We start from the raw sequence: 72,089 nt of genomic DNA on the forward strand, positions 1-72,089 counted from the left end.
CGGGCGTGGTGGCGCACACTTGTAATCCCAGCATTCGGGAGGCTGAGAGAGGAGGATCATGGTTTGAAGACAGCCTCAGCTACTACTTAGTGAGGGCCTTTGGAACTTTTCAAACAGGGTCTTACTAGACCCTGTCTCAAAATAAAGAATAAAACATAGGGCAGGGGGTGTAGCTTGGAGGTAGAATGCCCCTGGGTTCCATCCCCAGTATTGAAAAAAAAAAAAAAAAAAAAAAAAGGAAGGAGTCAGCCAATCCTGGAGAATACTTTTCAACCTGTCACCTAAGCACCCATATCTGGGGTTGACCAACTTTTTCTGTGAAAGGTCAGATAATAAATATTTTAGCTTTCATGAAGCAGTCTCTGTTGCAACTATTCAACTCAGTGTTCGAGTACGGTAGTAGTCTGAGATATCCAAATGTGTTGGCATGGCTGCATTCTGATACTTTATTTACAAAGATGTGGCCTTTGTTTGCCAATTTTTGGTTAATCAGTTTTCTAAACTGCCCCAAAATGCTGTTATACTCAAGGAGTGCTACTTCTCCAACTTGGAAATTAAATGTCATTTTATTATAGAATTTGATTTCTTCATGGAAAGAAATTGATCAGTGTTCATGTTACATAATATTTTTAATCTCGTGGTTTAAAATTATATATATTTCCAAGTGTCTTAAAGCTGTGTTCACAGATGGTATTATGCGGTGGATCCATACTGTATTGGAAAGGGAATGGAATACAGATAGGAAGGGCACGAGCTTTAGAGCCAGTCTGCTGGCTGTCACGCAGCAGTGTGTGACCACAGACAAGCCACTCAGCAGCTTTGAGCTCTTGTCTTATCTGGAAACAGGATGGACAGGACAACAGTCCTGACTCAGAGGTACGGAGAACAAATGAGTCAGTGCACATAAAATACTTAGAATGGTGCTCAGATGATGATAAATGGTGTTAAAATGGTGAAATAAGCATTAGAATGTCATTAAGACTCTAAGTGATGATGAACAGGTCTATGACAATTCCCAGGTTCACTGTGTTGTGGTGTAATTTCAAGGACTTTTCATTGAAAAATCAACACAAATTGATTTAGATCTGAGTACTTTCGAGCCTGCTGAAGTTTGAGTAGCAAGTCCAAGTAGCTGTGACAGATATGGCAGCCTGCTGCAGGGGCTGTGCATATATATAATGGGACTAGGTATTAGGAAGAGGACATAGGGTATATAATATCTTAATTCATTTTCAGGTTCATTAGCAAAATTTTAGAAAGTGATAGCTTTAAAATTTTTTAAAAATCTATCTAGTAGTGTCCAGTGGCTAGGACTTGTCTATGTGTTATTTCTGTATGTGACAAGATGCAGTTGCTATGAATGTTGCCAGACCTGTGACCCACTGTCCTCTCCGCCTGTAAATAAGGCTGTCCGTGCTGCGGCAGTGGCTGAGTGCACAGAGGTTGCTAGGGTGGCCAGACTCCTCTGCTTTGTTGTGCCGTTTACAGCTGTGCTTGGTGTACACCACAGTGGTTTAAAGTGCCCTGTATTTGACCCCGTGGTCAGCATTTCCTCAGTCGTCATGACTGGCGTTTGTCTTCACCTCACTGATGTGGATTTGCATGACCAGCAGTACTCAGGAGGTCCCTTGGCTAACGGCTGGGGTACTGACACTCAACCTCATAGTTCTAATAGCCTGTCTTGGGCAAGATTTACTGACTGAAAGCAGCACCCGAGTTATGCTGTTTAACATCGGTAGTTCAGGATAAATAACAGAGAATGTCTATCGTGTGTTAAAGTTGTTCAAAAAATTTTTCTATTTCTGTGAAATAAAAGCTTTGGAGATTAATACCTACGGTGATGTGTTAAGTTCTAGAATTTGGAGGAGATAATTGGGTGAGGAAGACACCCAGTAAGAAGACAGCTGGAGGAAGGGGCTGGCTTGCAGAGTGGAGACACGCCCTTTGTTCCAGAGCTCTGGGCAGGTCTCTACAGGGAAGGGGCTACCTCCACAGTGCACCAGGCCTGCCGGGGCCTCCTGCTGTGCAGGCCAGCAGGCTCACAGCGGGGTGACAGGAACAGCCCTGCTGCTCTGACCCACAGCACAGGAAACACAAGGGGACTGACTGCACTCCGTGACCTAGAATTCTTTGAGATCCTCCCTTTCCTTTGGGAATTCAGGGGAACACATGAGTAAGGCTCAGGTCTGAGGAATTCAGCCCTGTGTTGCTGTGGACCCTGGATTTCGTGGTCCGCATTTGCTAAGACACGAGAAAGAAAGCTCCCTAACAATGCTCATTGTTACCATGTTGTCTCTTTAGGACCAAGGTTCTATCTTATCCTTACTTCTTTTGGTCAGAGAACTCTGAAGCTCATCTTAAGGTTTTCTTGGGTGTCCACAGCAGCAAAACTCGGCTGTTTTTGCTGTTTCATATGTTAAAGCCTCCTGTGTTCTTTCCTGCTAAGAAGCCATGCCTGAAAATCCCCTAACTATAGGCTTTTGACTCTCCTTCCGGCTTCTCAAAGTGGTCCTTCCACTCCAGTGTGCCTCAGGCACCCGGAGGTCTTGCACGACAGAGACTGCTAGACCACACTCCAGAGTTTGAGTCAGTCATCTCAGTTGAGGCCCCCAAATTCCCATTTCTATTGCTGGTCCAGGGACCACATTTTAAAGTTCATTTACCCTGTAGAAAGGAAGAGACAAAAAAAAAAAAAAAGGAAAGAAAAAAAGAAAAAGAAAAATGCAGCGGTCTGGTGTGCCGCGCCACGTCACAACAAAGTTCTGCGCTACTTGTTCTCTAAGCACCGCAGAATCTCTTCACATCCACATGTCCCTCCCCAGTCATTATCTAAACAGGCTCTTTTCAAGACTGAACCTCCTTCTTTATGGGCCCCAATTCTTAAAACGAGAACTTACTTAAGTTTTCTGTGAACGTGCCTACATAACACCAGGCAGGCTACTCTACCCATTAGTACTCCAGTCAACAGGGTGCAAGGCGGCAGTGCTCTAGCTCAGCTCAGCACTGGCGCAGAGTTTTTCTATCAGTGAAGGAACAATTCAAAGTAAACTACCCACCAGTGTGCTGGTGCTGACACGATTACAACAGAATCAAACTAATTTGTTATAATCTTGTTCAGTTTTGAGGTTCAAAGTGGTCATTCATTATGAAAAGTACACCCTTAAAAATGCCGGTGGTTATGAATGCGGGAAATGCAGACTTCTAAGTTATGTGTAGCAACTTAAACGAGCCAGGGGCGAGCTGCTGGCCACTGTTTTCTCTAACACCTATACAAATACTGGTGCTCCACTGGCTACACCATGTTCCTAGTCAAACAAGAGGTTACTGAACATTCACACTGAAAAAGTTTCTATCAGGAGACTGATAAAAATTTTTTCAATCACTATTATGGTTTATTTCAACTTAATCTGTTTTTCTCTCTACTTTTTTTTCCCTCTGGGAGTATAATAAAACAAGGTTCACTGAAAGTCTGAGTCAACCAAGGTCTGGTATAGTTGTAGACAGACTGGAAAAGGAAGTGACAGGAACTCCGGAGGCAGGGAGAAAAACACTGCTGACGTGCGAGCTGTAGCACAATTCAAGTTTATTCCATTTGTTCTTGCAACACAAAACTTAAACACAGTATTATTTAGCATTCGGATATACATGAACTAGAATACTTATGAGAAAACCAATTGTGTCAAAAGTATGACATTGTGGAAAAATGAACTCAAATATATCAAAATGCACAAAGCACTAGTCTTCCTCCATTACTGCTTAGAAAGATATGATTGTTTCTCCATTTACAAAATAGAATCAGGACAACTTAAATTTTTTAAAATTTGCATGCAAAACACTGCAATTGCTTATTTATGTAGGAGGGCACTCTTACCAGCTTCTTCTATACACAACTGAGTACACAATATTGCATGAAGAAAACAGCAGCTCAGTTGATGTGTTAGGAAAAAAATCAAAAAGGTACATATAGATTTAAAGTTCATTATTTGGGGAAAGAAACCAGTGAACAAGGGCCTATTGTCGGCAGCTTCCACACGGCGCCCATCTTCCTCCTCCTCCCATGCCCCGCGCAGAGAAGAATGACCTGGGACACTCAGGTGCTGTGCTTGAACTCTAAGCCTACAGATGCCGGTCTGAAGCTGCTGGGGAATGTTAGTACACTGCAGTAAACAGGCAAACCACCTGTTTTTACTTGATATAGTGCATACGAAATGACTGATTTAATACAAAACTACAGAACATGCAAGATTTTTTTTTTCTGAGATGTTAAATATACTTCAGTGGAGAACAAAACCTACTTAACCTTTTGCTAATGCATGTAGTACCAAAAAAGCATAGTTTTAGCTTCTTTTCCTCAGAATATGAACATAAAGTATTGTGAATTTCTCCGCCAAGTGGTCAGAAATATATTATAAATAACCTAGCTTTTAAAAAAAGAAATTGTAAACCATCTTGGTTAGTTAGTCTACTCTATTCTATGTTTATATGTTATTTCTCAAGCAATTGCTTCATAATTATGGGGTTTACAAAATGGCTAAGAAAGAAGAGGGAAGGCAAAATAGCCTCTACTACATGACAAAGAACACCAGGGTAAACGGTACCAAGGAGCACGTGGTTTCAACAGCACGAGGGCGCAGGGCGACGGCAACGCACCACGAGAGCCAACGAGGACAGCCCACGTTGAAACAAGGGCGACAGTGCGGAGAACACCCTCGGCATCACGCAGACAGTCAGACTGACAGAGCACCCTCCACTTCCAGGCAAGAAGTCCACTCTAACAGGCCACAGCAAGACAGCAGAATTAGCCCGATATATCAAAGTGTTTAAACCACTACTGTGTGATTGTTTTCTTGGACATAGGAAAATTACAGGGTTAGATTAGTTGAAAGTGAAAAAGCCACAGGATTAAAAAAAGGGTTCGTGGGGACGGAGACAGACAAACAGACAGACACACACACACACACACTCACACACACACACGCGCCAACCAACCAGCAACTCATCAACAGAACTGTTGTTAGGCTGTTCTTGATAATAGCTTAACCCTGCTGTAGAATGCTACACTGCCTTAAAAAATCATTAGTTCTTTATTATCCGCAATCTGAAAATAAGTCCCTAACCCACCCTCCTTTAAAAATTTGAGGTACATTCAATTATTGCATGATTTGGCTAAGGGAAAAACCCTAATATTTTCAGTAAGTTATATGGATGGCAAGTCAAAGAAATCTTAATATGCAAGATATCAAATTTAAGGTTATATGATTCAATTAATTTTACTGCTCATGAAGCAAACATTTGGAGAAGTGTCTAAATTTTCTGCAGTTCATAAGAACACCATTTCAGGGCACTGTATTCTAAGAACACAGAATAAATTCTTAAATTGTCACACCTGATGCAGCGCATGATATTTTAGACAGAAATTAAACTGTATTATGCAGGTGGGTTGGCATATGTTCAACAGAAGTCTATCAACAACTCAAGGAAACCTGGTAACAAGCCTATTTTTGAAATTTGTTCAAACTGCAAACCTCACCCCATGATCGCTTTGGTACACTAAGTAATCAGCATGGAAGATGGGGCTAAGAGACGTTCCAAAGAATGCTCCTGATTCTCCAAACATAATTGAGGTCGCGGCGTCCAAATAGCAGATGAAGAAATCCACAGGCACGAAGACAACTGCTCTCTCTTTATATGATACTAACAAGCTTATGGCTATGGTTCTATTTTTAATCCCCTTTTACTACCAGCAGGAGTTTGAAAAGTGTTTCAATGTTACATAAATGTCTGACTCTAGAGGAGAAAAAAATATGCATACTGGAATGATTCCTCCTTTAGACTTCTAAAATTTAAGATTTTATAAATAAAACTAGTCAGTTTTATCTAAGGAGACATGAAATCCTCATTGAAGGGGAGAGAAAATCCAAAGTTCAGTTACCCAGCAATTTAGGAGTGCGCCCCTCCTCACCTTAACTGAGCTTTCCCATAAGCTTAAAGTCGCGGGGGAAAGATCTGGTCACAACCACAGGCAGCGCTCTTAACTGTGCCAGGAACCCCAGGAGAGTGCATTCTTAAGGCAGAAGGCTGGAGCTAATTGCTTATCTCAGCACCCTAAGTTTACATCGCAGCAGCCACTACTGCTCACAGTTAGGGCTACCAAATAAGAATTGGCCTTTGTATAATCAGACCTTCAACACAATCTAATTAATGAATTAGATAGGGAGCTGAAAAGGTCAAACGTCCCTGGCACGTTGTGTCTTTGCTCTCTCTTGGGTATAAGCTGTGTATTTTATTAGAAATAGAAAAGAGGCTGGCTCGATCAGGAATCCCAGTAAAGGCCTGATCACAGGTTTTTCCCCTCCTCCAAAACATTAGTTTTTGTTTGTTTGCTTTGTTTTCTGGTAGTTTGATTTGTTATGAATTTCTCTCTCCCCTCACCCCTCTTAAGGTATTAGCTGAAGAAGCTGGCAGATAGAGTGACAGACAGACAGGCAGCAGTGTGAGGCCACAGGAGAGTCATTCTTCCCGAGTTATCAGTCCGTCACCCATCACTGGAGAAGAGCTTTGATTGCCTGGTTGTCAGTGGCTTCAAGGGCGGTCAGTCCATCTGGACCTTTCACAGTCTTATCAGCACCCTGGAAAAGAGAGGAAAGGGCCTGCATCATCAGCCGAACCAACACGAGGAGAGGAGAGCTAAGAGGAGAGAGTGGCACAGCCTAGTGTTTATACTGAGAATGAAAAATTCCCCTCCTAATGGAGTTCACTGCCCTCCAGAAAAATAAACAACGAACAAGTGGCAAGATTACGAGTTAAGCTCATAAATATGCTGTATGATTCTCTTCTAGGCACTAGGAAATAGAAGCTACAAATGCAACCTGACATTAACACAGGCAATGGCCACCTTTGTTTACATTATGGCATACTTACCCAATTAAGCTTTAAGAAATATCCCTGTATGTGTAGTATGAAATGGGAGACAAGATAATCATTTTTTGGTAGAAAAAATTAGGAATTCCTATGATGAAATTGTTTTTTTCTTCTTTGTAGCATTTTCTGTAGAGTGGCTACCTATTTTATACATTAAGAATACTATACAATACTGGTCACTTTAGAGACTCAACTAACTTAGCAGGAATGACTTGGTAAGGGGGAAATCTTCAGTGTCCTGGAGCACTGTATCTGTAACGTGGCATTTTAGTTTTGAGATGTGTAGATGTACTGTTGTGTCTCTGCTGTATTATCTGTCTGCCCTTCCTAGAATGAGACTCCATGGGAAAGAGACTCCTGTTTTTATCACTCACCCCTATATTCTAGCACCTAGAAAAGTGCCTCCTGCCTGGCAGATAGACAAATTTGCTCTCAATCCAGGTCTGAGCCTTTCATTTACCACAGGCAAAAACCACCTTCCCATCTGAGGGTGAGCTTCACTAGCCCAGCCGCGACCACTATTTATTCGCCACACAGCCTCAGCGGCCCACCCAGCGCCCCTTGCCCACTCTCATGCATTCTTCTGTTAGTTCCTAAGCTCACAGACTTGTCTAGGTGTCACGTAAATGGTCCTTTAGAGGCTACTTCTAGTTGAACTTGCAGGTCTCTCTGTTAAATATATGTTCTCATCTACAGAATTTCTCACTAGTTCCTGAACATAAAAGGGCATGACTTCATACATGTGGGGCTCCATATGGAATGTCTTAATTCCTTTTTATTGGCAAATCTACCCATCTATTTCAACAAATATTTGCTGGATGTTTGCTGTGTACACACTGTGTTAGGGACTGGAGAATCAAAGAAAATGGAGCAGGAGAGTCTACAAGGCTGGCTGGCGTGGGAGGCCGAGGAGCACGGAGCACCGAGCTGAGGAGGTGGGCAGAGCCGAGGGCACAGGCCTGCTGGATGAGGCAGTGCTGGGCAGTCTTGCTGAGTAACACAATCAGCCATCCCAGGAGGAGGAGGCAGCAGGCATTCTGGGACATCTTCAATTACCACAAGGTCCTCCTCAACGGCACTAGGAAAGTCTCATTTTCTAACTAAATTTAACTGTTACACGGAGGACAAGCAACTCAGTCAAGCGGGAGAGAGATCAGCGCCTGAAAATTTCAATTCTATGCAGTGAACTCTTGCATCATGGGTTAAGTGACAATGTTGGGATCATTACTCCAAACAAATGAATTTTTGTTCGTTTTGATGGCTGCTGCCTTTTACAACTATCATTTGAAACTATAATTCTACATAAGTAAGAAGTTTTATACTGTGGTGAACTTCTGCTGCTTTTTATCCTTCAGAGTTTATTTCCCTTCTTTTGGTAACAACACCCTGATTTCATCATGGGGACTCCTTTGTCCCTGCTGTGAATCTTACGGCTTTTAGTCAAGGTGCCATTTGTTTTAACATAAGCAGGATGCTCTCTCCTGAGTCTTGACTAGAGTCACGGCTCCCTTCTCTTCTTGGCCAGGTGCTCCAGCCTCAGGAATTCCATCAGTCCAAATCTTTCCAAAAATGTTTTTTTCTACTTGTCAGAGTCAGTTTCTGTCTGCTTTTTTTGCAATAAAAAATATTTAGATGACACCGGGTGTGGTGGCACACGCTTGTAATCCCCGCGCCTGGGAGGCGGAGATAGGAGGATCGCCCAGGTTCGAAGCCAGCTGCACTGGCTTAAGAGACCATATTTCCAAATAAAAAGTATTAGGTCTGGGAGTGTAGCCCGGAGGTAGAAGGGCTTCCACGAACCCCAGTACCACCAAAAAAAAAAAAAAATTTTTTTTAGATGATAAAATAATTTCAAAATTTAAAATTACCCTTTTCTCTGCAATTTTAATACTCACTTATGACAAAAAACTTAATATAGAAAACATAATTATAATTCTATAAACCAGATACAATTAATGTTCATGTTTTAAATGAAATTAAGAAAACATTTCATTTAAAATACCATAAAAAGGGTAAAGTACTTAAATATACGTGACAAAGCCAAACTAGTTCTTTTAAAAAAGATGAACCAGTTCTGTCAACATAGATAAGAATATTAGGAAAAAGTGATTTTTCTGGTACATGATGCAGTTACTATAGCACTTAATTATATTTAAGTGCTCATTTTAAGTTCCAGTGATTATTTCCAAGCTATTCGAGCTATCTGTATTAGATTTATCATTGACTTCCTGATACACAGATAAGGATAGTTCATCACCACCACCTATACCCTTACTTTCTTATTCTTAAAATATTATCTTAAAATACCATTCTATTAAATACTATTCTTAAATACTATTCTTAAAATACCATCTTAAAATACCATTTTGTTTCTTTATATTATTCCATCAATTATGACAATATCTCATCTCTTATAAAGTAACTTCACATGATACTTCATCTAATTTCCCATTATGCACTCTACCTAACTTGCCAAGCTTTTCTATTTTTAAGATTAACTGCTCTTTTCTGGTTTGTAAAAACTGTTTTGTTTATTGGCTGATTTATAGAGTTAAAAATAAATATTACTTAAATCATTTCTAGATAAGTACTGTGCATTATTGTACCCAGAGGACTATGATGAGTTTTCTCTTTGTTGTTCCAATACTGCAACCCTGCACAGACCTCACAAAGGACAACATCAAGGGGTGAACCCAGAGTGAGCACCTGAGTATCCAGTCCTGTGGATTCATTTACAAATAAGAAACTTTTGAACCTATCGGTTACTGTTAGGATATACAGCTATAACAAAGAAGGCCTAAAACATACTCAATTACACCCAATGTACTCCTCATAAATGGTCTAGTGCTAACTGTACCAAGGAGGGTGGACTGGCTCTGTCCTGGAAGGACATTTGGAGTTTTGGGTTCTTTGCATCATGATGGCTGAAGCTGGCTCAACTCTGCTTTCTGCTTCTAGCCTGCTAGTCTGGGGCAGCAGGGGGGGAGTCCACAGCAATTAGCACCACACTGTAGGTGGTGATTTGAAAGTGGAAGACATTGTCTGCGCACATCCCTTAGCTCAAATTTAAAAGACACAGCCATACTTTCTGCAAGGGAAGCTGAGACACAAAGACTAGCTAGGATGTTGTGCAACTGAAACTTGGAGTTTTCTTCCCCTAAAAGGGGAAAACGTGAGTGTGGCAGACAGTTTGCAGCCTGACCTTTACTCTTGTGAAACATTTTGGGTAAGCCATTAAAGTCCTGCACATGCCAATTTCGACCATCATTAATGGTATCTGAACCATGACAGCCACATCCCCAATCCAACACTCACTCTCAAGACGTTATTCTCCACATTTTCCTGTCTTTCGAGCCCGGTTCCTTCCTCCAGAACCAACTCTCCCCTTGCCTGTTCCCTTTCCTCCATGACTGTCCTGTACTCGCTGCTATTCTCCACGATTCTTGTCTCTGGAACCCTTCGCGACTTGCTCAAGGTCCTTTTCATTCATCATCCCAGTTCTTCTGGACTTCCTGCATGGTTATCAAGTCTTTAGACCATACCATGGCTAAGGTTCCCTATTTGTCTTTGTTTCTCTGTTGCTTCAGGATTTTCATGTAAAGACATTCGGATGCAATAGTTTCCTATCTGTTTTTACTTCTCACACACCATGCAATGCACACTCTGTACATCTGTTTGAGAGATCGTGCTCATGCAAGGCTAACCATACCGCTCACCTTCCTCAAGCCTTTAATGGCACCCTCGCAAAAGAGAGCGAAGACAAGCCATGCACAAGGAGGTGTACTCTGCTCGCTGCCTACCTCCTGGGGTCCTATTTCTCTGCCTACCCTCCTGTGTGTGCTGCACGCGTGCTCACTCACCCCCGTGGCACTCTCACTACTGCTTCTATTTGGCCTATATTTAGAGTGTGATTTAGGTGATAATGTTTTCTGAAGTAGGAAAAGTTGCTATGGCCAAGTTCAAATGGCACAAGCCTATTTGTCATTCTAGGAACTAAGTCTTAAGGCACTACAAGTAATTAAAAAGTCACACTTTTAGATAACCAAGTATAATGAACAATCTCAAGTCATGCTATCTCTGCTCATGAATAGCTGACAGAGGGAAAGATAAGATACACGGCACAAAGCAACAAGAACATACCTCCTGCTGGCCACCTCTCTACTTCCTGCTTCAGAGCACCCGATTCTACTTCATACCATCAATCCTTAACATACCCAGAAAACGGAATCACCAACATTTCAAGAATGAAATGCTTACTATTTTACCAAATATCTACAATTATATATATTGCATGATTATTTAGTGCTGCAGGATTTCATAACATATTCAATTTCATGCTTAATTTGCACATTGATACAGGAGACACAGTAAAGACAGTTTCTGGATATTCTGCAGCATCTAATATAATATGAAGCAGAGTGAATGCTATGTCCCTTAGATTTCTGTAGCAGTTTTCAGCATAATACTACTGACACAAAATCTTGTTTCTTCTCAGAGCAGCCACAGGAAGTCATACTGTTAACTCCATTTTATAGACAGGGGTTCTTAAATTCAGAGATTAAGAAATTTGTTCAAAATCAGTCAGCAAATGATAAAAAGCCTTTTGATTCTAAATCCTGTGTCCTATGAAACCTTTTGTCACAATTACTTATTTGTGCCTCTTACAGGAAAATGTAAAACTTTGTAAGATGGTATACATGTGTTGCATTCTCTCATCTATGGAGTATTCTTAAACTGGAGAATATTTTCAAAGACATTCAATTCACAAGTAGATTCAGCAAATATTTACTAAGCTTCTATCGAGTGCCAGATGTAGTCTGTGGTAAATTAAATTTTAGTGGTGCTCAGTCTGCTCACTCATTTACGTGTAGTTAATGGCTGCTTTTGTGCAATGGTGGCAAATAGGAGAAGCTGTGACAGAGGCCACAAGGTCCAAAATGCCCAAAATATTTACCATCTGGCCCTTCACAGAAATGTTCGTTGATCACTGTTCGAGTGCACTAAAAAAATGAGAAGCTATTTCTCAGATTTTTACAATCTAGCTAGGACAGAGGAAGGAATAACATATGCAAACACATCAGCATGGCAAGTACTCTACTAAAAATAGAAGCACGAGTCAATCCTACCATCTCTGAGGCTCAGGATAATCCTGAGGTATGATGCTATTAATTCCACCGAGTCCAGATATCAATGACTTACTGGTTATTAGGTTTAGAATCAGGTCTTAAATTGAGGCTTCCTAACTGCATGGGCAGGATCCTTCATCTGCACTATTCTGTCTCCTCACAATGCGTTGCGTGGTGAGACCACACAATGGAGAACTTTAATTTACCTGTTGAGCTAAGTGTTGCTGTTGTCTCGTCCCGTTCACAGCCTCAATTAACTCTTAACAGGCAGGTACTTCAAAAGTTTTCCAAGTACTGCAATTAATCGCTAACAAAAACTAACAAACGAAACCCATAAACATATATGAGAAGCGAGACACATTTTACACTGCATTTCATTTCTTATTTGGTCCCAGTGACTACAGTTTATTTTCAGTTGTAGAAAAAATGGTGGACTTAATTCTGTCACTCCTTGTGAAATACAATTTTAACACTTCTAGCACAATCACATTTTAGCAAGAACAGAAAGACCATTTAAAGGTTTTAGATAAAAATTCATCATGAAAAGATGAGGATGGAGTAAAGTATAAATGAGTCTGCAAATTACTCCTTTTCAAAGACATCCCGATATTAATCTGTTACAATACTTATGAGGTGGAACATCCTCAGTTTTAGAAGTTTCATCTGAACTTGAAACAAATTTATTTTCATTTGTTTTCAGGGAACCTTTTCTTGCAGCCTTTTCTTCCTTTTTCTAAGTACATCAACTCTGACTAGTCTTTGCATTTATTGAGAATTCATGATGCGTGCTGGGCATTTCCACAGTGACTTACATACATTTTTTTCTCATTTAACTGCTTGGCTATACAGTACTGATTACAGATAAAGGTTTTGGAGCCAAAAAAAAAAAAAATGTATTTGAATTCATCTCCCTTCCTTTATGGTTTGAATGGATCCCTCAAAGTCCATGCGTTGGAGACTTAATTCTCAATTCAAGAGTGTTGGGAGGCAGGGTGTAACAAGAAGTGATTAGGTCAAACTGGCTCTCCCCTCAGGAGTAGATTCACACCATCACCAGGGAGTCAGTGTTGTACTGGGGATGGAACAGAAGGGTATTCTACCTCCCAGCTACACTCCCAGCCCTATTTTCTCTATTCTTTATTTTGAAGCAGGGTGTAACTGAGTTGCAAAGGGCCTCACTGATCCTCCTGTCCCAGCCTCCCAAATGCTGGGATTACATGCGGGCGCCCCTACGCCCGGCTCGTCAGTTATTATCAAAATGCATTTGTTACACATGCAAGTCCAGCCTCTTTATTTTTTCTTCTGTTGCTCTTCCACTTTCTGTCACAGAAGGATGTGGCATAAAGGCCCTTGCCAGGTACTGGCATCATGCTCTTGGACTTCCCAGCCTCTAGAACTGTGGACCAATAAATTCCTGCTCATTATAAATCAGTTTCAGATATTCTGTTAAAGCAGCAGGACACAAACTAAGACATCTTATCAGCTAAATGAGTAAACAAAATGAGCTAACAATGGGCAGGGTTGTGTAGAAGATTTGTGAGACCTATGAAAACAGCGTTACAATTGATCAGTTATTACACGGTAAATTTTGTAGCTCTATCATTTTGGTAGGTCCTTTATGGTACCTTTATCTTAAGATGGAACAATTCAGAAAGATAATGCTGAGTTCTTTGAGGGTCAGTAGGTTCTAAAAGTTTCTTGAAACCAAACTTGTCCATGTTAAATGGAATGCAATATTGGGAGTTCCAAATAATGAGAAAATGTGTGTAAGCCAGACATGGTGGTGGCACATGATTGTAATCCTGGTACTTAGGAGGCTGAGACAGGAGGATCACAGGTTCAAGTACAGCCTCAACAAGTATTGAGACTCATCTCCAGTAGTGAGATTCTGTTTCAAAATAAAAATAAAATAGGGCTGGGGGTATGGCTGGGAGATAGAATGACTGAGTTCAATCCCCAGTATCATAAAAAAAAATATGTTTGAGAATATACAAAGCCATTTGGAGGTAGGGTAGTGAGTAATTTCAGAAAAAAATGGCTTTACCTATAAGTCTATTTTGCATATATTAAAAAGAACTGACTTCCAGTCCTTCTATCTTATACATTTGATTCTCAATTCAAGCAGTAAAATCTGTACCATAAATACTTCCCTGGGGACGCAACAATCCTGGTATTGAGAAGGATATTCAAGTTCTCTTATTAAGTGCCTGCTTTATTTTAAAAGCACAATCTGTTTATCAGAAACATCAATGATAACAGGTCAGATGGTTTTCCGTATTTTCTTAGCAGACTGATTTTTTTTGTTATTTCAACAAATGAGGAAGAGTTAACTTACAGAGTGGCATGTAACATGTGAGTCACTAAGATTAGTACTGCACAATAATCAGTGGCTACATACGTATTTTTCTTGTGAGATTAGAGTAGACTTCCTAAGAAAATATATATTCTTTGACACTGTGAAATGGAGAAAGGAAGGAACAAAACAAAACAAGCAAATTTTCTCTGGCTTCTTCCTTTCATATATAGCCTAGTATGCTAAATATCACAGCAATACAATGATTTACATTAACAAATTAAGTGTGCTGTCAGTTAATCTTTGTATTCTAAGAATAAAACTGTAATTACAAGTTTTTAATCCCTCATTAACTTTTCAGTTCATGATTTTTTGATTCTCTGATGTTAGGATGCAATATTTTACATTATTTGAAAAAATTCCTATTCCTATTGGAGGTTGAAAGGTCTTTTTTAATAGCTGTATGTAGCATAAAGGAGATTGAGTGTGAACACACACTAGGGTAGATGACTGAAAGCTTATCTGTCTAAATTCAAAGAAAATTTAATATCTTTAAATAACTGACTATAGAATTAAATGAAATATTTAAGGTATTTTCTCACAATACCCTATAGTGGATTATTTAGAAAGGATACTGAACTCCTTAAAACCCTTTATGATCAATTTTGTAAATTATAAGAGATTATATAAATTATAGAAAATTAAAAAATTTTTACTGGTGCATTATAGTCTGACATCATAATGTAAATTATGTTGACAAGGACATACAGTATGCACAGAGCACCTGATGCCCCCACCCCTTGACTCTCCATTTCTTCCCATCCCAATAAAAGTGCTGAGACTGCCTATGGTAATATACACAGAGAGTAGATCGTAGTGTATACATTAATGAACCTTCGTCTTTCCCATCCCTTTCCCTTAGACCTCCTCCCGGGCTCCACAGAAGCTTCTCCTCCATTATCTGCAGTCTTTCTTGTATCCCCATTACTCCCTAGCTTGCACATTTAAGAAAAAAAACAAACCTTCACTTTCTATGCTTGGCTAATCTCACTTAACACAATGATCTCCAGGTACTTCCATTTATTTGCAAATGACATAATTTTGTCTTAATTGCTTAGCATTCCATTGTGTGTATTTCCCATAATTTGGTAATCTATTCATCTACTGACGGACCCTGGATTGGTTCCATAATGTAACTATTCTGAATTGTGCTATTATGGGTATGCATATACTACTGTAGTTCTGTTTTCAATTTCTTTTGGTAAGATACTCAGGAGTGGTCTAGGTGAATCATATGGTAGATCCATTCCCAGTTTTTTAATAAGTATTAGTGTTACAGAAAGTTTCATAAATATTATATGTATTATTAATAGTATAAGAAATGTCCAACATGATAGTGTACTGATTACAGGCAACGTATTATTTTTTAGGAAATTGCTCAACCATGAAAGTAGGCTAAAATGTCAAATTATTCGTAACTTGAAATATTTTAGTTCAAGAATACTATTTCAGGACGAATCCTTCTTTTTTGTTTTTTTTTTTGGTGGTACTGGGGATAGAACCCAGGAACATTGCACCTCTGAGCTACACCCCCAGTCCTATTTTTTAGTCGTTTTATTTTTTGAAACAGGGTCTCACTGAGTTGAGTTGCGAAGGGGTTCGCCAAGTAGCTGAGGCTGTCCACAAACTGCAATCCCCTGGTCTCCACCTCCCAAATGCTGGGATTACAAGCGTGCGCCACCTATGCCTGGCCCAGGACTAATCCTTCTTATAAAGTGCTTGTGCAAAGCCGGGCATGGTGGCACACGCTTGTAATCCCAGTGCTTGGGAGGCTGAGACAGGAGGATCGCGCAGGTTCGAAGCCAGACTTGGCTGGTTTAAGAGACCCTGTTTCCAAATAAAAATATAAAATAGGTCTGGGAGTGTAGCCTGGAGGTAGAAGGCCCCTGGGTTCCATCCCCAGTACCACCATAAACAAAACAAAAGTGCTTGTGCAATATTATTATTCAGGTACTTGTGATTTTAATCAGGAAGACCAGTTTAGTAATCAACAATGAAGATCCCAAATCACTGTCCTCCAAACTCTTACTTGGCTATACTAACTAGTAAAACTTTACGAAATATAAATGCTAGAATATTTTAATAAAAACATCCTGAATGAATATATACTCAGTACCACTTAGGAAGAATTATCTTGTCACTGAGGGTTAGGGCTTTAAAATAATGTATATCCTACAAATTCTAAACTATTTGTGAGTTTTGGCAGGGGTTGGCTAGCAAACCATGGATACTTGTTTTGTGAATGAAGTTTCACTGGATTGAAGCCATGCCCATCATCCATTGATGTATTGTCTATGGCAACTCTGGTGCCACTTGGGCAAAGTCAGACCTGCCATAGCAGGTCTGCAAAGGCTAATGTGACTCTTTACGAAAAAGCTTGGCTATTTCTGAACAAGAGGGTATTTTTGTGTGTGTGTGGGGGGTACTGGGGATGGAACCCAGGGGCCTTCTACCTGTGGACTACACTCCCAGACCTATTTTATATTTTATTTGGAAACAGAGTCTAAGTTGCTGAGAGCCTCACTAAGCAGCGGAGGCTGGTTCTGAACTTTCGCAATCCTCGTCTTAGCCTCTCAAGTACTGGGATTACAAGCATGCACCATGCCTTTTTTCTTTAGAAAATTTTGCTGGTTAAGATTTTTTAGGGCAAACAAAAAGCATGTATTCAAGTGAGATAATTACAATTTTAAATGACACGTTATTACACAGTGTGAGTGCTCGTGCTTTGTTAAGAACCGACTGAGCGCCATGGGCCGGCCTTCACAGTAACAGCTGTGCTGCCAAGTGGCCACTCCTCCACAGATGCCGCTTCACACTCTCCAGCTTCTTCTCTTTTCCTTTTTGGTACTGGGACTTAACCCAGGAATGCTCTATCTCTGAGCTATACCCCAGTCCTTTTTACTTTAAAGTGGGGTCTTGCGATTGTGCTGCTGGCCTCCAAACTGCAATGCTCCTGTCTTGGTCTCCCAGGTGCTGAGATTACAGGTGTGGCCATGACATCTGGCTTTTGGCTTCTCTTTCTCACACTCTCTCACTCCTCTGCCACTGGGATGTTTCTCAGTTTGGGTCTTGATTTTTACCTGGTTCATTTTTTCCTGGTTCACCTGCCTCTCCTTTCCCCTGGCTCTTCTCACCAGTGTTACTGTTTCTCATGTATTCTGTATCTAATGGAAACCAGGGCTTTTAACTCTCTCCCTTCAGTCTTATGTTATCCCTTGCCGATTTTTTAGTTCTTTTAAAATTTTGTTTTGTATTTTAATTGGATCAGCTCCTACCCTTTTGTAAAAATTCTCTATTGAGCATATCTGGGAATGTTTTCCCTCTTTAACCATATCTTGCCTATTTTATGTCTTTTAGGGATTCGTTGTATTTTCTTGCGTAATGAACTCCCTTTTATGGTCTAAAATAGATTCTGACTTATTCACGTAAAAAAACATCTTTTCTGTGACTGGGGCATAAAAGGGGGTAGAACAACATGTGTTCAGACCTTAGTGTTGAAATGGAATCCCACATCTGTTAGTATCTCCTTTTTCTAACTTACCAGTATAACAATTAAATATCAGGTTGCATGTCTTTTTATACCTGCAGATATGTAGAGGTTCCTTTTCTCACTGTTGCCCTAACTGTGAAAGGCAGTCTCAAGTGGCAGAAAGAGTATGAGCTATTGAATTAAACATCTTTAAACCAATCTTGATTCCACTGTATTGTGTGGCCTTCAGACAGATCTCTGAGACAAATGGTTTCCTTATCAATAAAAGTGGAGATAATAATATCTATGTATCTAACTTGGTAGGAACTTATAGTATAGCTTTTTTGTGATCTCCTCCTATTAGCTGTGACCAGACTGATTTCTAAATTGCTATTTATTATTTAGCTAATTAGCTTTTATCTTATGTTAAGAAAAAAGGTGGATAATACATTAGAAATGTCAATCGAATCAATAAGGATTCCACTTTTGATAAAAGGTAAAACTAGACTCAATACAAATATTGATTTTAACTTCTAAAAGACACACTGGAATAGTCCTGTTTTAGCAATTAAGGGTTGTTGACAGAGCAGAATCAATCCCCACCCCCCACAAAAACTACAGTGTGTCCATTGAGGAAGCTCATTAAAAGATAAAACCAAAGTAATTAATTTTGAGAAAACACAACTAAAATTTTCTTTCAAAGAGGTTAAAAAATCATATAAAACAACAGCTCTAAACGGTTATAATTGATCTATCACTATAGCCTTCTCTAATATAATTTATTTGGGTACAAAAACAAGGCTCAGACACAAATGATGTGAGTACACATAAAAGATAAAACAAAGGTTAGATAACACAACTCACTAATTGAGCAACAGAGTACATATTACAGAGAACTTTTCTGGAAAATACATCAAGACCTAATGTACATGCAAATCAGCTGGCCTTTCAGGAATTCTGTACTGTAAGATTCCACAACAATGGACATTTACAACCACAAGGTCTCAATGAGCTGGAATGTCATGTTTTGAGAATAAGGAATTCAGAACAATGATCAGTTCCCTCTCTAGCATAGCAATAATTATACCTTGTTTTGTTTTCCTAGAGGGAAAAGAGAACTATCAAAAAGTCTGGTGATCTACAGTTCCAAACTATAGCCAAAAGGAGAGAGCATGCTTAAGCGGTTCATTTAATGAAGAATCCTAAGTTAGAAGGGTCCCATAGAGATTTATTTCCAGAGAACAAAACACTTGGATGAGTAGAAGAGATCCAGGGAAGAAGAAATCATTCATGAATTTTACTACATATATGCTTAGTTAATTGAGAGGCTGAGGCCAGGAGAATTAAGTCAATGAGGAGGAAGAGCGCTGAGACAGACAAAAAGAAATCAGATCTTGGTCATGTGGCAAAAGTCCAGGCTCAAGCTGTGCCTCAACAGGTAACAGGGATCAGTGAGATTTCTTCCCTATTTAAGCCTGTCGAGGCTGGCTTTAAGTACCTGTAACACAGAGTCTTAACTAGTACAATATTTGAATTGTATAAATCTTTCATGAACTGTGAAATCAATGTTTGTAGCCCATGGCAACAAGTTTTAAATACAGTAAACAGAAAATCCAGAACTTTTCTGGAAAATACATCAAGACCTAATGTACATGCAAATCAGCTGGCCTTTCAGGAATTCTGTACTGTAAGATTCCACAACAATGGACATTTACAACCACAAGGTGTCAAGGACCTGGGACGAAACTGGATAACATAGTGACTCGAAATCTTCACGAGCACAATCTACCATAGACACTGGATCCACTACAGTAGCAAAGAATGATATGTTTCCATTTAATGTGGCATTTGAGGACATGCATCATTCATAGCAGTATGATACGCGGTACCTAAACTGTTGCTGATATGTGCTCAGAAAACAAAAGAACAAAAGCCATATATTTAAAGAAATCTAGTAATTGTACTTAATAAGAAGCTAAGGGTAGAAACAAAACTTACAGGATTTGAACTGCTTCTAGAACTATATCTTTGAAAAACTGTCAATAAAATGTTAAGAGATATCTGGATGTGGTGGTGCACGCTTGTAATCCCAGCATTTGGGAGGCTGAGACAGGAGGATCACAGCTAGCAGACTTCAGCTACTTAGCGAGGCCCTTTGTAACTCAATGGGGCTGTTTTAAAGTAAAAAATTAAAAACAGGGCTGAGGGTACAGATCAGAGGTAGACTGCCCCTGGGTCTCATCCCCAGTACTACACACACACACACAAAAAAAAAGTTAAAGAGATAAATGTGATACTTCTTTCCTAATTATCCCTGTGTCTTATTGAAGCTTATCCTACGAAGCATAACATCCTCTTCAGTCTTAATTATCATAAAAACTACTGTTTGTTGAGTGTTTATTATTTGTCAGACACTCTGACAAATGCTTTAGTTTCTATTTCTTCCTTGCTTCTTTTAACAGCCCTTCTTTTAAGTCCCAAATGAAAATACCCTGCATAGCTTTTTCCAGAGTACAGTCATGACATGGTAACCATGGGATTAATACTGATGCCTGAATTTATAGAGATTTCTTGCCCTACAACACCTTACACAGCTAGAATGGCTGATACTAATTGCTTAATTCCTGAGGATGGATTCTGAAGTTCATGTAGAGTTTATAATGGTAGAAACAAAAACCCTGAAAAACCCCAATCTCACCACTATCTCAATTATACCAAGAAAACAAATGACTCAAAGAGCCCTTACTTACAGCAAAATCTCTCTAAGATTGTTTCTTACCACGGACTACAGAAAATGAAAAGTGGTGTTACTCGGGGGCTGCACACTGTTACTCAACCATGACATTTTCCACACTACTAAGTCCAATGTATTTACTTCAGCAAACTTTTTTTTTTTTTTTAACAACAAGATTTTCTTGATGAGAGAGCCCAAGCTCCCTACCTACCATGAATGGATAGCAGTGTGAACCAGTTATTTTGAGTAATGCTATTCTAGACCTCAATTTTGGAGACTGACTCTAGTTTTTTATCCCTGTAGCAACACAAAATTAAATAAATTAGCAAATACTTAAACAGTTACATAGTAAGGGGGGAGGCAGTAAAAATGAGCAGTTGACCTCACCTTGGACAGAAGCAACTTCACACAGGAAACATGACCCTCATAGACAGCAGACAGAAGAGGGGTAATATGATGTTTATCTGGAGCCTGTGAAATGACAAAGAAATCATAATATCCAGCTTTCACTTCTTCCTTCTTTCTAGTTCTAAATAGGGGACTCTTGTAAATATTTCAAATTAATGAATACCCATTTGCCTTTCTACATAAAATAATCCACAGAGGTAATTTTCCAGTCTCTTAGAGAGTTAGCAAGAAGCCTTGGGAGGCAGTGTCCTGGAGAGAACAGGGCTTTGACCTGCCACTTACTGTGTGACTGGTTATCTAGCCTCTAGGATCTTAAGTTTCCTACTACTGTAGAAATGTCAATGTGGTCCAATGGGAAGAGATGGATAAAACAAAGACTGTGAGGAGGTGAAATAAATACGGCTACAACTGGTCCAGGTGACATGGTACTCCCTAAAGTGTGCAAAGCTCATCTGTCTGTTGTCATGGTTATGTAGACGAGTTTCCAGAGCGCTGAGATGCAGATGACTGCTCTACTTGCTCACTGACCTTTGCCTCACAGTCCAGTTTAAATGCAGCCCATGAATGCAACGTCTTATGTTCTCCCCCATGGCAGCACTTGCTACCTACAGACACTGCTAACTCCCCAAGCTTGGGAAGTGAAACACAACAGCCAAAGGGCAGACACAAGAACACTCAGTTTATTATCTTAAAATACTCAGTTTGTTTGGCTTAAAAAAAAAAAAAAACCCATGAATTATATATTTCTAAGTTACAGAAAATTGGTATAATTCCAGACTGGATTTTTTAAATGAGGTTTCTACAAATATTTTATAAATCTATGGCAAACAATTACCAAATGACAGAATTTTTCCTAGAATGACATACATGATAACCAGGCTATTATGTATTTGTTTGTTACATACATTAATATCTGCTCCTTTCAGCAGCAGAAATTCCAGGATTTCGAGCTGTCCACAATCTGCTGCATAGTGAAGAGGCTTCCTTCCCCCTTCTAGTGTCCGATTGACATCTTCTCCCTTACAAGGGAAGCCAAACAAAAAACTAAGTTTATACTGAAGAAACAAAATGAGGCACCAGATATATTTACTTTTTTAATGTCTTAAAGAGTTTCATGAAACATTTATATTTCTTGAAAAATGAAATAAAAACCCAAAATGAAAAATTTCATTAATTATTAACATCAGACAATACTAATTCATATCATCATTTGTAAAGTTAAAAAAAAACACAATAAAGCTAAGTGTAATTAAATACATTATTGTGCTTCATCTCTCTAGGGAGTTCAAAAAGGACACTGCCAATACGTAAATTCAAGTACTGAGAGTCTGCACATTTATACAGCCCATATTTAATTCTTCAAAGAGAGCATCACTACATTTGATGGAGGCAGCCATCATCACCCAAAGGATGAGCTGTTACGTGAGTTAATCCATGTCATTCTGTCAGCATTCCCTCCAGTCCTATTACTCAGCGGGACTGTACAAGATGCTGGGAAGACAATGGTGAGCAAAGTCAAACATGGCTTCCAGCTGCATGAAGTTTACCATCTGTGTGGAGGACGAATATTACTAAAACAACCAGATACAGAAGTATACGATTTCAAAATATAAGTACTATACAAAAAGGAATTTGGTACTACATAAATACTTATCAGAAGACCATAACTTAATCTTGATGATAAATCAGTGTCAAAATGAACTTAGGGCCTCAAAAGTTCCTTTCATTCATTGAGTGACTCCGATAATAACACTGAAACTGTCTTCTCCCCCGAGCAGCTACTATGTATTTGGTACTGTGCTATATGCATTATTTCTAATCTTTAACCTAAAGGATAGGATTTGTAATCCACAATAAGCCTGAGACTAAAAGAAGTTAATGACTTTTTAATATGACTCAGTAACAGAGAAGAGAGATCTAAACTATTTTTTTTCTACACCACCATGCTGCTTCTAATTTCAGTATTTGCCCTCCCTTTTAAGGGCAGTTCAGATTTTACAGAGTAGATGATACAATCTTAAGGGACCACTGTTGTATATGTCATCTATCCTTTTCTTTTATGGTAGTGGGGATTAAACCCAGGGATACTCTACCTCTCACTACAATCCCACCCCTTTTAAAATTTTGAAACTGGGTCTCTCTAAATTACTGAGGCTGGCCTCCCAGGGAGTCTCCTCTGATCTCAAACTCCCAAAGGGGGATTGATTTGTCTTTGAAAGGTTGTCATGTGCATTACAACAGGGGTACACAGGGAAGGCTTATAACATCCTTAAAACCTCTAGAAGCTGGATTAGAGATCTGACTCTTCTACTAGCTGTGGGGACATAGACTAGCCACTTTCTATAAAGTGGGAATAAAAACATCTACACCTCACAGGGATTTAGTGTTCATTAAATAAAACAGGTACTAACAAAGTGTCTGAGACATGATAAAATGTTTAGTAAAGGTTAAATATATTTATGGACACTGGTATTGGTTTATACTGGAGCTAAAGATAAAAAAAATCAGCCTGTATGGTGGTGCACACTTGTAATCCCAGTACTTGGGAGGCAGAGACAGGAGGATCACAAATTGGAGGAGAGCCTCAGTAAGTAGTGAGACTCATCAACCTAGTGAGACCCTGTTTCAAAATAAAATACAACAGGACTGGAGTTGTAGAATGAAGGTCAACTGTCCCTGGGTTCAATCCCCAATGCCACCAAAAATGAATAAATAAATAAAAAATCAAAATTGGGTTAAGGCAGCTGGGCGTGGTGGCGCATGCTTGTAATCCTTGAGTTTGAGAGGCAGAGACAGGAGGATTGCACAGGTTTGAACCCAGCCTTGCTGGCTTAAGAGACCCTGTCTCCAAATAAAATATAAAAAATAAAAAATAGGTCTGGGAGTATAGCCCGGAGGTAGAAGGGTTCCATCCCCAGTACCACAAAAACAAAAACAACAACAACAAAAAAACTGGGTTAAGGCAAGTTGCAAGTTTCTACGTAATGGTTGAAATATAAAGAATTATAGGCATGGTTTAATGTAATATGCTTTCTATTCAGGAACAAAATTAAGTAGCAAGGGCAACTTGGCATATTATCTTAGTCTTTATGGACAACTACAGAAATGTGAAGCTTTATGGCAAAACGATATTGATTAAATGAGTCACAGATAAAACCAGTTTGTTTGTTTGTTTGTTTGTTTGTTTATTTATTTATTTATTTATTTATTTATTTATTTATTTATTTATTTATTTATTTATTTATTGTGGTACTGGGGTTCCTGGAAGCCTTTCTACCTCTGGGCTACACTCCTATTTTTTTAAAAATATTTTAATTTGGAAACACGGTCTCTTAAGCCAGCGCGGCTGGCTTCGAACCTGCGCGATCCTCCTGTCTCCGCCTCCCAAGCGCGGGGATTACAAGTGTGCGCCACCACGCCCGGCTCTTTACATTATTAACACTTAATTTTCATTTTATAAATATTAACTGGACATGTTTTTATATTAAAACAAAACAAATAAATATCTATAGTTGATAAGCTGGCTTCACCAAAAAGATATTTCCCTGAATCAAAAATGGTTACATCCTCCCTTCCATTCTTAGTACAAGAGTGTAAAATATGTATGAAATAAAATTGTTGAGTTTAAACTTTCTCCTTTATTTTTTCAGATACTTATTTTAGAATTCTAATTATAGTGACAAAAATTTAGGATACTGCAGAGGCTTTGTGTTACTGAAAGAAAAAGTATTCTCATGTGCAGGGCATTGGCAAAACAGTACTTAAAAAGAAATTTACAGCATTAAACATCTCTATTAAAAATGTGAAGTCTTCATGTTAGTGTTCTTTGTATTTTCAACAAACTATATTAGAAAAAGAAAGTAAAGTAACTCTAAGCAAGAGGAAAGAAAAATCAGAGCAGAAATCAAATAGAAAACAGAACAATATAGAGAGAAATCAAATGCATTTGTTCAATATCAATAGGACTGACCAGCCAGGCGTCCAGCAAGTAATCAGAAGGAGAAGGTATAAAATGCTGACATCAGACTCTACAAATTACCTTCCCACAAATGGTTTCACTGGTAAATTCTACCATAAGGAAGACATAGCCACATTTTACGTACTCTTACGGAAAAAGACAGGAAGACATGTCAACTCATTCTAGAAGGTCAGCATGATACTGATTCTTGACTAGCTGACTGGGTGGTGCACACCTAGAATCCAGTACTTGGGAAGCTGGGACAGGAGGATCACAGGTTTGAGGACAGTCTCAGCAAGTAATGAGACTCTCATCAACCCAGCAAGACCCTGTTTCAAAATAAAAATAAAACAGGGCATGGGATATAGCTTACAGGCAGAATACCCCTGGGTTCAATCCCAGTATGACAAAATAAATAAAATAAAACGAGACAAAATGCTACAAGAAAAGAGCATGACAGGCACCCAATGGGCATGAAAGTAGAACTGTGGGTCAATGCTCATGAGAATTTTATTCTGTATTGTAACTAACAGAGTTACTTGGTATGTATATAACTGATATATTTGATATCTATATAGATACCTGGTTTACTAACTTCCTACCTAAAATTTCTACTTTACTGAAACACTTCAACTGTCAGAGGATTAAAAAAAAATACATGCTTACCCAAGCCTGAAGGTAGGCTCTTAAATAGCAAAACAAAAATATTTCTTAAAATAGCATTTTACCTTAAATATGCATACAATTAGATCTCCATGTTTGTTTTAATATAAAATTGCAATTCAAAAGCCATAGATGCCATTCTCCTTTTCTCACAGAGGATGCTTCACGAATTTGAGCTCCATTTACTTTATGGTTTAAAGTAACTCCCTGGAAAATGTTTACTAGCCTTGTTTAAAACCATACAACTCTCCAATCTAATTCAGTCTTATCCATTCCTGATTAAAGAGATGAAGTATGATTACCGATTCTGCATCATTCCTCTTGAGAGCTACATCCCACTAGGCAATCCAGGAGACTTTTAAAGGGTCTACAATCTTTTGTTTGTATATATACAATTTTCTAGGTAGAGTTCAAGTCACTTTGAAGAGGTTCTCAAAGGGAGTCGTGATCCCTGAGAAGTTAGAAAATCTCTTATACCAGAATATATTTTCCCTGGTTATTTAAATCTTATTTACCTTTCACTTCCTATTAAGTTCTATTTTTATGAAGACAGGCAGTACTAAATTGTGGAAAGAACACTAGGGTAGACCCCAGGCTCTAGTTTCGACTGCCGCTACCAATGTCAGGGCATGAGCTGCTTGGTGAGCCTCAATTCCTCACAACCACACAAGCAAAGTCAAAAAATTATATGCCTACATTTCAAAGTAACACTTTTTCTTTTAAATGCAGTGTGTGTGTGTGTGTATGAGAGAGAGAAATACACTCACGCACATGTCTGCACACACACAGGAACTGAACCCAGGAGCATTCTACCATTGAGCTACACCATCAGCCTCTTTTAATTTTAATTCTATACCATTCTGAATCAGGATCTCACAGCTGGTTAAATGTATTATTACTTTGGGTTGTTTTTCTAATGAACATGGAGGCATAGAGTTAAAATGATGAAACACAGTACCAAAAAACACAGTGCTTACAATTAGATTTAATTAAAAATATTTATGCACTCACTGTAACTTAGGCAAAGTGCTACTTGTTTAGGGTGAAATAGGAAGGCCTTGCTTTGACTCAAAGAATGAGCCGTCTCTTCTGGGGAAGCATTTATGTCACTGGTCGGTGTCACAACAACACTGTGGACTACAGAGGGAACTGGATGAAAGGGATGCTCAATAATTTATCTCACTGGCAATTTAGCTTTTATTGATATAACTTTTCATGTATTTGTCTTTTGTGTTAATTAGATTTTAAAGATCTTTAGGGATCAGAGACTACATCTTATACTACTTTACTACTTTTATTTCTACCACAATGACCCTTTAAAAGTAATAATTTGTTGTTATTGCTTGTTATGAATGTGTTATAAAATGTTAAATTAAGAAATACAGTATTTAACAGAATGTCTACTGATGTTGAATGTTTGTGTACATGCACACAGGTGTATGTAGAGACTGGCTGGAGGAATTGATATCACATTATGGTACATGGAATTCCCACAGGTCAACAGACGCCTAAGAGGTTCTGTACTGTTGAAGGCTGAGATGACCTAACCGTGATGAGCAGATTACTTTGACATTTAGGAGCCAAGTGTGGTGGCGCACGCTTGTAATCCCAGGATATGGAAGGCTGAGACAGGAGGATTTCAGTTCAAGGCCAGCCTCAGTTACTTAGTGAGACCCTGTTGCAAAATAAAGAATAAAAAGTAGGGCTGAGTATGTAGCTTGGAAGTAGAATTCCCCTGGGCTCCATCCCCAGCACCACACACACACAAAAAAAATTAGGGGTGTAACTTTATATGTAATAATAGGATTGTAACAGTATATACACTACATAGTCAGACAGTGGTTCATCCCAGTACCCAGGAGGCCAATAAAGGATCTGGGTTTGTGGCCAGCCTCAGCTACTTAATGAGGCCCTCTGCAATTTAGTGAGACCCTGTTTCAAAAATAAAGAATAAAAAAAGCAGACGAGGAGTGTAGCTCAGAGGTACAACACCTTGGGGTTCAATACCTACCAATACACACACACACACACACACACACACACACACACACACACACTATGTACTGTATATATACTATAAATGTATTAGTAGTATATACACTATAAATGTATTAGTGGTCATCTTTAAAGAATAGGATTATGAGGATAGTCTCACTTTCTGAATTTCAGTGATACTTATATTTAAAAAAAAATGAAGCCGGGCATGGTGGTTCATGCTTGTAATCCCAGCATTCTGGAGGCTGAGATGGGAGGATCATAGTTCGCGGACAGCCTCATCTACTTAGCGAGGCCCTTTGCAACTCAGTGAGACTGTTTCCAAAACTAAAAAGACTAAAAACTAGGGCTGGGGGTGCAGCTTGGAGGTACATGCCCCTGAGTTCCATCCATAGTAGCGCGCGCGCGCGCGCACATACACTCACACACACACACACACACACAAATGAGCAGGCATTATGTTTACAATCAATGAAAGCAGCAAGTTTTTTTTTTTGGTCAGTACTGGAGATGGAACCCAGGGGCATTCTACTTCTGAGCTACACCCCCAGCACTATTTTTTAATTCTTTATTTTTAAAAAGGGTCTCACTGAGTTGCAAAGTAGTAGTACTTTGTACTTAGTAGTAGCTGAGGCTGGCCGCAAACCGTGATCCCCCTGTCTCAGCCTCCCACATGCTGGGATTACAAGAGTGCGCCACTACACCCAGCTGCAACAAAGTTTTTTTTTTTTTTTTTTTTTTTGGGTGGTACTGGGGTTCCTGGAAGCCCTTCTACCTCCAGGCTCCACTCCCAGGCCTATTTTATATTTTTGAAACAGGGTCTCTTACGCCAGCGCGGCTGGCTTAGAACCTGCGCAATCCTCCTGTTTCCGCCTCCCAAGCGTGGGGATTACAGGCGTGCGCAACCACGCCCGGCAGCAACAAGGTATTTTTAAAAAAACAAAAACCAGAGGCCACTGTGTCTAACTTAGCAAAATTTAGATTCAAATGTGGTTTTTGACAAATTAAGTTCCAGAAGACCTAAAGAAAGGTGTGTGTGTGTGTGTGTGTGTGTGTGTGTGTGTGTGTGTGTGTAGGCATGTAAGAAAAGGAAGCCATTGAAACGAACCCCTATAAGCTGGGGAAAAAGGCAAAATGAAGGTAAGGATATATAAAGTAAATCCAAAGTCTAAACAATAGGAAATTTAGTGATAAAAATCTGACAATAAATAAAAATAGATTTAACTATCAATTTAAAAGATAAAAAATCAGTTTCAGATTTTATTAAGCAAAAACAGTAAACAAATATCCAACCAGAAGCAATGTCTAAAAACAGAATGAAACAGAATGATATGAGAAAATATAAGAGGGATAAAATATTAGGTGTATAGCCGGGCATGGTGGTTCACAATTGTAATCCCAGCACTGGGGTGTAGCCTGCAGGTAGAAAGCCCATGGGTTCCACCCCTCAATAGTAGCACGTGTGCGTGCGTGTTCTCTCTCTCTCTCTCTCTCTCTCTCTCTCTCTCTCTCTCTCTCTCTCTCTCTCTCTCTCTCACACACACACACACACACACACACACACACACACACAAATTAGGCATATAAACCTAAGAAAGACTAAGAATAATATTAATATATGATAAAGTAGAATTCAAAGCAAAAAGATAGGGGCTACTAATTTTATACTTTAAAAATCTGTAAGCTAATCATGAATCCCTACATAAAAATAGCAAGAAAACTGACAAACTTATAATTCCAGCATTTGGGAGACGGAGACAGGAGGATCGTGGTTTGCAGAAAGCCTCAGCAACTACTTAGTGAGGCCCTTTGCAACTCAGTGAGACCCTATTTCAAAATAAAGAATAAAAGATAGGGCTGGGGTGTAGCTCAGAGGTACAATGCCCCTGGATTCCATCCCCAATATTCCAAAAAAAAAAAAAAAAAAAGAAAACTTGACCAAAAAAATAGCATTGTAGTGAGAGACTATCATAATCACATCAGCCTTTGGCAGGTAAGGCCACAACAGTCATGATGGATAATCAATGAGAATAGCCAGGTGTGGTAGCACAGGCTTGTAATCCCAGCATTCGGGAGGCTGAGACAGGAGGATCGTGGTTCGAGACCAGCCTCAGCCACTTAGTGATGCCCTCTGCAACTCAGTGAGACCCTATTTCACAATAAAGAATAAAAAACAGGGCTGGGGGGGTAGCTCGGAGGTAGAATGCCCCTGGGTTCCATCCCCAGTACCATAAATAAATAAATAATAAATATATAAAATTAATGAGATTTAGTATATATCAAACTGTGTACTCTGAGTATACTACAACTTTTATGTCCACCAAATGTTAGCAAAACTTGATTATAACAGACCAAAGAAACCATCAACACATTCTAAAGTTTAAAATCTTATCAAATCCATTATCTAATTCCAATGCAACAAAACAAAATCAATACCAAAAGCTTTAGCACAAATGTTTATACAACAGAAGGGAAAAAGCCATGAATGAACAAAAATAACACTCACACCTACTGTCCCAGTACACACAAACCAATGCCTAATGCCCTAAATGACTGATGGAACAAAGAGGGATTATAGAATTTCAGGCTATTCAGAAAATAAAGGTTAAAATGTTAAATTATACTAAAGGTAGCACTATCACCTACAGACAGAAAAAAAAATTGAAAAATGAACTGAGCTTTTGTGAGATGGTAATTTATATGAAATTACATGTTTTTTTTTTAAAGATTATGATAATTCACTAGATTTTCCCTACTTTTTTCAATATTTGCTTTCTCTGGTTTTACCATGGGATAAAAACATATTTACAAATATGTGCCATATTTTTAATAGCTGCAGATCTTCTCTTTAATTCTAAAATCTTATATGTGCATCTCAAAAGCATGGTCTGGTAGATTTAGTAGCCAGATTCAGTATTTTTTACAGGCCTACACTATACTGGAGTAGGCTCATTTGAATAAACATCTCAGAAGGAAGCGCATTCTTTACACTGTTTTAAAAAAAATGGCCATGTGACTTCAGTGAACACTTTTTAGACCTTTCTTCAGGTGAAAAGCAACAATCCTCTTCCTTATCTCCAAGGTCTGTGCCTATCGAGAAAACAGAGTTCTGAGGCATGAGTACACACTGTACTGTCACAGGAGACCAATGTCCCCAAAAGCAACTGACAAACAGACTAAATTAGCATATGTGTGACCATTTTGTAGCACAGTGTGTAATTAATACCGGACACCTGACTGATAGAAGAAAACAGCAAAAGTATTATTTACTGAATTCTATATAGGTTAGTCAATGTCCCCAATTACTCAGTTACAGTTAAGTATTACCTGTCTCTGCTTATAGTTTTGAATTCCTTACAACTGCAGTGTTTTAAAATGACAGTATTTTTTAAATGACATATCCTTTTTTGTACTCTTATTGGTGCAGAATAGCCTCACGTCATAATGTGGGTCAAAGTGATAGCAGCATACATGCACACATCCCGTGGTGAGCTTTCCCTGCTCCACGCCCTTCCCTAGACGTGCTGGCACTGGCATTCTCACGTGCACACACACAATGACAGATCTGAGATGAATGGTGTGCTCTTCCTTTCCTACTCCTCTCAGTTTCCCTTCACACCCCATCCCCATCAAAAGCCCTTACCTGAGGATGTAACTGCAAAAAATTAGGTGCTGGTGACAAAAGTGTAAAACAGTACCAAAATGCCAAGTTACAACAATAGCAATGGGTTAAAATAGGTGAAACCTACCACTGAGGGCAAAGCAAAAAAAGGTGGTAATTCTTTAATATTTTACATGGGACTCAATAAAATAAAGAAAAACAGATGGCTTAACAGAAAGAAGGTCTGGGAAGTATAAAATCAAGTTGCTTTTTATTCTACATATTTTTTTCTTTTTTTTCTGGTGGTGGTACTGGGGTTCCTGGAAGCCCTTCTACCTCTGGGCTACACTCCCAGACCTATTTTTATACTTTTTTATTTGGAAACAGGGTCTCTTAAGCCAGCACGGCTGGCTTCGAACCTGTGCAATCCTCCTGTCTCCGCCTCCCAAGCGCGGGGATTACAAGCGTGCGCCACCACGCCCAGCGTTATTCTATATATTTTCTAAAAAGTTAATAGGTAGCTGGGCATGGTGGCCCACGCTTGTTATCTCAGTTCTTGGGAGGCTGAGACAGAGGATCACAGGTTCAAGGCCAGACTCAGCTACTTAGTGAGACCCTATTTCAAAATAAAGAATAAAAAACAGGGCTGAGGTTGGACCTTGGAGGTAGAATGCCCCTGGATTCCATCCTCAGTACTGCAAAATCAATCAATCAATCAATAGGTTTATCACACCAAATGCATCAAACTTTCAGTGGTTATAAATTTAAATGCCAAGCAATGAAAGATAACAATCTTGTAACTGTATTTAATAAACATTTGCTTATTAAATATATAAAGTATCCTCTTAAAGTACTTTAAGTAGTTCTGAAGAAGAGTTTCTTGCTACTACTTAAAGTTCATCTTTTTTTTTTTTTTTTTTTTTTTTTTGCGGTCTGGGGATGGAACCCAGAGGTATTCTACCTCGGAGCTATACCCCCTGCCCTATTTTTTATTCTTTATTTTGAAACCGGGTCTCATTGAGTTGCAGAGGGCCTAAATAGCTGAGGCTGTCCGTGGACCGCGATCCTCTGGTCTCAGCCTCACGAATGCTGGGATTACAGGTGTGAGTCACTACACCCTGTTCCTTCTTGAGCTGACCCTGACAAAAGTGACCAATCACCTTCTACAACCTATCAGTGGCCTCAGAAATACTCATGAGGGGTATTTTCATGGACAAATTACTATAAAGCACAATTCATTGACAGTGATGGCTAAAACTTTTGCAAAAACAAAATCCTGTCCACAGTAACAAAACATATGTGTGTGTGTGTGTGTGTGTGTGTGTGTGTGTGTGTGTGTGTACAGCTCAATGATGAGTATTACAAAATAAAATCAAGTCCAGAGTTTTAAACACAGCTGTACAAATAACTCTAGGATTCTTTTCCTAAAACTATTCAAGGTTCTGGAAGTATGTATTCAAATTACAGGTTCACTCTCATTAATTTACTAACCAATATCACAAAGAATTGAGAGTGAAAGAAAAGATATTTCAAGCGAAAATATAATGCATAACTATTGAAAAGTATTTTAGCCAATAAGAAGTTCTAACTATCTTTCTAACCAATAAAAAATTTTTAATGTAAGCCTGGGATGCTATGGGCTTTATACTTTGTCCCTCGTCTAAGCATTTACTTGAAATAACTAAAGCGTTTTTTTCCCAAAGATGACTACTGTAGTCACGTAAGTTATGATTTTTTTCCCCAGTTTTATAGAGCTGGCTTACTTGGTAAATACACTTCATTTTTCTGCTTTCTAACAGTCACACAGACTACTATATATTTTTCAAAAACTTTTACTTGTGGCATAAAATTATAATTTACTATATTTTATATTGTATTTATATGAAGTACAAAATTAAGAAAATTCATTCAAAACATTTTGGTGATATCTGTTGCAAAGAAAAATTGATATAATTAAAAAAAACAAGCCTCATTTATATGGTACTAATTCATGGTTCCATAATTGGTATTTATTCCTAAAATCTTAGGTAGCCTGTGAAATATCTCATGTCCTGACCCATGATGGAGAGGGAAGGGAGAATAGAGAGAGAGAGAGAGAGAGAGAGAGAGAGAGAGAGAGAGAGAGAGAATGTGTGTGTGTGTGTGTGTGTGTGTGTGTGTGTGTGTGTGTGTGTTGGGGGGGATCAGAGAGAGGAGAAAGAGAAAGGGAAATCCCTAAGTTTCAAGGTAAAACAGCTTTCCTGTTCCATTGTACATGAATGAGAACTTTAATATATTTTTCATATCTTTTATTCCTTACAGAGCTGCCTGCTTAACTATTTTCTGGAAGCATCAGAAAATAATCTAAAGGTAAATTCATTTTATTCCCTTAAAATTAAAGATTTAGAAAAAATCTTCATAGTTCAGTATTTTAGATAGGACATGGCTTGCTTGTCATTTGTGTTTATTAACTTTGCATAAAGTGTAGGGACCCTCTTTACAATCTTGGGTCTTTTCAGTTCTGAAAACTTCAATTTCCATCAATTAGTTCAAACTTATATTCTTTCCCCCATTCTTGATGGTTTAATCACAGTACTTTATCTATTATACTACCTCATCTTCAATTTTTTTTCATCTATATATTTTAAAGTTCTGCAGTATTTCAATGCAAAAAAAAAAAAAAAAAAAAAAAGACTAGGAACGCTGTTCTGGAATGAGTAAGATCAGAATCCAGAATCTAAATCCTGTCCTGCTGCATAAGCTACAGGGTCTCAAGCAAGTTACTTAATCCTCATTTCTTTAGACTACAAAAACGAGAATAATGCATACCTGGGTAGCTGTGAAGATTAAATTTTATGAATTTGGAATAGAGCAAGTACTCAAAAAGAAGGCATTCTGTTCCTATCCTCTGACTTGAAGTTGGTGCTTTATAGTGTTGACTCTTATATTAGACTCAACTATGACTTTATCTTGGTTTTTCTTATTCTTTCAATGTAGCTATGTGTTTTCTTAACAAGAGTCGTTTTTCTGTATTTCACATATTAAATGAGGGAAATAATTTATTCAGAGCCCACACAACTTTTATTTGCTGTTTCTCCTGTCCATTCGTAAGGAACCTACAAGGAGAGCGCGTTCTCAGAAGTCTTATTCCTACTGTATTCCATGCTTATCCAATACAATGGCTGGCACTGTGGGTGCTCAAATGATATTTTCTGAATGAATTATGAATGAACCAGTGAAACTGTGCTAGTTAACTAGTCTTCTCTTTCACTGCTGGAGTTGGAAACCAAGTCAGGTCACAGGGCTGGCACTAGGGCTGGTGAGCAAATTCTGGAACATTTTTAGTGGACAATTTTGACAGCTGAAAAGATTTTGTACAATTTCTTTTCAGTTCAGGGATCTAAATTAGTCCGTCTGCATATTTACAATGATTCCCAATTTCCAGAGTAATTCTAGGCCTCTTGCATAAGGTTCAAATTTGCTGCTGAGCTGCTAAGCTTTTTCTTTTAAGAGATTTTCATTCAACTTCTCTTTGTCTTCTATCTATCCACACATGACATTCCATTCCTCCCTTTTCCTTAGAGTTCAACATCTTACAATAAAGATTTCTGCATTGTATTTTGGGAAATGCTTATCCCTCAAATAAGTTTTATATTTTACCATAGATTTGAATTCTTTTAGATCCAAAAATTGAAGAAAAAGAAAACAATTTTATTTATTAGCAATCTATGGCCAGTAGTCCAAATCCAGCCTGCTGCTTATTTTTGTAAATAAAATTTTATTGAACACAAACAACATGCTCATTTGTTTATATACTGTCTATGGCTGCTTCTACACAATAGCAGAAATAGTTATGACAGAATCTGTATAGTTGACAAGGCCTGAAATATTTACTAGTTGGTCCTTTATAAAAAAGTATGCCAACTCTGCCTTGGCCTCTCTAAGCCTCCCCTAAGGAAATTATCTACACAGACAATACAAATAGCAAATATTTACTACACAATTAAAATGGATAGGCATGACTTTGTGAATTGCCATTTACTACTTCTTTTGAAATTGTACAAAACATAAGAACTGGGTTTTATTATAATATCCATTTATAGATGAGAAAGCTGATCAAACCCTTGTCCATTTGAAGCCAATGTACAAGTCCTCTGTAATAGAGTTTTAAAGTAACAAATAATAAAGAGGGGTCATATGCTCTTATAGTAAGCAATGTGGTATTAAGTATAGTATGTTTTAATATTTCTTCACTAATACCAATGAAAAAGCTGATGATTCTGATTTTTCACAGGCAACAAGTACAAAAACTATCTACTTTTACTCAGATTTCACAGTTTAAAACATTCTTACTAGCTGGGCATGGTGGCGCACGCTTGTAATCCCCGCGCTTCGGAGGCTGAGACAGGAGGATCGCACAGGTTCGAAGCCAGCCTCAGCTACTGAGTGAGGCTCTCGGTAACTTAGTGAGACCCTGTTTCCAAATAGAATATAAAAATAGGTCTGGGAGTATAGCCCGGAGGTAGAAAGCCTCTGGGTTCCACTTCCAGTACCACAAAAAAAAAAAAAAAACTTACTAAAATTCTAAAAGCAGAAGTTGGCACTACATTTATAACAGAATTTTAACAGTGTGGAAAAGTTGGGCAAAGTTCAGTGAGTTTAAAACAATAAAGAGTTTGAAAACTTAGAGCTATTTCTGAGAGGAAATGAAAGAACATCATTTATACTAAAAATATTTGTTACAGAGAGGTATATAGTAAGCCAACTTTGAAAGCAATGGAAAGGAAGGGATGGCTTTTACAAATATCAATCAAACCTAAACTTACCTAAACGTTGAGGCAGATAGTAGGCAATGTGACAATTATTAGAAATACAAAAATAATCTCTACCTTCAAAAAATTTCACAGTAACTAAAATCAGTAGGCATTTTCTTTTCTTTTCTCTTTTTGGTGGTACTGGGGGTGGAATCCAGAGGCTTTCTACCTCTGGGCTATACTCCCAGACCCATTTTATACTTTATTTGGAAACAGGTCTCACTAAGTTGCTGAGAGCCTCACTAAGTAGCTGAGGCTGGCTTCGAACCTGTGCGATCCTCCTGTCTCAGCCTCCCAAGCGCGGAAATTACAAGTGTGCGCCACCACGCCTGGCTGTAGGTATTTTCATAAAGTATTCTTAATAATTTTCATAAGATTCTTAATTGAAAACAACATAATTCAATTCAGACTGATGAATAGAAATGTAATACATTAAACATATATTAAAAGTGGCTCCCAGAACTGCTGGGAAGATTGAAGAAAAGGGCAAGAAATAAAAACCAGCTTGTACACAAAAACCACCTGGGCCCAGAAGAGATGCTACAACTGGCATTCTCCTGCTGCGGTTTTGGAAATGGGTGTTTGGTGCTCCCACTACGCCCTTTACCAGGCCTGAATCTTTGTACTCAGCTCAAGACAAATGTGTCCAATTAGTCACATATGAGTTATGGTCCATTTCCTGTGTGGGCAGGAGAAAGCAATTTATTTGCCCTTCTTGGCTTTTGCTGCCGTGAGAGCCAGGCCTTGCATTTCATTGATATTCCTGATATGGTAGGGAACTCCTCAAGTACAGAAAGGAAGGGGCTTCAGTGTTGGGGAGCCACCTGCCTCCACCCAAGACAAATACTCCAGTACAAGCACTGTCTTAAATCAAGATCTGCACAAGCGGTGCCGGGAGGGAATCACTGAGTCCTCAAGAGGCATGTAAGTGTTACTGGCCCACACCTATAATCACCATCTTTCTTTTTGAATGTTCAGAACTTAAAAATGTATTCCACAGAGTAAGATTTAAGTTTCTTAAGTTACTGTTCTTCAAATTTAAATCCAGTGACTTGTCAGTAAACTTAGGAGCCCATAAGCTCTTAAATTTAAGAAACTACAAGAGAGCACACACACAGTAAAAAAAAGCTCTGTATTATATACCAAAATGGGATAAACAGCAGATTACCTGAGCTGTCTGGGAACGCTACACAGAACAAAACAAGCATGAACAAACATTTTGAAATAAGCAATTTATGGTTTGGATGTGGCTTGTTGACTCCCAAATGTCTGTGTTGAAAGCCTGTTCTCGGTGTGGCAGTGGGGGAGCTGAGGGGGCCTCCGGAGAGCCTGCACCAGCTGAGGGCACTGCCCTGGGAGGGCAGAGGTAGTTCTCTGAGAGGGTATGATAGAAGCCTGGCCGAGCCCTCAGTTCCCTCTGGCTTCCTGTCTGGCTGTGACGCCTTCCTCCCATGTGCGCTCCCCCCATGGCCACACACTATGTGCCACGGCCAAGAGAGCCCCACCAGAACTCCACAACTGGGGTGCGTGCGTGCGTGTGTGTAGAGGGGTGTTAGGGATCAAACCTGGGGCATTCTACCTCAGAGCTACACCACCATTCCTTTCCATTTTGGAAAAGGGTCTCGCTAAGTTACTGAGACTGGCCTTGCACCTGTGATCCTCCCAAGTCCTGGGCTTATAGGCCTGTGCCACTGTACCCAGCTTAGACCTCTTTTCTTAATATTAAGTGTGTCTCAGGCATTTCATTACAGTAATAAAAAGGCAGACCAATAGAAGCAAAAATTTACCAAGCAGATGGAGTGGGACAAACAATGTTATTTCAACATAGATAATAAAGTACTTCACTGGGAAACACAACAGTGTGGTCAAACAAACAAACAAAAATACTCATTCAGATTCAGGAACACTAAATCCTAAATAGTGGTCTGATCTTGGTCAAGACCTTTAACATCCAATATTTCCTTATCTATAAGAGAGTTGGACTAGATGACCTTTATGTAGTTTTGTTTCTAAACTTAGTTATTTTATCAATATTTAGCATTTATTGTCACTTCCCACAAGGCAGACACAATGGTATATGATTTAAAAAATCTTATTTCTACTTCATGCCTTACTTCAGAATAAATAACAAAGAGACACAATATACAAGTCACAAGACTGTTGTATGACAAAAAAAGAAAAAAAAGCTGAAGTCAATGGACAAACTGGGAACAATATTTCCAAGACATAACAAAAAACTAATTTCCTTAATTTATAAGTGGCTCATACAAATCTGTAAGAAACAGGCTAACTCCCTAACAGAAAATAAACAAAAGATATAAAGAAGAAATTTGGGGAAAAGAATAGGAATAGCTAATAAAGTTCTGCCAAGATGTTCAGCCTCTTCATTAAAAAACGCAAACCTGCCAGGCATGGTGGTGGATGCTTGTAATCCCAGTACTTGAGAGGCTGAGAGAGAGGACTGCAGGTTCAAGGCCAGCCTTAGTAATTTAGTGAACTGATACTGTTTCAGAATTAAAAATAAAAAGGGCAGAGATAGAATGCTCCTGGGTCCAATCTCCAGACTTAAAAAAAAAAAAAAAAGCAAATGAAGCAACATATCATTTTCTACTTATCCAAATGGCAAAAGCTAGAGTTTAATGATGCCTAGTGCTGCCCATGGTGACATAGCATGAGGCAGCCATTAGTCTCATGTACTGCAGATGTGTGCCTAAGTCCATGAAACTCATTAGGAGCATAATGCAAGGGTTTCTCAAACATTGGGATCACTATATCACTGTTTAATTGCAAAAACAAATTGGAAACAAAATGTTTACCAAAGATTAGTAAAATAAATTATTGGCTGGATATGGTGGTACACACTTGTAATCCTAGTACTTGGGAGGCTAAGACAGGATTGAAGTCCGCGGCCAGCCTCAGCTACTTAAGTGTGAGGCCTTCTGCAATTTAGTGAGCTCCTGTTTCAAAATAAAGAATGAAAAATAAATAGGTCTGGGGGTGTAGCTCAAAGGTAGAATGCCCCTGGGTTCAATCCTCAGTTCCACAAAAATAAACAAATTATTGGGTACCCCTAATAGGGAATACTATGCACCATTTAAGAAGAGGGTAATCACTGGGCGTGGTGACGCACACTTTTAATCCCAGTACTTGGGAGAATGAAATAGGAGGATTCTGTAGGTTCGAAGCCAGCCTCGGCTACCTAGTGAGACTCTCATCAACTTAATGGGACTTTGTTTCCAAATAAATATAAAATAGGTCTAGGAGTATATTCCAGAGGTAGTAAGCCCCTGAGTTCCATCCCCCGCACCACCAAAATAAATAAATAAATAATAAAAAGAGAATAATCAATACATTTTGATGTAAAACACAATTGTTAAGGAATTAAAAATGCAGAAGTGTTCATAGAATTTAAGTAGGGAAAATAGATGAATAAGTGAATTTTCCATGTTTTTCCAAAATTAATTACATGAACTCATTAAGAATGGCTAACTCTGTTCACAGGGTCTAGTAAAAGTAGGTCTTTTTTTTTGAGCCCAGTTTCATTTGTAATCTGTACTTGACTTAGTTTGATTTTATGCCTTAAAAGTTAATAGAAATTACCTAGACCATAGAATTATGGATTAATTTTTGTCTTCTGTATACTTCTGTTTTGTTTCACTTTATTCAATACAGCTTTATTTTTAAATGATAAGCATACATTATTCTATAATTTAAATCAGTTTTAATTCATTAAACTTCTAGATACCTGTATTATCTAAACAATAAGGTTTAAAATTTCAAAACAAAATATATCTGAGAATACTTATGTTTCAATGTAAAAAAGATCCTCCTTTCTTTTATAATCAAAGAGAAAAGACTGAAAGCCTAACAGAAATTAAAGTATCTAAACTGCACTAAATTTTCTGTATCTACTGAGGGCACCTCTATGTTATACAAGCTGGTATTAACTTTCTTACTGATTCACCAGCCCCGCCACAGAAAGGAGCAATACAAAGTGATAATTATTTTTTTTAAAAAAACCCCTATTTTAAAAAAAAGTCCAGGAAACCACATAAAACCAATATATGAAAAATATATTGAATCAGGGCCTCTTTAAATTGGCTATTACATTAGGAAAGTGAAAAATGATCCAATAAGTCTTGCAATTTCTGAAGATTAGAGCTGATACCTTTCTCAGGTTCAAGAGATCCTATGTCTCACAAGATGCACAATTGTTGATTTTCAAGCCAATTAAAGTGTCAAAGGCAGATGTAATTAGAATGGGGGCTGGAGAGGGAAAGGAAACCACAGAGAAAGGGAAGTTGGAGCCCTGATGTATAGTATTTCACAGCAAGTGAAACAGAAGTACATGTAAACAAGGGAGCACACACATCCGACCAGCGGAGATCATAGGGGCTACCGACGGGTACGATGCTTACAGAGTGCGGATCCTCAAGAGTCTACCACAAAGCGCATTCCAAGTAGCCTCAGTGGATCATCATTCCACCCAGATCCTTTAATTTTTACACTTACATAAAATAGTATCCCAAGCTACCTGGCACTACTGAGAAGTAAAGGTAAAGGACGTGCAGTTTTTAACAGCAAGTTCTGAAGCTCTTTCAGCACTCACGGAATTCGTTCAAATCTCTGCTTCACTGCTCAAAAGCTTTATCATCCTGGCAAGTTACTTAATCTTTGCCTCAGTTTTTCATCTTTAAAATGCTGTTAAATTCCAGGAACCCCAGTACCATAAAAAAAAAAGCCCGCTGTTAAAATTATTAATTATACTCATGGTCATATGATAAGTACATTCAGTAAACCCATATACTGCATCGCAATGTTTAAATATACAAGAGCTTAAGAAAGTATTCTTTGTAAATAGTGCTAAGTATTTAAAACCTTCCGAATAGACATCTCTGGGATTTAGAAATCTCCTAAGACAAAGAGACACAACTGTAACGTTCTCTGGACTGGGTAGGATCTCAATGAGGAAGCTGACTTATGAAGTTAAGACTATGACCATAAGCACAAAAATGTCTCTACAAGCCATCAAAAAGTCTAATTAGAGACATACCTTGAACAAAAAGGTGGCCTCAGGTGGAAAATTTAAGTGTACAGAGATGTCTGTCTCTAGCTATTTCCAATTTGTTACACTTAAATTACTGTAGCTATTTTTCTGTATTAATTCATACAACAAATTTGTTCCTGCTTCTGCAAGTTCTTAAAGTGCTCCTTAAAGGCTACTGGAAACAAAGAAACTAGAAAACAGATTGATATGGCTAAAATAAAGTGTGTGTGTGCACTTAGGCTTTAGATTCAGATGACCTTGGGTTTAAATTCCAGTTAGGTGACCTTGTCAAATTATTTAACTCCTCTAAACTTCAATTTCCTCAGTTTTAAAATGAGAATAGTGGAACACTACAATTAAAAAAAAGAAGAAAAGAAAAAGAAAACCTTGAAACATCTTGCAGAGTACTTTCTACTACCTAGCAACATAAGTTAACCAGTCAATGGTAATTATTATTACATAAATAGTGAAGCTTCCTGAATTCGTAGCTAAGTCAAGAATAAAAAGAATGTCTAACTAGGAACATGTGTTTTCTTTTCTTTTCTTTCTTTTTGTGGTACTGGGAATGGAATCCAGGGGCATTCAACCTCCGAGCTACACTCTCAACCCTATTTTTTACTCTTTTATTTTTATTTTTATTTTTGAAACAGGGTCTCACTGAGTTGCAAAGGGCCTCACCAACAAGGCAACTCAGTGGAACATGTACTTTTAACGTGTGAAATTCCTTAACACTATACTGGAGATACAAAATGAAAAAGAATATAGTATATATCCCCTAGAATTGCAGATACAAAAGCAAAATAACAGCAATTTGATAAATGAAACAGTAAATGCAACAGAGTTCCATTTGAGGTTGGAATGTTTTTCTAGAAGTGATATTTACACCAAAAGGAGAAATATGATTTCAATGGCTTGGGGGCTAGGGATTGAGAAGCATGGTATCAACTTGGTCGAAGAGGATAAAAGAACATGGGAAGCTGGGCATGGTGGGCATGCTTGTAATCCCAGTAATCATGAGGCTGAGACCAGAGGATCGCGGTTCATAGACAGCCTCAGCTATTTAGTGAGGTCCTCCACAACTTAGTGAGACCCTGTTTCAAAATAAAGAATAAAAAGTAGGGCAGGGGGGTGTAGCTTGGAGGTTGAATGTCCCTGGGTTCCATCCCCAGACCCGCAAAGAAAACAAGAAAAAAGAAGAAAAAAAGAACACACGAAAAAACTTCAGTAACAAACAGTCTTGTAGGTCCTAGAGCAGAGGGAACGTTAGAAAGGTAGGCCTGGATCAGGTCATAACAACCTAGAAATTGGCTCTTCTCAATAAGCAGTGGGGGACCACAAGAGTAGCTTAAGGGCAGTGAAGATGAGCTGAAAAAAGGTAACATCTTTAGATTCACATTGGGCAGAGATGGCTCCAGGAGGGAAATTATAGTTAAGAAAAATACAGGTAGGGGTGGTGGCGGCACAATTGGAATCCAAGCATTTGCGAGGCTGAGACTGTAGGATCAATGTTCGCAGACAGCCTCAGCTACTTAGTAAGGCCCTCTGCAACTCAGTGAGACCTGTTTCAAAATAAAGAATAATAAATTCAGCTGGGGGGTATAGCTCAGAGCTAGAATGCCCCTGGGTTCCATCCCCAGTACCACAAAAAAGAAAAAAGAAGAAAGAAAGAAAGAAAGCAAGAAAGAAAGAAAGAAAGAAAGAGTCCAGGCTAAGAAAGAAAAATACAGTCCAGGCTGAAAAAGTAACAGCAACCACACTAAAGTAGTAGCACTACAAGAAACTAAGAAAGTAGTTTTGACAACCCTCAGAAATCTAGAAAAGTACTCCAATTTCTAGTTTGGATGAATGGTTGGAGTCAACAGAAAGAGAAACAGGTTTGAGGTATGTGTGCATGTGTGTGTATGTGTTGAGTCAACAGAAAGAGAAATGGTGTGTGTGTGTGTGTGGTGTGTGTGTGTGTTTTGCTGGGGACTGAATCCAGGACCTTCCAATTTCTAGTTTGGATGAATGGTTGGAGTCAACAGAAATAGAAACAGGTTTGTGTGTGTGGTGCTGGGTGTGTGTGTGTGTGTGTTTGTGTTGCTGGAGATTGAATCCAGGACCTTCTGCATGCTGGGAAATTAATCTACCACTGAGTCACATTTCCAACCCTGGAAACAGTTTTTTTTTTTTTCCTTTTTCTTTTTCTGGTTGTACTGGGGTTCCTGGAAACCCTTCTACCTCTGGGCTACACTCCCAGACCTATTTTATGTATACTTTTTAATTTGGAAACAGGGTCTCTTAAGCCAGTGCGGCTGGCTTCAAACCTGCACGATCCTCCTGTCTCCGCCTCCCAAGTGCAGGGATTACAAGCGTGTGCCACCTCGCCCAGCACCCCTGGCAACAGTTTTTAAGAGGAAGAGTAGTGAGCTTAATTTGAAATTTGTCCGAACAGAGGTATTCTGTAGGCATTCTAGCAATCAGGTGGTACCAGAATTAAGACCACTGGCAGAAACTAACATTAAGGAGGAAATAGAAGACAAAGACAAAAATATAGTCTCACCCAGAGGTAACATACAGATAAAAAATGAGGCCATAAGTCTCTACTATAGGGGCTCATACTTTTACTTTCTGCCTCTCTCTTGTTTTCCAATTGGACAGCCAAATTTTACGTAAGATTTTGTTTAAAATTTGCATACAGGTTTAAAAGCCCCAGAGTTTTCCCACATAGGTCTGGTAGATATAAATGCCTATCTCCTGAGCATTATTTTCACCTTTTTTAGGTATCAGGCCCATCTCAGGCCTAGTAAAGTGTTTGATGCTTTGGATTATATCACAAAGAGTACCGTGTCTCATATGGGTAAATTTAGCAAGGACTGAAATTCTCTAAGTAATTTTCTTTTAACCTTCCGCTGAAACAGGCAATAATTCAGGTTTTAGTTTGAGAAGACAGTGAACAGAAAGGCTGTGCTAAAAATCCATTGCAAGTAACAACTAAGAAAATGAAATACAGCCGGGAGTGGTGGTGCACACTTGTAATCCCAGTACTTGGTAGGCTGAGACAGGAGGATGGAGGTTTGTAACCAGCCTGGGGCTTGCTTAGTGAAGCCCTCTCCAACTTAGTGAGAGCCTGTTTCAAAATAAAGAATAAAAAAAAAAATAGGGCTGGGGGTGTAGCTCAGAAGTAGTATGCCCCTGGGTTCAGTCTCCAGCACTGCAAAAATAAAAAAATAAAAAAAGATCAAATACATACAAAAAGTCTAAAGGATGATGGTATTAAATAGAGGAAAAACTATCAGCAGCTTGCCTGTGCAATCAGGCAAGTTTTATGAACCTTTGCTTCTGCTTACTAACTTCCTAACACAGACTTCTCAGGCAGCCTACCAGTGCTGATATTTTTTGAAGAATTGCAATCTAGACCTGTTTTTTAGAAGGTAAGCAAGATGTCCTTTGTGATTATGTCATAAATTTTACTTTTGTTTTGAAAGAGATTTTTTGAAAAGTCACCACCATATTTAAGTTACATTAAGTTCTCTTATAATTACAAAAGGCAGGGTTTCGGGATCCAAAGGCAAATTGGCTTGGGACTTTAAAGTTTACCATCCCACTACAAAGTGGATTCAGTTTTATATTTGGGGCTTAGCTTTGACTTTGGCTTTCTTAATCATGATGTTACCCCCGAATATACTGTGACTAAACTGTATGACTTTTTATTACACATGTAAACACTTCAGATGAAACCAAGGAGAAGGATGGAGTAACCAAAGTTAACATGCTTGTGTAAAAACTCAAGATTTCTTAAAACACTCCAGATGCCAATCGCCAACCTTGTATTTGTTGCGGTGGAGGGGGAGAGGAAAAAGGCCACACCCAAAAATTCAGAATTCACAGTCAAGTGATACTAAGTTTCAGAATTCTTACCTACTGCCGTTTTTCGGTATTCTTTTTTTTTTTTTTCCACAGTCAATGAATTCTTTAAATTCCTACCGGGCCCTAAGTTAAAGAAAACGTTCCTCTGATCCTAATCACTTCAGTGACTTCACTCGGTAAAGGGCACGTCCGAGGCGGAGAATCATTTCATTCAAAGAAAGACGAACGTGACGCGGCGGTGGACAAGGGCCCCCTTCAAACGCTCGGTTCTCAGAAGGGGCCCCAGCAGAGCCAGGTCCCAGCTCCCCTCCCCCGGCTCAGGAAGGAGGCCCGGCAGCTCCAGCCCCAGTTACCTGGCGCGGGGCGATCGCTCCCCGGGTCTCCGGCGTCTCCTGTGGCTCGGGCGCTGGGGGGTTCTGGGCTCGGGGGCCACCGCCCCCAAGCCTCTCCCCGCGCACCGGCTCCACCATCTCCATCGCACCCCGCATCCCCGCTTACCTTGGCCACGTAGTCTTTCACCTCATCCAAGTCTCCGTTCTTCAGGGCCCACATGAACTCCTTGTCGCACATCACTGCAGCAGGGCGGGCCGCTTGGCCGGGCAGAAGACGAGGCGGTGGCGAGCGGCGAGTGGGCACCGCGGGGCGGACGCGAGGCAGGGCCGCGCGGAGCCGGCGAGGAGGAGGAGGACAGACGGCGGGTGAGGCTGCCAGGAGGGCGAGGCACTTGGCCGCGGCCACCGGAGAGGCGGGAGAAAGTTCTTTCGCGGCTACCGGGCCCAGAGAGCAGGTTCCGCCTGGCCGAGAGGCAGGAGCGCTTGCACTTCCGGTTCACTCCCAGCTAGGACCCGCCCCCAACTTCCTCTTCCTCTTCCCCTCGCCGGAGCGCTCCGCTCTTGACCCCGCCCCTACAGCCGGCCTGGAAAGCGCCACTACTGCGCAGGCGCAGTGGCCAGGCCGCCCAGAACCGCGAGGAGGGGAGCAACCCCCCAGAGGGCGTGGCCTGGGGGCCGATTGGGCGGGGCCTGGAGGCTGAGTGGGCGGGGCCTGGAGGCTGAGAGAAGCTGGTTTGGGGCAGGTCCTGAGAGGTTGGGTCAAGACCCAGCTAGGGGTATTAAAGATGGGATTAGGACGTTTCTGCGTCACTGTAAATGGGGGAAACTGTTTTTTTTTAAAACAATCCTGGAGGACATCTTGTTCACCCTCTAAATATCCCCCCTTCCTTTCCCTTCTCTTCCCTCCCCTTTCCTCCTTCCTTCTGTTTCAAAAAACCCGCACACAGTGTTTTAGAAATGCAAAAGGTACCAGATAGATTTGCTGAACCCTGTGGCATCAATTTGGATTTCTAATCCTGGAGGGCATTTGCTAGTGAGAAGCTGCAGGCCTCCCTCCTTCCCTTTCTCCCTCCTCTTTATTCCTTCCCTATATAATATGGTTTGGGCTTCTACTACTTAGCAAGTTCTGCTAGGCACCAAAGAAGAAAATAGTAAAAAGGATGGAATAAAACAGTTCCCACCGTGAAGGAGATCTTCGGCACTTAAGATAGCAATGTGAATTTAGTGTGTTGATACTAATGTATGCTGTTCTGTAGAGGGAGGAACTTTAGGGGGAGGTGGGGGAAGAAACTAACATGTTCCTGATTAGCAAATGACATCCAGAATTGGAATTTAGTTTGATGCTACCAGGCAGAGGGTTTGTTTGGTCCAATTTGTATGTTTGGTTTTTTTTTTTTCTTTTCTTTTTATTGTACTAGGGGTTGAATCCAGGGGCATTCTACCTCTGAGCTGCACCCCTAGCCTTATTTTATTTCATTTGGCAACAGGGTCTCACTCGGTTTTGGAGGGCCTTGCTGAGTTGATGAGGCTGGCTGCAAACCTGTGATCCTCTTGTCCCAGCCTCTCAAGTACTGAGATTACAAGAGTGTGCCACCATGCCCTCCCTCCTGCCTTCTGTCAGTCTGTACATCCGTCCTTCCTTCCTTTCTTCTTATTTGAGTTTCCAGGAACATTTTCTGTGGCACCAATTCTATTCTTCCTGAGGTTTTCCTGTAATACCTCAGGGAACGTCCATCAGGTAAAGAGTACCTCATAACCCTAATGATCCCGACATGGACACATGAAGATAGATCCAATAAAACCATCTAAGTATTAATAGCTGCCTATATTTTTTATTTTGTTAGTTTTACTTTCTAACAATGGGAAATACAAAGCCACCCACACAACGATGGTACCGTTCTGGAAGCAAATATCAAGGAGGAATTTGTCAGCTAAGTTCTGGAGTCCTTGCCTTTCCTCTAATCCCTGTTCCCACCTGTATGATCTGTGTTCTATTATACTGACACCTCTTGATCTATCTCTCTAACCCAGACTACTACTACTTCCTCCTCCTCCTCCTCCTCCTCCTCCTCCTCCTCCTCCTCCTCCTCCTCCTCCTTCTTTTCTTCCTCTTCTTCTTCTTTGCGGGTCTGGGGATGGAATCCAGAGGCATTTGACCTCCAAGCTACACCTCCTGCCCAATTTTTTTATTCTTTATTTTGAAACAGGGTCTCACTGAGTTGCAAAAGGCCTCACTAAGTAGCTGAGGCTGTCCCTGAACCGCGATCCTCCAGTCTCAGCTTCCCAAATGCTGGGATTACAAGTGTGCGCCACCACGCCCGGCTAGACTTCTATGTAATTCTTCCTTACTTTTAGCTTCTTGCCCATTTGAATGTCTTGAACTTGATGTGCGCAAAAATAGGATTGCGTCTCTTGTAGACTATAAACCGCTTTGACTCCCTATACTTTCCTGGTTATTTAAAAAGTACCAACCAACCACCCTCTCACTAAAAGCAGAAAAGGGGAGTCATACTGGTTCTTGTCATTTCCAATTTATCTTGTATTCAATCCATCAGTGTTTTGAAATATATCTTAGATCTGTTTAGTTCTTGCTCTTTAATACTGAGCCCCCAGATGCCCCCCATCCACTCTCATCTCTGTGAGTTTCACACCGTCCCCAATGGCCTCTTCATTTTAACTCTTATCCTTTCCAGGTAATTCCCCACATGGAGAGTTACCGTTTTCAAACATAAACCTGTGCTTCTTGTCCAAAGAATTTTTGGTGGTTCCTTGTCGCACTTACGAAATCCTGTTTGCTATGACCTTCAGGGCTTTCTGTGATCAGCCCTGGGAGGTGTCTTCTATTTCATGACATTTTCTCCCATCTCTGTTTCCTTCTGTTCTCACATATCTTATCTTCTGTAAGTTTCAGTGAAAAAAAAAGTACATTCCATCCTAGTGCCTTTATGTTCTTGTTTCTTGTCTAGAATGTTCTGTTAATTTTTGTTAATTCCTTCTGATCTTTGAAGTGTCAGGGCAAATGTTACCTCTTCAGAGAGGACTCCAAGACTACCCACTTCAAGTGGGTCCCTCAATGGCTTCTATTATGGAGCCCAGTTTCTACCTCTTTATAGAACTCAACACAAACATCATTATTTTTATTATCTGTTTTGTTGGATATTCATGGTGCTCAACAGATATTTCCTTTGTCTGCCACTCTGGATGCAAGAGAGAATTCCTCTTCCTGGCTTCCTTGTTGTTGAGTAACGTCATGTAACTAATTTTAGCTTATTAGTTATGAGCAGAAGTAATATGAGTCACTTCCAGGCTTGCCAATGCAAGACGCTTCAGAGCTCCTTTCTTCCTTCTGCTACAGCAGTGAGCAACATTCAAGATAGTCAGCCTTGGTCTTGAGTGACAAGAAAGAACAGAGCTCCCGCTGAGCGTGGTGATGCACGCCTGTGATCCCAATACTTGGGAATCTGAGGCAGTAGGATTGCAGGTTTGAGGCCAGCCTCAGCAAAGTAGTGAGACCCTCAGCAACTTAGTGAGACGCTATTTCAAAATTAAAAAAGTAAAAGAGGGCTGGGGATGTAGTGTGAAGGTAGAATGCCCCTGGGTTCATCCCTGTGGCCGAGAGAGAGAGAGAGAGAGAGAGAGAGAGAGAGAGAGAGGAAAGAAGAAGAAGAAGAAGAAGAAGAAGAAGAAGAAGAAGAAGAAGAAGAAGAAGAAGAGAGGGAGGGAGGAGAGGAGAGGAGAGGAGAGGAGAGGAGAGGAGAGGAGAGGAGAGGAGAGGAGAGGAGAGGAAACAAAGCATCCCCAACCTGCCCTGCCAGCCATGGATATGTAGTATGAAGGAGAATTAAACTCTTATTGTTGTAAGCCACTGAGATTCTGATGTTTATTCATTCCTAGAGCAACACTGAGCCAATCTTGACTAATACAGCAACTATTGCCAGGACGAGGATATTGTAGGAACAAAAACTGTAAATAAACTACATTGGCTTAGGGGGTAGGTGGCACACAACCAAAGAAGTGGCAGGAGACGCCGTAAGGATGGTGATTCATATTCACAGAGGGAAATGGTTGACAAAACTCCTTGTGATAGCGCGGTGACCCATGGGAGGCAAATAGTGTACTCTGTCAACTCGAAGGTCTCAGAGAAGAGGCTGGAAATGGAAAGCTAGTGGTATGTGTTAGTAAGTACTGATTGCTTACGACAGTACAGGAAAAAGATCAGTCCAGGATATAATCGTCCATCTTGCAATCAGGAATGAAGTGATGGTAGGGGGTCCAGAAATTTGGAGACTTGCACCCCTGGAAGATGAAAGTGGTTCTCATCCTTAGTCATTAAAAAACAAACCAAGCAACAAAGGCTGATTAGATCTTTCAGACATGTGGCAAGGACCAAAGCCTTGGTTAAAATGGTGTCCAGTAAAACCTTTCAGTTGAACAAAATGGTACATGTCTTCCCATGACAAAGCCCAATAGACTTAAAGATGCAAAAGAGAAAGCTGTGTCTCAGAAACCATTGTGGCTGGCACGGTGGCACGTAGCGCTGACTCACATCAAATGTTGAAGAATCTACCTAAATGTTTTAGGGTGATGCCAAACCATCTCTCAGTCATATTTATGAGCAATGACCCTGGGCCTAAACCTTCTGTGGACAGGAAGTAATCTGAAAAAAGTGCTCAAACTCTCCCAGTGTCTACTTGAGATAAGTGAGATTTCAGAGAAGAACAACCTTTCTAGAAGATGTAGTTAAGGACCACTGAAAGCTGGGAAGATTCGAATATTGTGGATCAGAATTGGGGCTTAATCAAAAGTGGGGCCCTTTGCAATGTCGGCCTGGGCAGGATTCCAGAATTGCTATAGACTAGTGATTGCTCTCACAGTCCCGTTCTTCCTCTTTTTTTTTTTTTTCGGTACTGGGAATGTAACCCAGGGACATTCTACCTTTGAGCTACACCCTCCCTCCTACTTTTTATTTTTTATTTTGAAACAGGGTCTCACTGAGTTGTAAAGGGCCTCACTAAGTAGCAGCTGAGGCTGGCTTCGAACCTCCAACCTCCCGTCTCAGCCTCCCAAGTGCGGGGATTATAAGCCTGCACCACCATGCCTGGTCGCTTTCTTCCTCTTTTTGAATGGGCGTGGTTAGTAAAGTTAGTTACCGTGTTCCTCCTTTACCATTATATATTAGGTATAAAAGAGGAATATCTTGCTTATTTAGTTAATATCTTCAGATCATGAGAAAACAGATATAAGACCAACTTCTGTGAGATTCTGGCTCCATAGTGTATAGGTGGAGACATATGACTAGTTCTGGCAAATGAGTTATGAAGGAAACTTTAAACATTTGTTTGCCATTGTGAATTTCTCCAATAGACTTTTCTCAGTAGAGCAGCAGCCATGAGCCTGGGCTCTGGGGTAACTGTGATATGCAGGTTCCCTTGCCAGCGGAGATAAACATGCGGCAACAACAAGAAATAAATATGCTATGTTTAATGCTACTAAAATGTGTGAATTATATGTTCTGATGAAATAATGTAGCTTATCCTGAATAATATAATTATTTATTGTCTGTCCTTGCATTAGGAAGTGGGATGTCATAGTCTGCTTGACTGATTACGTGGTATATATATGGATACCACAGGCTGAGTGGCCAAAACAAGTATTTATTTCTTATAATTTTGGAGGATGGGAAATCCAAGATCAGGGTGCTAGAGAGATAGTATAAATGGGTTGTGGTGAGAGCCTGTTTCCTGATTTCTTCACATGGTGAAGAGAGAAAGAGATGAAAGAAAGAGGAGAGACAGAAAGAGAAAGAAAAAGAAACAGAAAAAGAAAAAGAAGGGGAGAAGAGGAGAGGGGGAGGAGGAGGAGGAGGAGGAGGAGGAGGAGGAGGAGGAGGAGGAGGAGGAGGAGGAGGAAAAGCTCTTTTGTGTTTCTTCCCTACTGACTTAATTACTTCCCAAAGGTCCCAGTTTCAAATACAATTACACTGGGGATTAGAGTTTCAACATATGAAAGGTGGGGTGCACAAACATAGTTTCTAAGATAGGCGTAATGAGAACACAGATTTTTGCCCATCTTGTAAGTTATGTGCTAGATATTTATCCTTATAGAATCATATTCATAGGTTCTCAATAAATACTTTTTGAATTACTGAATGGGCAAATATCTTGGCTTAATTAAGAACCTCACCAGGCATGGTGGTGCACGCTTGTAATCCCATGGCTTGGGAGGCTGAGACAGGAGGATCGCACAGGTTTAAAGCCAGCCTCAGCTACTTAGTGAGGCTCTCAGCAACTTAGTGAGACCCTGTTTCTAAATAAAGTATAAAATAGGTCTGGAAGTGTAGCCCAGAGGTAGAAAAGCCCCTGGGTTCCGCCCCCAGTACCACAGAAAAGGAAAAAAGAAACTTGACTAAGAGTCATGATTGAATGGATGGTCATCTTGTCTTTGTTTGGTGGTAGGTCAAGATATCCCCCAAAACAGGGTTTAGGCATTCTTCAGAATGAAACAATTTTGAGTTGCAGTCATCAAGAATATAAACAATAATAAGTGCTGGTGAGGATATAGGGGGAAAGGAGCTTTTATATACTGTTAGTGGGATTATAGTTAGCACAAACACTATAGAAATCAGTGTGGAGTTTCCTCAAAGGACTAGGAACGGAACCACCACATGACTCAGCTATACCAACTTCTATACCAAAAGAATTAAAGTTAGAACACTATAGTGATATATGCATATTCATGTCTTTAGCAGTGCAATTCACAATAGCCAAAGTATGGAAGAAACTTAAGTATCCACCGATAAATGAATGGCTAAAACACAATGGAGTTTTACTCAGCCATAAAGATCAAAACTATGTCATTTGCAAAAAAATGGACAGAACTAGAAAACATGATGCTAAGTGACAGCAGGCAGTCTCAGAAGCCAAAGACCATATGTTTTCTCTCATATGTGGAAGCTAGAAAGAAAACAGAAAAGGAAGGGGACTTCATGATAAAAAGGTGTGAGACCAGTGGAATAGTGCAAGGGGATCTGGAGAGGGAGTAAGGGAGGGGAAAAGTCCTGAGGCAGAAAACAGATCAAACAACATGTCCACACACGAAAGTATCACTAACAACCTTACTAGTTTGTACAGGGAAGAATGGAGATAGGAGGGAGCCACTGTGTGTCAATGTGAATGTAGCACTATGGGTCTCACTACAATGTATAGTTATACTGGGCCAATAAAATTCTTAAAAAGGAGCAATTTTACTACAAAAAAGGAATTTTAAGGTTTGCTTCAAAACACAAACAATAAGAATGATCATAAAGATGACTGACAGGTTTAACTGGAACTATGGTCTTTTATTTCTGTCTTACAACATTGCTTGTTTTTTAAAAAAATTAAGCAAGCCAGGTATGGTGTCACACACTTGTAATCCCAGCGTTTGGGAGGCTGAGACAGGAGGATTGTGATTTGTGGACAACCTCAGCTAACTTAGTGAGGCCTTTTGCATCTCAGTGAGACCTCCTAGCCCTATTTTTTTTTTATTAGGGAGGTAGGATTGTAGCTCAAAGGTAGAATGCCTCTGGGTTCTAACCCCAGTAGGAAAAAAAATAAGCAAACATCATTGTATATAGAGCAAAAGGTGAAAATACCCTTTGGTGTAGCCCTTGATCTCCTCCTTATATCACCTCACAAATCTTCCCATAGATAACCACTGATAGTATTCAGCAGAACTGGTAAACTATGGTGCATACTCGTGATTTAGAAAATGGGTTTATAAATGTCTTATGCATATACACATGTTTAGAAAAATACTAGAAAGAATCAAATATTAATTGTGGTGTTTTCTGAATTGTGAGGTTGTGGTCATTTTTTTTTTTTTTTGCTTTCTTCCCTATGCTTTCCTAATTTTCTGTAGGCAAATTCTAATTTTCTATCTATGCCAAACAGAATTTATTACCAATTCAACTGAAGGACTTTCAAGCTATTACAGTAAACATTTATAAAAATTTAGTAAAATAAAGTGGTATGAGACAGACATAGCTCTACTAGTGAATATAACACGCAATTACAAGAAATAATTGGTTCAGTATTCAGTGTCCAACACTATTTTAGGAGTTGAGTATAAAGTGCTGACTGTTGCTTTGTTTAACCTTGGGAGGCATCAGGAAAGGCTTCAGGGAGCCTTGAGAAAGAGTGTTCTGACTGAAGATACCAATGAGCTTCACTTGCTGTGTTGCAAACCCAAGGACATATTCAGGTCACACGCTCAAGATAAAAGAGTCCGACATGTCTTTCAAGGTCCCATCAGGACGCAGGAGATAATCAAAACACCCTGCATCAGGGGGATTGTGGTTCGCAGACAGCCTCAGCTACGTAGTGAGGTCCTTTGCAACTCAGTGAAATCCTGTTTCAAAATAAAGAATATAAAATGGGGCTGGGGGTGTAGCTCAGAGGTAGAATGCCCCTGGGTTCCATCCCTATTACTGCAAAAACAAAAACAAACAAATATCCACTCTGAATCATCTTGAGACTACCAAAGCGAACAAGAGTCTCCTACAAAAGGGCGTCATGAACCCCTAATGGTATCTCTCACTCTAGAGATGGCCCCCATTCCTCCTTGAAAGTGTATTTCTTGCTTTCCTAAACAGATCTCTACCCTTTGTCTTGGAAATTCTTTCCCAACCTACGTCCACACCATAACAAAGAGTAACAATAAGATCTGTCTTATCATGGAGATAAAGATTCCAGTCGGTGTGGGGGGACAGATAATAAACAAGAACATTAATAAGAGAATCTAGTTAGTGTTAAGTGCTACGAAGAAGAAGCTAAAGAAGGTCATAATGAAAGTAGTTATCGGGGGCAACTTGAGCTAGATCAGAGGTGAAAGAAGGCGTATGCGAGAGGAATATTTGAGTTGAGATTTGGATAAGGAGGAACGTGTCAATCAACGTACTGCAGGCAGAACATTTCAGAAAGAAGGAACAGCAGCGTCAAGGCCAAGGCAGGTATAGGCTTATTAGAAGCAGGAGTCGGGAGGGCTCAGTAGTAGTAGCCATTTGCAATGTGTAAATGAAAAGTCAATCCCGTGGACCTGCTGAATGTGTTGTAGAAGTTTTCCTGGGGAGAAAATAATATGACCTATAAAATATGATGGACACATGGTTCAAATGTAGTGTGGATAATTGCAGTGCCAAGATGGCACTAACACTACACAGAAAGACTATATGACTATAAAATCCAGTTTCCCACGCCTCTAGTTTTGCATAAATTACCCTTTGTTATGTCAATTATTATTATTATTATTTTTTGTGGTACTGGGGGTGGAACCCAGAGACTTTTCTACCTCCGGGCTATACTCTCAGACCTATTTTATACCTTATTTGAAAACAAGGTCTCACTAAGTTGCTGAGAGCCTAACTCAGTAGCTGAGGCTGGCTTTGAACCTGTGCGATCCTTCTGTCTCAGCCTCCCAAGTGCTGGGATTACAAGCGAGTGCCACCACACCCCAGGTGTTATGTCGATTATTATGTAGATTCAGTGTCACTATCCTGAATAGCTCTGACCCTTAAAATGTAGATTCAGTGTCAAGAATGCTCCTTAAACAATTTCAAGACGGTGAAACAAATATATTGTTACAGACAAAATCTAGGGCCAGATACCGCTCTTAACCTTTGCCTATACCTGAACTTGAGGGCACATTCCTAGGCTGAGATGAATTATCTCTGCAATGTTAAGTTTGTGTGGCTAAGCCTATTACAGAAAAGGCACATGTTCAAGCGCCATAGGTGACAGCAGTTGCTGAAATGGACCCCTGGGAACTCTATTAGAGTGGATGGAAGAAAAGACAAAGATTTAGTTGGCAAAGTTCACCATGTTGAGTTGAGTTTGTGCCACAACTGAAGACCTCTTAAAAAAAGAGCTGACCTCTCATGGGACTATTATTAAGCAAAACTCTGCTTTCATGAGTAGGTGTCAGGAAATCTCCAGTGCTGACTCCAGCAACCATGTATAGTCAATGCAAAGTCTGATCAGATGCATTGGGAATGATTTCCAAAAACATATACCGATAGCTGGAGGGAAATTAATTTTTGATTCAAATTATATACATAAAAATGTGTACATCTGCAATGTTTTGGACCATGATTCTCAAGTGTCTTGCTTTTTCTCTACTTACTAAAGAATACATATGGGGTCAGGTAACCATATTCTATAAAATCTATAAAGATGGGTTACTAGGAAGCATAGACAACTAGACATTAACGTGTGCAACTGGGTAATTAACTCTAGACCAATTCATATCCCATCCTCTGAATCAGTGTTTCCTGTTTCTGACTCTGGGACGTAACTCAAGGGAACAGTGCAAGCTGGGGAGAAGGGTGGGTGTCCATGACCTTCTCCTTCAAAAGCTCTGTGCTTCTCCAACAGCCAGCTCATTACTGCCTTCCAATACGCAAAGTGCCTCTCGTTTCCATATAGCTTTCCTTTTGTGGTTTATTTTTCCATTCAATGCTAGGGGATAAGGGCAATTGGGGGAAATAAAGTTCTTTGGGAAAGTTTCAATATTTAGATCCTGCAGTGAACTATATGAATGAAGGTTTGTATTTCACTCTGCAGTGAAACAGTTTGAGCATTTCAGCTGGACTTGGTGACACATGCTTGTAATCCCAGCGCTTGGGAGGCTGAGACAGGAGAATCGCACAGGTTCAAAGCCAGCCTCAGCTACTTAGTGAGGCTCTCAGCAACTTAGTGAGACCCTGTCTCCAAATAAAATATAAAATATGTCTGGGGGTATCCTGGAGGTAGGAGACCCCTGGGTTCTGTTCCCAGTAAAACACACACACACACACACACACACACACACACACACACACACACACACACAGGAGTTTGAGCATTTCTGGAAGCTTTAGAGAAGTTTAAGGGAAACACAAGATAGCAATTCAAACTTTCATCATTTTTTTCTTTTATAAAACAAACTATTCAGCCGGTAATGGTGGCGCACGCTTTTAATCCCAGTACATGGGAGGCTGAGACAGGAGGATCACACAGGTTCGAAGGTAGCCTCAGCTACTTAGTGAGGTTCTCAGCAACTTAGTGAGACCCTGTTTCCAAATAAAGTATAAAAAAGGTCTGGGAGTATAGCCCGGAGGTAGAAAGGCTCTGGGTTCCACCTCCAGTACCACCAAAACAAAAACAAAAACAAACAAACAAAAACTATTCAAATCATCAGTAAAAATATCTTATAAATGTTAAGGCTAATAAAACATGTATCAATGTGTACAACACACTTATGCTGATTGTATATGGCTTGGAACATATTTCTGTTTTAAAGATTATACAAGTTTGTTCTCTTTTTTGTTTGTTCTTTCTTTGATCTATTTGATGTAAAATTTTTTATTCTTCCACAAATCACAAAACTGTTCTTATGATAAAATACAATATTTTATGATGATTCATTTCATTTCCTTTTTTTTTTTTTTTGCAGTACTGGGGATGAAACCCAGGGACATTCTACCTCCAAGCTATATCCCAAGCCCTATTTTTTTATTCTTTATTTTGAAACATGGTCTCACTGAGTTGTAAAGGACCTCACTATGTAGCTGGGGCTTACTGAGAACTGCGATCCTCCTATCTCAGCCTCCTGAAGGCTGGGATGACAAGCATGCGCCATCACGCCCGGTTTTCATTTTATTTTCTATCCCTAGGCACTGTATGAAAAAATTCGGAACCACCTATAATATTTTTTTCTGGTTAGTTTAGGGATGGTCCAACGTGTCATGTAACCCATTCTCTCTTGCAAATGTGACTGTACAGATTCACTGTCTATACTGTCTATATGGGTAGGTCTAATGTTATAAATATATACATTACAATTAGCTGATTTTGAAGTTAAGAGAATGCTTAATTGTTATGTTACATGGCATCCTAGTTATAGAGATCTAGCTATATAAACCACAGGGAGGCAGGAAAAGGAAGGAGGTAGGGAGGGAAAAATGACAAAAACATTCTATTGTTTTATAGATTGCCAAATGTTGCTTCATGATTTCATCTGAACATCAAACCTGCTCTCCGAAGTTGCTTTTGCTGTTAATGTCATTTTGCAGAGGTGGAAAAAAAAAAAAAAAAAACAACCAGAGAGGGATTCTGTGCTTTCTAAGCCACTTAGGCTTTAGGTGAAGGAGCTGAGCCTCCATCTTGATATGAGGACTATACCGTGTACAAAAAGTGGGGCAGGCATGCAGGATGGGGTGCGTGTGAACAGGAGTCGCATCTGCTGAAGTCCCGGGTTCCAATACAAGAACTTAGTGCAAATGTTTAGTATTTTCAGAACAAGAGATCAAGAGATCAGGGTGTGTCTTTATTATCACAGTCCAAGCTTGAGGACAAGAAGTGTGCAACCACTCTGAAAGAATCTTGCTTCTTTAAAGACCTAGGAGTCAGAAGAAACGTCTTTAAGCCAAGAAGGGGAGAAGCTCTGGGGTGAGGAAGAAAAACTGTGAGAGGTTCTCAACCTTGGTTATTGACATTTTGGGTGGGATAATTTCTTGTTGTGGGGTGCTGTCCTGTGTACTTGTAGGGTGTTTAGCTATATCCCTAGTCTGCCCACTAGGTGCCAGTAGCATCGCCTCTTCTCGTCCCCAGTTGTGCCAACCAGAAATGTCTTCAGACATTGACAAATGTCCCCCAGGGGACAGAATTACCCATCGCCCAGAACCATTGCTTAAAATGAATCCAACTGAATTCAGTACCCAAGATGGCATATTTCAAATTTACCTATCTGCACGGAGATTGTATCTAAAATTTTCCCCTTACACTCTTGTATAGTGATCTTTCAGTATCTGTAGGAGATTGTCTTCAGAACCTCCCTTGCAAACACCAAAGGTGTCCAGGTCCCATATCTAAAGTGGCATAGTATTTACCTATACACTACGCACATTCTCCTATGCCCTTTAAAAAAATCTCTACTTTTAATATCTAACGCAATGTTAAATGCTATATAAATAGTTGTTAATCTTTATTGATTAGGGAATAATGGGGAACGATTAGGGAATACTGATAGGGAATAATGACAAAAAATCTATACTGTTCAGCGTAGACACAAATTATTTCTAAATGCTTCCAATCAGCAGTTGGTTGATTCTTTGGATGTGGAAGATGCAGAAATGGAGGGCTGACTATTTTTTAAAGCAATGTGATCAGCTTGTCAAATGTTTGTTTATTAGGCAACCAAGAAGCTATAAAACATTAGGGGAAAAAAATAAGAGGGGAAATTATGGTCTCAAGGAAGAAGACTGGAGAAAAATTCTAGAATCTTGAAATACTGACAGTAGAATGTTATCCAAAGCAGAGATTTATCAGGTCAACAGCAAATGTAGCTGTTGGTTGGCATGTAAAATAGTGCAGTGTTTTTGAAGAAACATTGAGTTTGACTCTGGTGTTAGGGGCTCCATGTCTAGCCTGGTGTGGGAGGCTGCTTCATATGTGGCTCATTAGTGCCAATCACAAAGGTCCAGAGCCACCCACTCAGAAGCTTCTGAAGAGAGAAATTCTCAGGAATGGCTCCTAGAAAATGAAAATCAAAGCGTCGCAAGCGATAAGCCTTTGAATCTTTTCCAAGGAGGTCAAGAATGGAGATGACTTGCGTATTTCAAAAGAACTAGAAGAAAAGATTGGACTATTCTCATTACAAAGAAATGATGAATGTTTGAGGTGATAGATATGCTATATACCTGGAATTATATCATTAACCAATTTAGGCATGTATCACCTAAAAATGTAAAGTTATTATGTACAACCTAGAGAGGCAAGAGGTCTGTGAGCGCTGAAAAGGCACAAAGGTTGGTAGAGAAATAGAATATGCACTTGCTGATTTGCTGGTGAAGGAAAATCCATTAGTGGAAAAATGAGGACACCAAGCAAATCAGTCAAACAGCTAGTGTTTTGACCATTCTTTTATTCCACCTCTAAAATAACCATTTGGACCTAGAAAGGAATAAAATAAGGGATGCGAAATCTTTGAGAGGACTTCTCTGCAGGAACTCACTGAATTTTTCACACATAGTTAAAAAATCATGTTCATCAAGGAATAAGCCGCTAGTGGCCACGCTGGTGGACCTTTGCCATTTTATATTTTTGGAAATTCCCCTTCTAATGAATCCTGGAAAGAGGGAAGCCTGTCTGTAGTCATGGAAAAATGCCAAATACTTGCTAATCTGGCATTTCTCCAGCCCCAGAGGCTGCTTGGAGCCAGCTGAGACGCCAGTCAGTGACGTGGGGAGTGAGAGAACTATTTTGGAGTAATGGCAACTGGGTGAAGATCTACTGTGCGCCTTTGGGCAGCTGGCTATTTGTAGAAGTTGGAACCGGGGCGCTGGTTGAACAAGCTAGCATCTGGGGTTCAGGGTGACGGTGGCGACAGTAAAGCCAAGGGCAGGTTACTGGTGTTGCTACCAGGCACTCAGCCCTTCCTCCCCCACCCCTCCCACCTGTCAGCTCACTGGTCCTTCCAGTGGTCCTGGGATCCAACCCTTGTGTTTTTTAACATGTTCCCTTTTCTGCTTAAGTTGGTTGGAGTTCATTTTTTTCTCCCTGCAGGTAAGGACCCAGATTGATGTAATCATTAGCTTGTGAGAATTACATTGACAGCTGTGGAAACAGAACATTTGTTTTCGGCAGTAAATTCGGTTTAGAGTGGGAGTTCTCATGACGATAAGGGCTGATACTCCTGGAGGCCGCACTCCGTGCCAGGCAGAGTTCTTGTTCCTGGAGTACACAGGAAAAATGCACAGTCAGCCTCTGAATGTGTGCATTCATGATCAGGGACCATGATCTTAACAATTACCAAGTAAAGATCTGCCTACTTTAATAGGACATGTTTCTTTCTCATTACTCTTTGACTATTTTAGATTTCTTCAGGAAGAAATATTCTATTTTTCTTGTTTTTTTTTTGGGGGGGGGTTACTGGAAATGAAACCCAGAGGCATTCTACCTCTGAGCTACACCTCCCAGTTTTATTCTTTATTTTGAAACAGGTTCTCACTAAGTTGCAGAGGGCCTCATTAAGTAGAGGAGGCTGGCTGAGAACCTGTGATCCTCCTGTCTCAGCCTTCCAAGTACTGGGATTACCAACATGGGGCACCAAGCCCGGCTCTTGATAATTTTTGAATACTAAGAGACTTTACTTCCCACAGTGGGACACAAAGGTGCTGTACGTGCACAACTACTCAGGCAAGCGACCATAAAGTCTTCATTTATTCATTCACTTGTCTATGATTCATCCATTCAAAGAATATTTATGAGCTGCCTGTAGAGGGTAGACTCTCTGCTTCCTGGTTATCAGGCCCTTGAGTCCACCTTTCCCTTTGAATCTTATCTGGATCAGGGGCTTGTTTCTAACTAATAGATTGGGTGGAGCAAAAGTGATGAGGTTTACTCCCATGATTAATTTACATAAGACTGCAACTTCTGTCTTGTTAACAAATTCTCTATATCTTTTTTGGCTTGCACATTTTTCTTTTTTTAATTAAAAAGTTAAAAACAAGTTTGCTTGTTTGTTTGTTGTGATGCTGGGGATTGAACCCAGGGTATTCTACCTCTGAGCTACGGTTCCAGCCCCATTTTATTTATTTTTATTTTTTGGAACAGGGTCTTGCCAGGTTGCTGAGTCTTGCTAATTACTGAGGCTGGCCTCACACCTGTGATGCTCTGGTCTCAGCCTCCCAAGTACTGGGATTACAGGTGTGAACCACGACGCCCAGCTTTATTTCAATAAAGCAAGCTGCTAAGAAATGAGCATCTGTGTTGGAGTCGTAGGCAGCTTCTAGCCAACAGCCAACTAGGAACGAAAGGCCTCATTCTGACAGTGCTTGAGGAACTGAACTCTTACAACAACCAGAATTTGGGCTTAGAAACGCATCCCTCCCCAGTCAAACTTTCAAATGAGACCCCAGCCCTGGCCAAGACCTTGTTGCAGAGCTATGAAACACACCAAAGCTGAGAACCCTGCTAAGTCAGGCCTGGCATTCCTGACCCACAGAAATGTGAAGTAAGGCCGGGCGTGGTGGCGCACGCTTGTAATCCCCGCGCTTGGGAGGCAGAGACAGGAGGATCGGGCAGGTTCGAAGCTAGCCGCGCGCGCTGGCTTAGGAGACCCTGTTTCCAATTTAAAAAATGTAAAAATAGGTCTGGGAGTGTAGCCCGGAGGTAGAAGGGCTTCCAGGAACCCCAGTACCACCACCAAAAAAAAAAAAAAAAAGAAATGTGAAGTAAGACATGAGTGTTGTTTTAAGCTGCTAAATTGGTAGCAACTTGTTATGCAGGAATAGGTAACCTATATAATACCTTTGAAGTGTCTACCAGTTTTCTAGGCAGAACAGGTCTCTGTTCTCAGGGGAATTATACAAAAGACTGAACAATAACTTCAGGTAGTTATTTCTGTTCTGAGAGTAAAATTCTCAGAACAGATGTTGTTCTAAAACTATTCTGTCCCATTGGGTAGCCCCCCCATCTACATATAAATATTTAAAATTAAAAGTTAATTAAAATTAAATAAAACTAAAAGTTCAGTTTTTTAGCCTTAAGAGCTCAGTAGTCCTAGGTGGCTTGGCTCATGGCTACTGTGTGGAACATGTTGATTTGTAAGACATTCCTGTCTCCTCAGGAGTTCTACTGGGCAGTGCCAGCGCAGTGAACGGTGGGAGATGAGGAGTTGCTGCTGCTGCTGCTGCTTCTTTTTTTTTTTTTTTTGGTACTGAAGATTGAACCCAAGGGCATTCTACCTCTGAGTTACATCTCCAGCCCAACTTTTTATTTATTTTTTTTTCAAACACGGTCTTGCTAAGTTATTGAGGCTGGCCTGGAACTTGAGATCTTCCTGTCTCAGCCTCCGGAATACTGGGATTATAGGCATGTGCCATTATGCTGGTGAGGAGGTTATTTTTTTGTTTTTTTATTTTTGTGGTACTGGGATTCCTGGAAGCCCTTCTACCTCCGGGCTACACTCCCAGACCTATTTTTACATTTTTATTTGGAAACAGGGTCTCCTAAACCAGTGCGCGCGGCTGGCTTCGAACCTGCGCGATCCTCCTGTCTCTGCCTCCCAAGCGCGGGGATTACAAGCGTGCGTCACCACGCCCGGCCTGAGGAGGTTATTTTGAATGAGACGCTCAGGAAGGCTTCTTTGAGAGCAGAGTATTTGAAAGCAAAAGCTGAGGGAGAAGAAAAATCCAGATCTGTGACCATCTGCATACAGGACATGTTTGGCAGAGGGGATGAGATGCTTGGAGGTAGAGGTGAACACTCTTCTGGTGTGTTTGGAGACCATGTGGCTGGAGGGGGCTGGGCACTGTCCAGGGTAAGGGCTTGGATTGCATTCCATGTCCGATGAGAAGCCACAGGAAATTTTAAGCAGGGGAGAACTCACACCACGTGAGTTGTATTCATGTTCTCGGCAGATCACTTGGGCTGGTATGTGGTGGGTTAATAGTCAGAAATCAACAAACCATTGCTTTTTGAGGAAATAGGTAGATTCTTCAGAAGACTTATTTCAGTAGGCGGTGTAGCCATTTGGTAAACACATGTGTTCTAGTAGCCATAGTGGGCAGAGGCTGTTGAGACACAGAGGTAGGCAGGTAGGGGACAGCTTTAAATGTATTGCTTATAAGTCTTGGTGGATTTGACATTACTGTATTTTCTGTTACTGACTTAATTTAATTAGCACGATGTCCTCAAGGTTCCATGTTATGGACTATATCAGAACATCCATCCCCTTTAAGGCTGAATGACAGTCCACTGGATGTATAGACTACATCTCACTGTTCTGTGAATCCACCCATGTGCACTAGGGTCGCCTGCACGTCTTGGCTGCATAGGTGTAAATATAGTTCTTTGAAACAATGCTTTCAGATCCACTAGGTACATATTCAAAAATGGAATTCTTTGATTCTATGATAATTCTATTTTTAATTTTTGAGGGAATGACATACTGTTTTCCTTAGTGGCTGGACCATTTGACATACCCACCAACAGTGCACCATAAACAAGTCTTCTACATCCTTGACAACAGTTGCTATTTTCTGCCTTTTTGATCATAGACATTATAATGTATGGGAGGTGGAGTCTCCTTGTGGTTTGGTTTGCATTTCCCTAATGAATACAGATTTTGGGTATTTTCTCGTGTACTTCTTGACTGATTGTATATTTTGCCTTTTTTTTGTTGTTTGTTTGCAGTACTGGACATGGAACGCAGGGGCATTCTACCTCCAAGCTACACCCCAGCCCTATTTTTTTATTCTTTATTTTGAAACAGGGGTCTCACTGAGTTGCAAAGAGCCTCACTAAGTAGCTGAGGCTGTCTCTGAACCACGATTCTCCTGTCTCAGCCTCCCAAATGCTGGCATTAAAAGTGTGCACCACCACGCCTGGCTTTATATTTTGCATTTTGGTTTTCATTTAACAATAGTTTTATGAAATTAAAAAAGAAAAACTTGAATTAAAACCTGCATAAAGCCAGGCGTGGTGGCGCATGCTTGTAATCCCAGCATTTGGGAGGCTGAGACCAGAGGATTGTGGTTCACAGACAGTCTCACTATTTAATGAGGCCCTCTGCAACTCAGTGAGACCCGGTTTCAAAATAAAGAATAAAAAATAGGGCAAGGGATGTAGCTCAGAGGTCAAATGCCCCTGGGTTCCATCCCCAGACCCGCAAAAAAACCAAAAAAACAAAACAGCAACAAAAAACAACAAAAAACCCCTGCATAAAGTATTTTTATATTATTTAAAATAAAATAAAGTAAAAGGGTACCTAATTGTATATAAAGTACTGTAAAATGTGATTATCTTATTTCAATAATTGCGTATCATCTTTATTATGGGTTATAGAACAATGATAGAGTGTAAGGTTCAGTGCTTCTAAAAATTTGCTTTTTCTATGCCTATGCTTTGATTTTCTAATCTATTGCTGATATCGAGAATTTTAGTAAGGCCACTTAAAGTTATAATTTAGTTCTCCACATTGTTCTGAAGCCCAAACTGAAAACAAACATTCCTTAAAGGCAATTACATATTCCCATCCTTATTACCTGCTCCACATACATTATAAAAATTGACTGTTTTATGTTAGAGAGGTTAATCTGAAAGCCATTTAGCTAAATCCATTATTCTCTCTATTTGTTAGGTCAAGTAAAATAAGGTGGTAGTAGCAATGTAGTTTAGACAGATTTATTGCATGTTTAGAAAACCACAAAAAATTAATATGCGAAAACTTTTTCTCCATTGATATCTGGTTGTTGCTTGGTCATAAAAAAAGAGAAATATAAAACTATTCTAGATGGCTCCATCTTATCATGCAAACACAAAATCAAATAACTAAACAGAAAACATAATAACAATATTCGTATCAGATTTTGCAAAAAAAATCTGTCGCATACATTACTTTTAGTTTATACTTAGGACAATGTGAGGAAGTTGATAATGTTATTGTTTTCTTTCTAGAGTGAAGAGAGTTCCAGGGAATACCACTCATGGCAGCAGCTGGGGAAACTGAACTGGAACCCAATTTCCTGACTTTTAACTCTACATGAAGCTGACTTTGTGCAGGAAGCTAATGAATTTGGATTTGAACATTGAGGTTAAGGAGATTTTTGGAAGTAAGTGCTTAGGAAGTAACCATATATATTTGGTTGGTGTTCAGAGGCATTGCTAGATGTGGAAGAGCTCCTTTCAGCCCACCCACTTTTACCCTTTTCCAAGTGGCAGGCACAACATAATCTGGCCCTCTCTTATTAATGATCAGCACACTTTGTAAATGTTGGAGGCAGACCTGGCCTCAAATCCCAGTCTTGTCATCTCCTAGCTAAGTGGCCTGGAACAAGTGAATTCACTTCTCTGAAACTCAGTTTCTTCAACTGCAGAATGGGCATGAAACAGAACCTATAATAACAAATTTGTTTTGAAATAAGAAGGAAGTAGTTTACATAAAGTACCCAAAAGATGGCATCAGATATGTTATTTCAGCTATTAACAAAGTGTTCCTTGCCTCCTGTATTGGTCAGGGTTCACTAGAGTAACAGAACTCACAGAACATGTATGTGGTAAAAGGGAATTTATCATGTCAGCTAATAGCCCAAAGCAGTGTGGTCCCAAGCTGCCGACTACATGTGGAGAGCCGGAGGAACCAGCGGTTGAATGATCCAAGAGCTGGAGTCTCAGAATGGGAGTGACCACTAATTCAGTCCCAGGCCAAGATGGAAAGGCCAGGAAACTCTCCAGAGAAATGATGGCGAAGGTCCAGGCTGAAGAGCTGAAGGCTAACGTCTCACATGAGAGCAGACACACTTCAGGAAGAACCACACACGTGGCTTTCTCTTTCTTTCATCCAGGTCCTGCACCTATCATAACTGTGCTGCCTACATTCAGGGCAGGACTTCCCTTTCAATCTCCCCTTACATAAGCCAGTCACCTCATCAACACCCAGAGTCACATAGTCTTAGGTGTTTCATGATCCAGTCAAGTTGACAATTCACACTAATTCACATCACACCTCCAAAGAAAGTAAATGGAGTGTGGGTGCAATATGTTAATGGCTTATGCTTTAAGACAGGCTCTCAATAAACGGAATGTGCCCAAGTCTGAATTGGCATTAAGTGTTAGTATTGTGACTTTTAAATTTTCTGAGGATACTAATTTAAACATAGTCCCATATTTATGACCACCAGAAGTCTCTGAAACCATCCCTTGAAATTCTAACAACAGCTGACCTTGTGGCTGGTATGTTATTCGGAAGATGCAGAAGATTGTCAATGTAGATTGTTAGGAGCTGGAGTTTTTTTTTTTTTTAATTTTTATTGGTGCACTGTAGTCATAAATCTTAATGGGGTACAAGATGGTGGAGACATACATGCACACATCACTCAATTAGCCCTTACCCAATTCCCTTCCCCTCCCTCCTTCTGATGTTTGGCTTAGTGATTGACATTGATATGTTTGTTAAAGTACATCATGTGCATTAGAGAATTTTCCTCTTCCCCCTCCCATCCTCTCAGTTAGGTCACCTTATTTGCTCATCTATAGTATCACCTTCTTCATCTAGAGTTCCTCCTATGATCCATTTTCTCCCTAGCTTTTGCAAATTAGAGAGAGCATCTAATTTCTTATTTTTTGGGACTGACTAATCTCACTTAGCATAATGTTCTCCAGTTCCATCCATTTCCCGGTAAATGACATGATTGTATTTTTCTTTATGGCGGAGTAAAATTCCATTGTGTACATATCCCATAGTTTTGTAATCCATTCATCTGTTGATGGATATCTTGGCTGGTTCCGTAGTTCAGCAATGGTGAATTGTGTAGTTATGAACATAGATACAAATGCATTAGTTCTGTAGTTTGGTTTCTATTCTTTTGGATAGATATCTGAAGTGGTATTGCTGGATCATATAGCAAGTTCATTCCCATTCTTCTGAGGATCCTCCATACTGTTTTCCAAAGTGGTTGTAATTTGCAATCTCACCAACAGTGTATCAGAGTTTTCAAGAAACCAGCTTTTGGTTTTGTTGATTTTCTGTATTTTTTAAAATTCTCTACTTCGTTGATTTCTCCTCTGATTTTAATAATTTCCTGTCTTTTACTGGGTTTGGGATTAGGTTGTCCCTGTTTTCTAAGGGCTTTAAGCTGTGTCATTAGGTTATTTATTGGTGCTTTTCTGTTCTATGTGAGCACTCAGTGTTCTCACATAGAACAGAATACTCTTAGCATTACCTTCAAACTGTACCAGGGGTTTTGATATGTTATATCTCTATTTTTCTTCATTTCTAGAAATTTCATAATTTCACCCCTTACTTCTTCTATGACTCATTCTGCATTCAACAGTGTGGTGTTTAGTCTACATGTTTATGTGGTTTCTCTGAGTCTTCTTATAGTTGATTTCTAGTTTCATTCCACCTTTTCTGGTTGAATCACAAAGTCTCAGACCCAGAGTTTATTGTGGCTGCACAAGTCCTTGGGGACTCTGCTGGGCATTCTCCTGCAGGGATGGTGGCTTTACTTATGGTGTTGTTGAGCACCATTCTGGATCTCTGGAGGGCGTGGTGATATTGGCTGCCACTGCTGCATGTTGTAGCCGGTGTTTGCACAGGAGGAACTGATGACATAATTTTGATGACCTGCAGCTGCTTACTTCAGGTCCTTGGTTGTTTTCCTGTTCATCCTTAGAGTCAGGTGCTGTGAGGTAAGATGGTGCTGCCGCGGCACTGCAGCCATGAGGCGGGCGGGTTTCTTATCTGGTGTTGTTCACCAATGCTCTGGATCTCTGGAGGGCGTGGTGAGCTTGGTCATCACTGCTGCAAGTTGTAGCCAGTGTTTGTGCAAGAGGAACCGATGGCTTACAATTCCAGTGATTTGCTGCTGGTTACTTCAGGTCTTTGGTGGTTTTCCTGTTCATCCCTGGATTCGGGTGCAGCGAGGTAAGATGGCGCTGCTATGGCGGCCGCAGCCACAAGGTGGGCAGGTTTTTTTCTGCTCTCTGATTGGTCAGTCTTCTAAACTTTTCCCTTGCTGCCTTGCACTTATTGTGTTATTTTTCTAGTTATGGTATTTTCTGGCCTTTGTAGAATGCTGTTTTTAAGGCAGTGGAAATCGGGTATCAGCAGGACTGGTATGTGCAGCTTCCCTCAGTCGCCATCTTTTCAGAAGTCCAGCAGGATCTGGAGTTTAATTCTTTTTTCTTTTCTTTTTTTTTTTTTTTTTGTGATACTGGGGATGGAACCAAGGGGCATTCTACCTCTGAGCCACACACCCAGCCCTATTTTTATTCTTTATTTTGAAACAGGGTCTCACTGAGTTGCAAAGGGCCTCACTAAGTAGCTGAGGCTGTCTGCGAATCGCTATCCTCCGGTCTCAGCCTCCCAAATGGTGGGATTACAAGTGTGTGCCACCACGCCTGGCTTGAGTTTAATTCTGAGTATCTGCCAATCTTGACTTCTGGCCTCAAATTTGGGGTTATTTTGGGTGGCTGCTGAGCTGCTTAAAGTGTCATGGAAAGTTTTAGCAGGATTGATGACAACAAATTAATTTTTGCCTGGTTAATAAGCTGACTTGTAGAAATTGGGCATTGTTTGGAAATTGTTACAATGGGTATTTTTAAAATAATTGATTTGCACAAATGCAGTCCCATATTGTTTGTTAATTGAGGTAATTTGCATTGTTAACACTTTGGTAAGCATCTTGGTATGCTCATTATTTGAACCCAAAGTTCTCTTATTGTTTTATCTCTAGTTACTGGGCCGTGTATGCTTTATGGCAATGGTGAATCTCTAACACACACACACACACACACACACACACACACACACACACACACACAATCTCTAAGTATTTGATCCATTTGGACACGGTTAACCTGGAGCTCAGTACCTAGAACTTTGTGTGTGTTTTGGGTTGGGGGATAATGGCATTTGGAACTTCTGGGTTGATTTGTATTGCTTTCATATGGATGAAATGTCTTGATTTTCTTAAGTTTGTATTTTCCACATATACTCATTCTCTAAGTTAGAGAACAAACTAAGCTAAAAAAAAAAAAGCCTTCCTCTGAAAGGGTAGGAAAAATAGTTTTTCCTTTAGTTGTTCAGGTAGAATAGTCTTTATTTTTTCATCCAGAGGTAAAATTTGTTTTCTGAGAAATGGACAGATTTTGCTTTATATCTTTGTGTATTCCAGTGTTTTCAGTGCTTGCTAGATTCATCTGTAATAACTTCATGTTTATCATGACGTAAGATCTGGATGAAATTTAGTTAAGGTTGTGAAGAGAAACCATGTTTGGAAAATGGTGATGGTGGTGGGGAAGTGAGGTTGTTTTTATGTTGGCAAAGAAAACTGGGCATTATGATGATTATGCGTAAATAATTGCAATGCAGTTTCTTTCCCTCTTTTTTTTTGTGGTACTGTTGGTGGAACCCAGAGGCATTCTACCTCCAAGCTACACCCCTAGCCCTATTTTTTATTCTTTATTTTGAAACAGGGTCTCACAGAGTTGCAAAGAGCCTCACTAAGTAGCTGAGGCTGGCTGCAAATCGCCATCTTCCTGTCTCAGCCTCCCGAATGCTGGGATTACAAGCGTGCGCCACCATGCCTGGTCATAATGCAGTTTATCTATAGATACAGACAACAAGACTAGATACAATGAGAAGTTATATCCAGGCCTGACATAAGTCTTTACAAAAAAAATTTTTTTGTAGTACTGGAGGTAGAATCCAGGAGTATTCTGCCTTTGAGCTATGCTCTCCGCTCTTTTTACTTTTTATTTTGTTAAAAAAAAAAGCTCTCCCTAAGTTAGTATACACTGGCCTTGAAACTGAGATTCTCCTGTTTCCTCCTCCCCAGTACTGAAATTATGTAAGTGTGCCACCATGCCAGGCTGATGTAAGACTTTTATAATGATGAGAACTTCTCCTGGATATAGGTAGTGCCTTTGAAGGGTGGAAGGCAGTCAGTGCTGTTACTCCTTGAATGATGTTCTTTCTGGGACTTTCACTTTGGGCAGAAGGTAGATTGGTTGACTTTTCAAGATGTATTTTACCTCTAAGATGCTAATGACTTAATAATCTTTAAGAACTAAGCCAGAATAAAAAAGATTCCCAAGAACTCACGGAGTGATATAGACAAGTCCTGGATTCTGTCTGAGTCCTAGGTATCCAATCTGCAAAATGAGATGGGTGGACATTAGGTTAATAACAGATATTCCTGTCCTTTGAGCTGTATCTGGCTTGAATATTAAGAGGAAAGTTTAGAAGTTGCCACCCTGTTTTACCTCTTGACTGTGTTTGGCTGTTAGTGTTTATGTGGTTCATAAAACAATACCAATCTTCTTATTTGTATTTTAAGGCTTATGAAAGTAGATACAGCCAGTTGAGGTGGTGCATACCTGTATTCCCAGTATTTGGGAGGCTGAAACATGAGGATCATAGGTTCAAGGACAGATTCAACAACTTAGCAAGATTCTGTTAAAAGAAAGAGAGAGACAAAAAAAAAAAAAAAAAAAAAAAAAAAAAGGTCTGGGAGTTGTAGCTTGGAGGTAGAAAACTCCTGGGTTCAATCCCCAGTGACACACACACACACACACACACACACACACACACACACACTCCAAACTGTAAGAATGTCCCTCCCCCCATAAACCAGTGATATTCTTTTCATTTGAAAACAAAACTGCGATCTGAAAAGTTCCAATTTTTCTGGAATTTTTTATATACCCTTCCTCTACATGAAATTTTAGTCTCTGCATTTTTAACGTTTAAAAAAATAAATTTCCTCACCGTTCCTAGAATAATGAGTTCCAAGTTCAGAAATTAGAAATTGTTGGAACCGGAGGCTTCTGCCTCTGCATCAGTTGTTTTTCTTAGAACTCAGCCCTGGCTGGCTCTCAGGAGAGACCTCCCAGAGAACCGAGGCCATTTCTCTATTAGGTGCAGGAGGGAGGACGTTTCTCACAGTCCAGAGGAGAGCAGAACCAAGCGTAATGTGTAGTCACAGCCTTTTCCTAAGTACTTGCTTTCCCAGCACCCAAAATCATCCACTCCCTAAATGAGTGTTCTAGTAATAACAGCTTTTACTTAGAAAAACAATGATTATTTCTAGTGGGAAGTGTCCAGAAATCAGATACCAGATTCTAAGTTCCATGGGAACAAAGGCCTCCCTATTGTAGCCCCAGAAAATAACACAGTGTTTGGCGATTAGGAAGAACTCAGAGATATTTTAGAAAATGAGGAAAAGAATGAACAATGCAGGGGCACTTTTTTTTTTTTTTAGTTCCTAGTTATACTTCTAATGTTGAGAGAGCCCCCTGCTGGAAGAACGTATATTATGCACACCATCTATAGCTACATACTGACAATATTTCAACTGATCACTCTTATTCCTAAACCGGGCCTCATCTTATTGAACAGGGTATTGTAGAACACTCTGTGAAGAATCACTGGATAGAACAGGACCCAGTAGTAGCTGGATATGTCACAGACCAAACAATGAACTTCAAAAACGAACCTCATGCATGAAAAATTCTGAATATTACAAGCTTTTAACTTCCCCTTAGTCGGACATGAGTTTTATAAATTATCAGGGACATGTTGAATTAATATTCCTTATTACTTCTTTAAGTTGTTAGTAGATAACCAGATCCTGAGCCCCAAACTATGAATATGATATACAAGTACTAAAAGTAGCACTAAGAATTACTGTCACATAAAACACATGAGTTAATCTGATATACTTATCAGTATATATACACATATGTTCATGAAGTACAAAAATAATCTTTGTGATGCATGATTATTAGGTAAATGATAAACTGTTAGCTTTTCTCCCCATTATTTTTTCAATAACCAAAATCATTACTCCTTTTCCTCCATGCACTTCAACACATACCTGCAATCACACACATTCAGCCTGGAACTAACCCCTCAGCTCTTACAGTTCCCAGTGTACACACCTTCTTTCTCTTTCTTTCTTTCTTTCTTTCTTTCTTTCTTTCTTTCTTTCATCTTTTGCTTCATGTTCTCATATCCACCCAGGGGTCTGGAGTCAACATCTGTATGTTTCTCAATGCTGCCGTGTTTCAGGGATCTTCCATGGTGGTGGGCTGATAAAAAGGATGCTGGGCCAAGGATGTAGAGATGACCATACTCTGGAGGCAGGTTAGGGATGGTGGTGGAAGAGTGTCAGGCAGTAGCCTATATCACGAGCTGGGAGTGAGAGCTTAGTAAGATAATACTCTGGGTCCTGATAACTTGGAGATTTGGGTCTGACTGAGGAGACAGAAGAACTTAGCATGAGTGAATGGGGGGTGGCTTTTCCCAGGATGGGGGAA

General features: G+C 39.9%; 1 protein-coding gene across 1 annotated transcript; it reads right to left on the reverse strand.

Moving 5' to 3' along the window:
• Window positions 1-6,542: 6,542 nt before the first annotated feature.
• On the reverse strand, window positions 6,543-45,487 carry MTPN (myotrophin; the record flags this gene model as incomplete). The annotated part of the gene is made up of 4 exons (XM_080701072.1): window positions 6,543-6,629; window positions 20,991-21,074; window positions 21,917-22,030; window positions 45,416-45,487. The coding sequence occupies 4 exons, from the start codon at window positions 45,485-45,487 to the stop codon at window positions 6,543-6,545; spliced, it is 357 nt and encodes a 118-aa protein (XP_080557198.1).
• Between the last annotated feature and the right edge of the window lie 26,602 nt (window positions 45,488-72,089).

Source organism: Muscardinus avellanarius, assembly GCF_963383645.1.
Source record: "Muscardinus avellanarius genome assembly, chromosome: 9".
Classification (NCBI taxonomy): Eukaryota; Metazoa; Chordata; class Mammalia; order Rodentia; family Gliridae; genus Muscardinus; species Muscardinus avellanarius.